At 43.6% G+C, this 71,905-nt stretch overlaps 1 protein-coding gene across 3 annotated transcripts; it reads left to right on the top strand.

The window, feature by feature from the left end:
• Nucleotides 1-24,307: 24,307 nt before the first annotated feature.
• Nucleotides 24,308-57,772, top strand: LONRF3 (LON peptidase N-terminal domain and ring finger 3). Of its 3 annotated transcripts, XM_012653532.1 has the most exons (12): nucleotides 26,022-26,630; nucleotides 28,028-28,146; nucleotides 31,450-31,572; nucleotides 35,533-35,688; nucleotides 37,977-38,241; nucleotides 39,026-39,116; nucleotides 46,924-47,038; nucleotides 49,595-49,716; nucleotides 51,627-51,785; nucleotides 53,149-53,311; nucleotides 54,257-54,406; nucleotides 57,326-57,772. In XM_012653532.1, exons 1-12 carry the CDS (start codon nucleotides 26,495-26,497, stop codon nucleotides 57,479-57,481), a joined length of 1,755 nt encoding a protein of 584 aa, XP_012508986.1. In that variant the 5' UTR covers nucleotides 26,022-26,494; the 3' UTR covers nucleotides 57,482-57,772. The 3 variants fall into 3 exon arrangements, with proteins under 3 accessions (XP_012508984.1, XP_012508985.1, XP_012508986.1); XM_012653530.1 differs by lacking the exons at nucleotides 26,022-26,630; nucleotides 35,533-35,688 and adding an exon at nucleotides 24,308-25,294; XM_012653531.1 differs by lacking the exons at nucleotides 26,022-26,630; nucleotides 31,450-31,572; nucleotides 35,533-35,688 and adding an exon at nucleotides 24,308-25,294.
• The last annotated feature ends 14,133 nt before the right edge of the window (nucleotides 57,773-71,905 follow it).

The raw sequence follows: 71,905 nt of genomic DNA, 5'->3' as shown, positions 1-71,905 counted from the left end.
GTGCTGAGCTGGAGAAGCACTGGCCTAATCTGAGCTCAAAGGGAAATGTAAATTTCCGCCGTGCTGCTCCAGAACATAATACCATGCTTTCCAGGGCTCAATACTATTGATTTTTGGATTTCATGTGCTATTCCTTCCACTTTTTTGGATGGAAAATTGAAGGTTGACTATGTGGTGTAAATATTCTTAAATGTTAGAGCAGCAGGGTTTTTTTTCAGGTTCCTACCTTGTTTTCTGCTTACCTAAGTCAATGATTTTACACAAAATATTTCATATTGGTGGTTTTTAAACTGCATTCTGCAGAATGAGGTTGCAATGGACTAAATATTTATGCCCCCCCGCCCCCGCAAATTCATGTTGAAATCCTAACCAGAAAGGTGATGGTATCGGGAGGTGGGATTTTGAGAGATGATTAGGTCATGAGGGCAGAGCCCTCATGAATGGGATTAGTGCCCTTATAAAAGAGGCCCCAGAGAGCTAGCTCACCCCTTCCACCATGTGAGCACACAGTGAGAGGGCGCCCTCTATGAACCAGGAAATGGACCCTCACCAGACAGAATCTGCCAGTGCCTTGATCGTGGACTTCCCAGCCTCCAGAACTGTGAGAAATAAATTTCTGTTGTTTAGTCCATGGTATTTTGTCACAGCAGCCCAAACGGACTAAGACAAAGCTGTTTCATGGGTCTCATTAGAGAATGGATGAAAAGAGAGCTGAGAAGTCAAAGCTTTGACCTCTACTCTATCTTAGTCATAGTTGCTTCGTTTTTATGTTTTATGTGTGGGGGTGTTCTCTGTGAAATTTGTTAGAAAAAAGAGTTCAACTGCTAAGAAGAAAAAACATATTTGAATAATGCTGCATTATATAATAAGTAAGTTATTGAAAATCTGAGTACAAATTTGCCTTTTAATTTCCTATGTACTGGGAACACATAGGGAAATCTTTTGAAAGAATATTCCTGCATTCTTTGTAAAATCCATATCTGTGAATTTTCATGAAAATTAATGTGTGGGATGAATAGGCTTTTAGGGCAGTGTCGGAGAGGGGTGTGGTGGGTCTGGGGAAGGGCAGTCTACTATTTCTCTGACTGATGTCTCAGCCACAAGACATAATTTCTGCACAGCATCAGAGTCCCTCAGGATTGCAAATTGCTTGAGGGAAGAAACTGTGTTACCTTTTCTGTAGCTCCTTCAGCTTCTTATCACGGTTCTCTAAACATTTCGTGTGTTCAATGAGTAAATACATGGTAAGGATATTGCAGACAGAGCAAGAAGCTTATCTTTTCCTTCCTACTATCTCTGCCCCTTACTCTTTGGGCCCAGCTCTGGACAGATTCGTGAAGTAGGTCAAGTTTATCTTTGGTGCCCTTTGCTTCCCAGGCAATTCCTTTCTCCCAAGTGCCCAGTGTATCCTCCTACCCAAGGTCATTTCACTCGCAAATCCCAGAAAGGCCTGTTCTTCCCAGGTAGCAACTTATGCCTGGGATCTCTCCTAATCTTCATCTAAGCTTACATGTTATGTGTCCTACTTCTTGCTCTCTATAGCATTTCTACAAAGTTAGAGTCAAACCACCTGGGGGATGAGGATTACAGAGAAGAGAGCCTTCAAACTCTTGCCTCTGCATGCAACTAGGCTAGAACACTTCCCACCATACCTCATTATATCTAAGCACATAGACCCACCCATGTTGGACAACACTTACCTACCTCTCAGGACCTTTTCCCCTTGAAGGACAGTTTTGTTTGATTGTAGAGTTTTGGATTTTTAAGGGCAAGTAAGCCACAACAACATAAACATACAGCAACCCTTACTTCGATTGCCATATCTTGCCCCTCATGGTTTAAAGTTACTGTCCACCAAATTGATATATTGAGAAAAGCATGAGCCTCTGCCAGAGCAGCCATTTCTCTCCATGTGTGGTTATTCTGTCCTGCTTTGGCACACAGGAAGTGAAGGAAACGAGTTACTTTGTTTAAATCACAGAGAATCAGTATTAAGGATTTACTCCTTCCTTCATTTATCATGGTCATCATGTGCCTACTATATACAAGGCATATTCATTGTGGTAGATTCTGATAACAATCAACTCCTTAGTATATCAGTTTGTTTCCTGTTTACTTTGTCAGCTACACTCTTTATGGAAACTGTTGTCATAAATGGTTCAGTAACAAAAGCAAACAATACTCAAGCATACTTAAAATTCAGGCAGCTTTTGAACTATCAGCTTTTATTTAAAGGCAAAACCAACTTGAGTACCCTGTGTGACTATAAAATAATGTGATTATTATCTTTTAGAAATAAACATGATAGAGTATACTCATCCAAAGATATAATCTCCCCTTTAATGTAGCCAACTTGAGATGCCTTTGTTTTATTGGTATGGCAACAATTTCTTCTCTTTTGGGACTAAAATTAGACATCACATCCTTCTTTCAGGGAGCTGGCCCTGACCCCCAAGACTAGATGCCCTTCTTCTGGGCTCCCAGGGCATCCTGTGCTTACATATGTCAAAGCACTTGTTATACTGCATCGTCTCTCTCCCTTAACTGGCTGACTGCTCCCTGAAGGTAGGGAAGATGTTTTCTTTTATTTTTATATCCCTGGGGCCAAGGACATACAGGACTCATTGCTCAGTAAATGGTTGTTAGTTAATTGAAAAATATCTCTGCATCATATTTTTGGACCATCTTCAACAACAGCAAATTTTCATTCTTTTAATGGAGAATGATTTTTGGAAAACAAACGTTATTCAGAAACAAATTGGGCAAATAAGGTGTTCATCAAGCTGAATAACTGTCGTTATTTTGAAATAAGCTATGATCATAATATATGGACTAGTGGGTTTTCTTCTGTGATTCATAAACTGGCTCTGAAAACAACTCCAAAGAAAGAATTACGAAAGGTTTTGAGCAATAGCAGCTTCCCTGGGCAACATCTTTGAAAGACTACATTTACATGTTTAAGGTCCAACTTGTGTTTAGAGGAAAGTCAAATAAACAAACAAAGATTTGCCTCAAAAATTACTGAACACATACTCTAGGCAGCAGAGTGTGTCATTTAGAGGTTAAGAGCATTACTCTGGGGCTGGACTGCTTGGGTTCAAATCCTGGCTCTGCAACTTACTTAGTTGTATAGCCTTGGACAAGTTACTCAACCTGTGGGTACCTTCATTTCCTCATTTGTAAAATGTAGATAAATAGTATCTCCCTCATAGGGCCATTGTGGGGATTGAGTTAATCACGTAATGTGCTTAGAATATAGGACCTGATACATATAAATGTTCAATAAAGGTTATTCTTATTATTATCATCATCATCTTTACCATTATTACTATGTCCAAGTGTTAGATAATACTAAAGATAAAAAGGGCATTTTTCTGCCCTCAGAAAGTTCACAGTCTTATGGAAAACATAGACATGATTTATGTTATAATACAACTTGATGGGTGCCCTTAGAAATGTCAACTGTCATTCTGAAAGAAACACCTAATATGGGGAGGGGGTCTAGTAGTGGTAGCATCTCAGTACAGTTCTAAAAGCACTGGATGCTCTCTACTCAATTCAAAACATTGTAGACTAAGAATATGAACGGCAGTACAACCAGATGCTTGATAGTCATGGTAGTGTTGAGAAGAGAAAGATCTGACTAAAATAGTTCCATTTTTTTTAGTTCCATTTTTTAAAAACAAAGGAATGGTATGGATGTTAATACCTGGGAAAGTATTTGATGTTCCTTGCTCCATTTTGAATAGAAACCATTCTGGACAGAGAATTCATAGACTCTGACATCAATATGCCTCTCTCTTAAAAAAATCAATTCCATTTTCAAGAACTAAGATATAATGCTTCTCTGATCCTGAAAGAATTGAATAATCTAGAAGAGCTTGGCATTTTACCAACATAATTTAGAGCTATACTATGGATTATAATTGAATCAAAATTTAAGAACAGCATTATTTAATAATGACAACAATCTACATTTGGGGAATATATTGTTTCTTTCATTACTGTATCGTTTCTTTTACTGTACAGAAAACATTTTTCAATTAAAATATTGGTTTTCTTTTTTTAACTATAGTTTTCCTTTCTCAGAAGTAGTTATGAAGATAACAATTTATGTTGCAATCGGTTATTTTGTATGATTCATGAAGAAACACTTTAAAAATAACTTTGTAATAAAGACAGAAAACTGTTTCTTCACAATTGTGATTCATCATAAATTATTTTTGAACATTTGGTAAATCCTAGTTCTATGAACTTTTAAGAACTTTAAAACACTTTCAGGGCCTATTTGAGGCCTTTCTTTATGAATTCTGCAAAGGCTTCATTTTGTGAAGAAAATGGACTCGACGTATAAGCATGGTATGAAACCATTGGGTTTTTTTTTTTTTCTTGCCTTTTCTTCTCTTTTCCGTTTTTTTTTTCTGAGAAGTTCAAAGAAGTCAAGGGATTATTTGGGGGAATTCAAGTAATTGCAAGGAGAAATAGCATGGACCAGCAACCCTTCCAAAATGGCAAGTTCTGTGTTCCTGGGCCCAGGGGGCAAGCAGGAGGTGGGGTATGTATTGAAAATTTCTCTTTCACAGGAGAAGAAGGTAAGGTTACCATGCCAATTCCTTTTTGAAAAAATTAATTAATTATTTATTTTTTAGAGACAGGATCTTGCTCTGTCGCCCAGGCTTGGAGTGCAGTGGCACGATCATAGCTCACTGTGGCTTCCTGGGCTCAAGCGATCCTCCTGCCTCGCCCTCCCATGTTGCTGGGACTATAGGCACATACCACCATGCCTGGCTAATTGTTTTATTTTTTGTAGAGATGGGATCTTGCTGTGTTGCCCAGGCTGGTCTGAAATTCCCAGCTTCAAGCAATCCTCCTGCCTTGGCCTCCCAAAGTGCTGGGATTATAGGCGTGAGCCACTGCACCTGGCCTACCGTGCCAGTTCTTAAGAAGAGACCTGCAATGGAGCCACAGACGTGTTTTCTTAAAAAAAGAGAAAGAATATGGCAATGGTAATTGGGGCCTGTGCTATATTTGGCATTTGTTCCAGGTCTACTTAATTGAACTGAATTTTCTGCTTAAAGTTTGTAATTACTATTTTGGGAATGGGGAAGATACCACTCTGAGTTGTACAGAACGAGCACACAGCTGTCATCTTCATTCCCCCCCAAAGGCCACTAACAGTTTGTCCTAAAATGATGGATTTTACTCTGCCGCATGGTCATGAGTAGCACAATCATAAAGCATATCAATATTGTGGGGAAAATCTGCATTCTGAGTATGTATATGATTAATACCCTTTGTGGACATGAATAACGATGCCTAGGGTTTCCAACCTCACCTGGAACTTTCTAAAGGTTCTGAAAATGAACTTTTTACCAACTACAACTACTGTAATTCCTTTTATACTTCTAGTATCAAGATTTTTTTAAAAATCCAGGCATAGACTTTACTGGCAATTTTAATTATGTGGTTCTTTCACAAGATCCCAAAGCATCCTGACCCTCTATCCTGTGAGCTTCTTGTCTCCTTCCCTACTTCCTAGTGGGCCCTCTTAACCCAAGCACTTTGAGTCATGATGCTACCATGGGGCTGCCTGGGTCCTTTCTGCATTGAAATGCCCCACCTAAGTCTCTCCTCTCTAGGCAATGCTCCTACCTCCCAATCACTATCCCTCCTCTCTGGTCCCTCAACTTAAAATGTTCAAGGGCATTCATTCCCTCAAGGCTCTAATTCGATCTTTTGAAGGAAAAGGAGTAGAAGTTTCTCCAGCAAGTTCATGAATCCTCACTTGAAATTATAAAATGCTATGCATTTGGAGTGAGGGGCATTCACAGATTTCTTTCAATTCTCAAAGAGGCCAGTATCCCCCAAAAGATCAAGAAGTATGGTACTAAGTTCTATTGCACTAAGGTTGATATAGTTTCATTTGAAGATTATTTATATTTTCCCAGAGAGTTCCTGGAAATAATGCCTTAACCTAAATAAATAGTTCCATAATAAAGGAAAAGCATGCTCCAATGGTAGGGAACATATTATTTGGGAGAAGATTTGGGGATACCTCACCACATTATGGAGGCAACTATTTTTCCTGCTCTATCTCTTTAATAATGGTGACAAAGAGATACCTGCCTTCTCTTTCACCCTGTGGTTATGGTCATAATGAATACTAAGATACAGTACATTTTAAAATGTTAACATCAATGCCAAAATGGGGTGGGGAAGCATTAAGTCCACTTAAGTTTAGCAAACATTTATTGAGCAATTACTGTGTATAAAGCACAGTGCTAAATGATATAGGATAGAAAGATAAATAAAATCCTATAAGGTCTGAAATTTCCAGAACCTAATAATCCCTATGGGGGCAGGGGATAGATACACACAGACACACATGCACACATATATGTAAATAATATTAATGTAAAACAGACTATGAGATATGCTTCTGCATACTATGGGAGAAGAAAGCATTAATGCTAACTAGAGAGTACCTAGGAAGCCTTAACTAAAAGTGGAAACAGGGCCACCAACCCTCAAACCCCTGGGCCCTTCCCCTTTTCTGATCTCCTTTTCCGAACAACTACCTTTTCATCCTATTTTTCTTCAACAGATTCAGAGATTAGGCCCATTTAACTTAATTTTTTCTCTTTTTTTCTTTATTAGGAAATATTTCAAACCTGCAAAAGGTATATTAAATGCTATCATTAATACTCATGTGCCCACCACCCACCATTATAGATATCGCTGAAATACTCACATACTAGAATTCTCCTCTTTTATAATGTCCTCTGCTTTTACTAGCAGCTTTGAAAGATGACCGTCAGTGAACCCCATCTTCTGTTATTCATGCTCTTGTGTAATCCCCAGCCCCCAGGTGTGGGCTGGACTTAGTGACTTGATTCTAATGAACAGAATATGACTAAAGTGATAAAATGTCAAATCTGTAATTAGATTACAAAAGATTGTGACTTCCATCCTGCTGGCACTCTCACTCTGATGAAGCCTGCTGCTATGTTGTGAGATGCTGTATGGGGAGGCCCACATGGCAAGGAATCAAGGGAAGCCTCTAGCCAACAGCTTGTGAGGAACCGAGTCCTTACTCCAACAACCCATAAAGAACTTAATCTTTATGACAACCATGTGAGTGAACTTGGAAGCAGATGCTCCTTGGTAGAGCCCTCAGATGACACTGCATCCCCAGCTGACACCTTGATTGCAACCCTGTGAGAAACCCTGAAGCAGAAGACTCAGCTAGGCCATGTCTGGATTCCTGAAAATGTGTGTTTTAAGCTGATGAGTTTTGGGGTAATTTGTTAATTTGTTATGCAACATGATAACTGGTGTAATAATACACCTTCCAAGAGGTAACCACTATCCTAAATGTGCTGTTTATCATTCCTACATGTGTCTTTATATATATATATTAACATTTGTATGATCATTCTCATGTATGCATGTGTATATATATGTGTATAAATTATATCAAATGTTTTTAAAATCCATTTAAATGTCATTATAATATTTGTATCTTTCCGGAACTAGCTTTTCCCTTATTCGTTTTTCCACTTCCACCACTCAATCTTTGATCTTCCAAGAGATCTTTCTCTGTCTCAGCCCCTGTAAGTTCTAGTCCCCTCCCCAGCCTAGTGCTTGCTGTCCCCTTCAGTTTACCTGCAACAGTCCCAAGCCAGTGAATTTAACCTGGTCCTACCTTAGATGAAGCTCAGCTTTTTCCCATATTGCTTTCTAAACCAAATCTGGGCCTATGCTCTTTGGTGTTACACAAGATTTTAGGCATACTTGGGTCATCACTTTGATTTCCTTTAATAATTCTGCTTTCAAGAGGAGTGTGCATCTTAAAATTTAATGTGTATAGGAGTTACCTGTGGATTGTGTGAAAATGTTATTTTGGTCTACTAGGCCCACAAAGGGCCTGAGGTTCTGCATTTCTAAAACACTTTCAAGTATTGCTGATACTGTTGATACATGGACCACATATTAGTACAATGTTCCGGAGGCTAGACATCCATCTCTCTTTTTACCAAAATTGTTTTAACTTGACATTTTAATTTATATTGGACAGCAATAAAGGAACTTAAAATAGGCTTACCCAATGACGGAATGTGATAGCTTTCGAAGACAGTAAGATAGGCCAAAACAAAAACAAATCATGTAAGGAAACATTTTACTCAGTGTTATTTACCTGAAGCAAGCCACAGGAAGGAAATAATAAAGATGAGAGTGGAAATTAATCGAATTGATAATAGATAGAAAAGTAATAGAGAAAATCAATGAAACCAAAAGCTGGTTTTTTGAAAAGGTCAAAATAATTTTCAACCTATACCTAGACTGAGCAAGAAAAAAAGAGAGAAGACTCAAATTACTGGAATCAGAAATGAAAGAGGGAACATTACTACCAACCTACAGAAATAAAACGGATTGTAAAGGAATATTATGTACAATTGTATGCCAATAATTAGATGGAATAGACAATTCCTAGAAAGATGCATACTACTGAAACTGACTCAAGAAGAAAAAGACAATATGAATAGACCTATCAAAAACATACACAGGGGAAAAGAATCCTTATTCAATAAATGGTGCTGGGAAAACTGAACAGCCACATGTAGAAGACTGAAACAGGATCCTGACCTTTCACCTTTCACAAAAATCAACTCACGCTGGGTAACAGACTTAACCTAAGGCATGAAACTATTAGAATTCTAGAAGAAAATGTTGGAAAAACTCTTATAGATATTGGCCTAGGCAAAGAATTTATGAAGAAGACCCCAAAGGCAATCACAGCAACAACAAAAATAAATAAATGGGACCTGATCGAATTAAAATGCTTCTGCACAGCCAAAGCAACTGTCATGAGAGCAAATAGACAACCTACAGTTTGGGGGAAAATTTTTGCATGTTACACATCCGATAAAGGGCTGATAACTAGAATCTATATAGAACTCAGGAAAATCAGCAAGAAAAAAATCAAATGGCCCTATCAAAAAGTGGGCAAAGGACATGAACAGAAACTTTTCAAAAGAAGACAGAATAATGACCAACAAACATATGAAAAAATGCTCAACATCTTTAATCATTAGGGAAATGCAAATCAAAACCACAATGTGATATCATTTATCTCCAGTGAGACTGGCCTTTATCAAAAAGTCCCAAAACAATAAATGTTGGCGTGGATGCAGAGTGATAGGAACACTCATACACTGCTAGCGGGACTGCAAACTAGCGCAACCTCTGTGGAAAGCAACATGGAGATACCTCAAAGAGATACAAGTAGATCTACCATTTAATCCAGCAATCCCATTACTGGGCATCTACCCAAAAGAACAAAAGACATTCTGTAAAAAAGACACCTGGACTCGAATGTTTATAGCAGCACAATTCACAATTGCAAAGATGTGGAAACAACCCAAGTGTCCATCAATACCTGAGTGGATTAATAAAATGTGGTATATGTATACCATGGAGTACTATTCAGCTATAAGAAACAATGGTGATATAGCACCTCTTGTATGCTCCTGGATACGGCTGGAACCCATTCTACTAAGTGAAATATCCCAAGAATGGAAAAACAAGCACCACATGTACTCACCATCAAATTGGTTTCACTGATCAGCACCTAAGTGCACATATAGGAATAACATTCATCCGGCGTCGGGCAGATGGGAGAGGGGAGGATGGGACGGGTATATACATACATAATGAGTGCGATGAGCACCATCTGGGGGATGGACACGCTTGAAGCTCTGACTGGGGTGGGGGGCAAGGGCAATATATGTAACCTGTCATTTGTACCCCCATAATATGCTGAAATAAAAAAAAAGTGAAGAGATTTAATTAGTAATTAAAAAAAACCTGCCTGCAAAGAAAACTCTAGGTTCACCACTGAGTTCCAACAAACATTTAAAAAACTAACACCAATTCTTCACAAACTCTTCCAAAAGTAGAAAAATACTTCCCAACTCATTCTATAAGGCCAGTATTCCTTTTCTTTAATATAAAATTTACGTGTTTATTTATTTTTAATTTTTTTCAGCATATTACGGGGTTACAAATGCTTAGGTTATGTATATTGCCCTTGTCCAACCCAAGTCAGAGCTTCCTGATACCAAAACCAGACAAAGACACCACAGGAAAAGAAAACTACAGACCAATATCTTTTATGAATATGGATGTAAGAATCTAAAACAACATACAAAAAAACCCTGAATCCAACCACATAAAAAAAGAATTATGCACTATGAAAAGTGGGATTTATCCCAGGAACATAAGGTTGGTTTAACATCTGAAAATCAATTCATATCATATAGCAATTGAATAAAAAACAAAAAACACATGATCATTGCAAAAGATGCAAAAAAAGCATTTGACAAAACCCAACACTCTTTCATTATAAAAACAATCAACAAATTAGGAACAGGAAGGAACTTCCTCAACTCAATAAAGGATAGCTATGAAAAATCCACAGCTAACATCATACTTAATAGTGAAAAAAATGGATGCTTTACACTTAAGATTAGGAACAAAAAAAAACAAGGACTTTAGTATCTCAACATTGTATTGGTGTTCCATCCAGGACAGTTAGGCAAGAAAAAGAAATACAAGCCATCTGGATTAGAAAGGAAAAAAGTAAAATTTTCTCTATTCACAGATGACACAATCTAGTATGTAGAAAATCCTTAGGAATCCACAAAAAAAAAACCCAAGTTAATCAGGCTTGCAAGGTTTAAGATCATATACAAAAATGAGTTGTATATCTATATACTTGCAATGAACAATACAAAAATGAGATTAAGAAAAACAATTCCATTTACAACAGCATCAAAAAGAATAAAATACTTAGGAAAAAATTTAAAGAGAGCAAAACTCATACTCTGAAAACTACAAGACACTTCTGAAGGAAATTAAAGGAGATCTAAATAAATGGTAACACATCCCATACTTATGGGTCAGAAGACTTAATATTTTTAAGATGGTAATACTCCCCAAAGTCATGTACAGATTCAACGTATTCCCTATAAGAATCCCAGCTAGGTTTTCATTAGAAATTGGTAAGCTGATTCTAAAATTTAAACGGAATTGCAAGTGACCCAGAATAGCTAAAACAATCTTGAGAAAGAAGAACAAAGAATACTCTTCCTGATTTCAGATTTTACTATAAAGCAGTGGTAATCAAGACAGTGTGGTAGTAGTATAGGGATAGACATACATCAATAGAATGGATAGTCCAAAAATAAAACCATGTCTTTATGGTCAACTGAGTTTTGACAAGGGTGCCAAGATGATTCAATGTGGAAAGAAGTCTTTTCATCAAATAGTGCTGGGACAACTGTATGACCACACGTAAAAGAATGAAGTTGGACCACGCCCCACACCATATATAAAAATTAACTCAAATGGATAAAAAACCTCAATATAAGAGTTAAAACTATAAAACTCTTACAAGAAAACATAAGGATAAATGTTCATGACCTCAGATTTGGCAAATAGATAAATTGGATCTCATCAAAATTAAAAACTTTTGTGCTTCTAAGGACATCATCATGAAAGTGAAAAGACAACCCATAGAATGGGGGGGAAATATGATAAGGGAGTAGTATCTAGAATGTACAATAATCTCAAAAAAAAGATAAACAAAATGGGCAAAGGATTTGAATAGACATTTCTTCACGGAAGATATACAAATGGACAGCAAGCACATGAAAAGTTGCTCAACATCATGAGGGAGATGCAAATCAAAACCACAGTGAGACACCACTTCATACCCACAAGTATGACTATAATTCAAAAGTCAGATAACAAGTATGGCAAGGATATGGAGAAATTGGAACACTTATACATTGCTGGTGGGCAGCTTAAATGATGCAGCCACTTTGGAAAACAGTCTGGCAGTTCCTGAAGAGTATAAACATAAAGGTCTTACATGACCCAGCAACTCCCCTCCTAGGTACATACCCAAGAGTAAGGAAAACATATGTCCACATATAAACTTATACAAAAACTGTACATGAATTTTTTTTTTGAGAAGAGTCTCACTCTGTTGCCCGGGCTAGAGTGCCGTGGCATCAGCCTAGCTCACAGCAACCTCAAACTCCTGGGCTCAAGCGATCCTCCTGCCTCAGCCTCCCAAGTAGCTGGGACTACAGGCATGCGCCATCACGCCCAGCTATTTTTTTTCTATTTTTAGTCATCTGGCTAATTTTTTCTATTTTTAATAGAGATGGGGTCTCACTCTTGCTCAGGCTGGTCTCGAACTACTGACCTCAAGTGATCCTCCTGCCTCAATTCTCTCAGAGTGCTAGGATTACAGGCGTGAGCCACCATGTCCGGCCTGTACATGAATGTTTATAGCAGCATTATTCATAATAACCAAAAGGTGAAAACAACCCAAATGTCCATCAACTGATGAATGTTGGTATATCCATACAGTGGGATATTATTTAGCCATATAAAAGAATGAAGTACTTACTGATACATGCTACGACATGGATGAACCTTGAAAACATTATACTGAGTGAAAGAAACCAGTAACAAAGACCACATGTTATATGATTCCATTTATTTGAAAGTCCAGAATGGGGAAATCTATACAGATGGAAAGTAGATGAGTAGTTGCTTAGGGCTGGGGGACTAGGAAATAGAAAGGTGATAGCTAAAGGGCATGCGATTTCCTTTTGAGGTGATGAAAATGCTCTAAAATTGGTGATAGTTGCAGTATCTGTGAATACATTATACCAAAACCACTGACTTGTATATATTAAATGGGTGCATTGCATGGCATGTGAATTATAGTTCAATACAGCCGTTAAAAAAAAATAAACTGGGGCATTCACAGGGCTCACCTTGTTTGTTTCCCATCTCCCTGGGATCATTGTCCTTTGTTGCCTACTATCTAGTATCTTGAAAACTTTTGCTTCATGTTGTCTGTCTTTATTTTATTTGGTTGTTTCGTGCAGGAGGGTAAATAAAAACACTGTTACTCCACCTTAGACAGAAGTGGAAGTCTCCCGATTTTTTAATTGGAAAAACTGAGACTAAGAGCAGCTAATTGGCTTGCTGAGTGGCAGAGTCAGGACTATAACCAAGATTTCCTGATTTCTAATCTGAAGTTGAGACAGGATTGCTTCTTGGTCTATCTAGCATCTGGGGCAACATGATAGCAGAAGGTTAACTAATCAGGCATAGACAAAGCAAATATCTGTGACTTGAGAATCTCTGAAGGGTTCAGATCAGTTCTCTGCCTTCCCCTCAATCAGCAAGCATTTGCTGCATACCTATATGTAATACCTTTGGGGAGACATTACTGGGGATAGAGACACAGGCACTACTATCTCTGGAGGTCACCATCTATTTGGGAGAAAAAACTACACATGAAACATCTCTGTGACTCAAATCACTCAAGAATGTTTACCTGTTACATAATGACTCACTCAACTGTGCAGCCAAGAGAGTCAGGAAGGGTCACAGTGTAGGGACTTTTCTCAGGAAAGGCTTCCCAGAGGAAGAGGGACTTGGGCTTCAGAAGATGGGCAGTATCCCGTAACTGGGCAGGGAGTAAAGGCAGGACATTGTCTCCACAAGGCCCATGTTGAAATGCACATGAGGCCTCTGAGGGTCCTTGGCTATAAGGAAAGCCTGAGCCTTGGGAGAGGGGAAGGAAGGAGATATTGTCCCGGCCAGAAGGCAGACCTAGAGGATTTGATGAAAGTCCTCTGGTGAGGAGGATGACTGATAGGGCAGCTTCTCTGCCTATTGCAAAATTAAATCCTCCCAGGTAGATAGTTTTTGTAAGGAAGCAACAAGTGTCTTCATAGGTCATGAAGAACTGAGATATCCACTTGAAGTTACAGGACAAACACTCCAGACCCTAGCCATTCAATCACTCAGTGAGCACGTATTGAGCATCTACTATATGCCTGGATTTGTGCTGGGGCTTGGGACTCACAGGTGACAGTTACTTGTGGCTCATCCTAATTCAATCTAGATGAGAAGACAGACACTTGGATGATGATGACAGATTTCCTCAGGGAAAGGTGCTGTCTTTGCCCACCCCACTTCCTCTGTTAGTCAGTAGAAGTGGCCAAGTTCTTTCCATTTGCAGACCTGTCATCAGAGTCAGAGTGGGCCAGGGTAAGGACCCGACGCCACAACAACCTGAAGAGGTTTCCGCTTAATGTCGGGAATGGCAGAGAACAACACCTGGGAGACCAGTCCAAAGCTCTCCTTTACAGCCTGGCTCAAAACTCACCGCCTCCAGGCAGCCTTCTTTCCTGGATCTGCTCCCCGTCCTCAGGCCATCCTGAATGACAGTGATATGTATGGACACGGTTTAGCTCCTTTACAAAAGCACAGGCCCTTTAGGTGGAACTTCCAGGCCTTCCTCAAGTTTGTAACACCCATGGTGCCTGTCACAGGGCTCTGCACAAAGTAGGTGTTTGATAAATGTTTGTTGAATGAATGAAGGTTTTGGAATCACTATCGCCATTAATGGTGTTTCTCTTCTACCTGCCCAGGGCTTGGCTGTCCACCCGGGCCTTCCCATGTCATCGTCCTTTCTTACTTTGGATCTTCTCCATGGCCCCCATGAGGCTTCTGCTCCTGTGGCCGAGTTTGATTCTGCAATGATGCTGGGGACGAGGAGGGGTTGCACCCTCAGATGAGACCCTGCCCCCCCCCCACAACAGCAAGTGGCTTGGCCCCTTGCTGGCCTCCTAGTTCACTGCGCCACAGCCAGAGTGGGCTGTGGGTGCTCACAGAAGAGAAACACCTAGGCAGGAATGCTGTCTCCCTACAGGCAGGGTAAAGAGCCCATGGTCCTCAAGCTCAGCACTTCCTGCTGCTTATGAAAGCCACGGGAGGGGCGGGGGATCTTCAGAGCTTCTGGTCTCTTTAGGGACTTTATCTTGACTCCCACATCCCAGGGGGTCACTGCACAAGCTCTGTGACCTTGAGCTCAGCCCCTGGGAGTGGAGTTGCATGTCAGGGCTCCATCCTCCCTGCTAAGCAGGAACTGCAGCCCTGCCAGGCCCTGGTCCTGGGAGAGTTTGTACCACCAAAGTCCCCTTTATACATACGGGCTCACCTAGCTTGTGGGGTTTGAAGCAAGAATAATATTGCCATTATCACCCTCTGCATGTGCAGCGCCTTGCCATTCACTAAGACACTTCTTCATCATCACATTGATGTCTCAGGATAGGTTTAAGGTGCATTTTTCATAAACTGTAATTTTACCGCCTTCCTCTGTCATTTTTCCTCTTCCTGCTGGTTTTATGACTCAGTGAGTTCTCCTCCCCTTCCAAAAAATCTTAGTAGTATAAGTGTCTCAGATAAAAAACAAACATACCCATGCATCATGGTTGATACTAGAGTCTGATAACACCCTGCTCAGCAATTACAGGGCAGGGTCATACTCCTTGGTGAGCAAACAGTAGAGTTTCAGGGAAAAGCCTTATCAACTATGCATGTCTTATGAGGTCAGAAACCCAATTTACCAAACAGATTGACGAAAGAGTGGTTATCACAGTTTGAAGGTGCACTTATTTTAAAAGACATTTATGAAGTTATTGAACTTGAGTATGCATTTCTTTGTTCTATTCTCCTGTGTTTTCTTTTCTTTTCTTTTTTTCTTTTTTCTTTTTGAGACAGAGTCTCACTCTGTTGCCTAGGCTAGGGTGCCGTGGCATCAACCTAGCTCACAGCAACCTCAAACTCCTGGGCTCAAGAGATCCTCCTGCCTCAGCCCCCCGAGTAGCTGGGACTACAGGCATGTGCCACCATGCCCAGATAATTTTTTCTATTTTAATTGCCTGGCTAATTTCTTTCTATTTTTTAGTAGAGAGAGGGTCTCGCTCTTACTAAGGCTGGTCTTGAACTCCTGGCCTCAAGCAATCCTCCCACCTCGACCTCCCTGAGAGCTAGGATTACAAGCGTGAGCCTCTCCTATGTTTTCTGACAGAAGTTTATAAAAAGAAAGTGACTAGTTCTATTCCACAGCTAATTAGTGGCCAAGGCTAGGACTTCGGCCCACTTTTTCTGAGCCTCGGCCTCTTTTTTTGAGCCTCCCTGGGATGAAAGGGTTTGCTACTCATTAACACTAAATAGAATGGAAAGCAAAAGAATGACTTGCAGCTCAAGGATTGAAAACCATACTACATTGATGAGCAATTAAAACTGAGATGAAGTAGTGTACCTTTGAAATGATTATATACTGCATAGTAGTCAATGGGGAAAACAGGACTTGAATTCCTTAAAGGAGATTTACACAAAGAGATCTAGAAACTCATCTAACAGTGTCTTCTGATGAAGTGAACAAAAGATGTCAAGGTGGAAAGCCAGGGTCCTGATCGGACTCTTTCTGGCTGTGAGACCTTGTACAAATCATTTAGTCTTCCTCAACCTTCACTGCTGCTGATATCTAAGTTACTCCCAAAGAGAGTCAACTGAGGTCATTCGGTCAGCCCTTACATCTGCTCTGTCTTATCCTAAATGCCTGTTGAACCCTCCGCTTCTCTCCGTTCTCACTCTTCTGAGTCCTCTTCATTCCCCTCTCCACATTGCAGCCAAAGAGATCTTTCTAATAGGCAAACCTGGCTATACCGGTCATCTGCTCAAAACACTTCAATAGCTCTCTACTATTCTCAGAATAAAAATCCCAATTCCTTATCCTGGTCTATAAGATCCTTCGTGGTGTGGTACCTGCTGGTCTCTCCAGGTTCATCCCACATTACTCCTCCCTCTGAAATCCTAGGCTCCAGCCATAATAACTAATAGCTGTTCCCCAGCGAGCCAGCCTCTCTCACGTCCAGCCTTTGCACTAGCCTCTTCCTGTACCCAGGACACTCAGCACCTTCCATCTCCCCCTTTCTTTCCCCTGACCCTGTAACATTGCAGAATTCTGTGTCCATTCTGCCCATCTGGGAAGCCCTCCCCAGTCTGAACTGCTCTTCCTCTGCATGTCTCCCCCGCCACAGCACCCTATGCTTCTGTCTTCTTAGCACTCACCAGCCTGGTCGAAACAGCCTTTTTCCTTGTTCATTTCTCCCACTCACTTCTGCTGGACTGTGTCTTACTCATCATTATGTCCCCAGTGGATCTTGTTGAATGAATGATAAATGTTTAAATGCTTTGTAAACTTCAACTTGCTATACAAGTCTTAAGTATTATATAATATTGTGTCTTAAGGATTATATAATATTATATAACATTGTGATGAGTGATGTAGCTGGGTTTGCTGGGGTTACTTAGTATTGTTGGCCTACTCACTCATTTGATAATAACTAATATCACACTTCAAGTACATCATTGTAGTTCCTTCTTAGGCCCAGTACTAATAAAGGCTATCACTTAGTGAGCACTTAACCTGGGCTAGGCTCTGTGGTAAGATTTTACATGTTTGATCTCATTTACTCAGCATCATAGCAATCTTATAAGCTATTAAAAGCATCTATTAAAAGCATCATTCCTATTTTCAGATGGAAAAACAGCTTGCCCAATGTCACATAGCCAGATTTTGAATCCATATTTTTCAAGTTCAAGATCTATGCCCTGCCAAAGTCTTCAGATAAGGGAACAGAGTGAAAAGGCAACCCACAGAATGGGAGAAAATATTTGCAAACCACTTATCTGATATGGGATTGATATCTAGAGTATATAGAGAACTTCTAAAACTCAGCAGCAATTAAAAAAAAAAACCAAATTGATTAAAAAATGAGTGAAGGCTTGAATAGACATTTCCCCAAAGAATATATAGAAATGGCCAAAAAGCACATGAAAAGATGCTCAACATCATTAATCCTTAGGGAAATGAATATCAAGACCACAATGAGATACTACTCACAGCCATTAGGATGGCTACTGTTAAAATAAATGTAAAATAACAAGTGTTGGCCAGGATATGGAGACATTGGAACCCTTGTGCATTGCTGATGGGGATGTAAAATGGTGCAGTTGATGTGGAAAACAGTATGGAGTTTCCTCAAAAAAAATTTTTTTTTAAAAAAGTACTGTATGATCCAGCAATTCCATTTCTGGGTATATACCCAAAAGAATTAAAAGGCAGGGGTTAAAAGAGATATTTGTAAACCCATGTTTACAGCAGCACTATTCTCAACAGCCAAAAGGTGAAAGCAACCCAAGTGTCCATCAACGGATGAATGGATAAACAAAATGTGATATATACATATAATGGAATATTATTCAGCCTTAAAAAGGAAGGAAATTGGCCAGGCACAGTGGCTTACACCTATAATCTCAGCACTCTGGGAGGCCAAGGTGGAGGATCGCTTGAGGTCAAGAGTTCAAGACCAGTCTGAGCAACATAGCGAGACCCCCGTCTCTACAAAAAATTTGCCAGTTGTGGTGGCATGTACCTGTAGTCCCAGCTACTCAGGAGGCTGAGGTGGGAGGATTACTTGAGCCCAGGAGTTTGAGGTTGCAGTGAGCTGTGATTGCATCACTGCACTCCAGCCTGGGTGAGAAAGTGGCATCCTGTCTCAAAGGAAAAAAAAAAAGGAAATTATTCTCACACATGCTACAATAACATGGACAACATGGATGAACCTTGAGGACATTATGCTAAGAGAAATAAGCCAGTCATTAAAAGACAAATACTGTATGAATCTAATTATTTGAGCTACTTAGACTAGTCCAGTTGACAGAGACAGAAAGCAGAATGGTGGTTGTCAGGGGCTTGGGGGAAGAGGTAATGGAGAGTTAGTGCTGAATGGGTATAGAGTTTTAGTTTTGCAAGATGAAAAAAGTTCTGGAGATGGATGGTGATGAAGGTTGCACAACAACGTGAAGGTACTTAATGCCACTAAATCATGCACTTAAAAGTAGTTAAAATGGTAAATTTTATGTTCCATATATTTTACCGCAATTAAAAAAAAAAAGATCCAGGCCCTGATTCTAACCATTTCTTCATCCTGCCAGAGTCTTCAGATAATTTCGTCTTGATGAATGTTTGCTGGTTTCCCTTCAGATAACCTGCCTTTTCTTTCTTTTTCCTCCCAAGACCAGACTGCTCTTGGCTAGGGTCTCTAGAGCCTCCACATTGGTCAGTGTCCCTGATGAGGGCAGGGCCCAGCCTTAGACCTCTAGCCCACTCAACTCCTGGGAAGAAAATGCTTACTCCCAGGGCAGCCAGCACATATTTTACCCATAACGATTGGCAGATGGCTGTGGATCCCTTCTGTTCCTGGGAATCACATCAGAACTAACTGCACTGTGCATTTTCCATCACTGGTAGCTAATCCCAACAATGACGTTGGGCATTTTTATTAATAGGTGAAGAACAGACATGAAGAGAGAGGGGAAGTGGCTTGGGCTGAGTCACACAGCAAAGTTAGAACTCCAAACTCCCAGCAACTAACCTCTCCCTGGGCTCTGTCCCACACACCTGACAGCTTGAAACTTGCTCCTTTTTGTACTCTGGGCAACAGACTCCCAGGCTAACCAAGCGGGTCTGACTTGTCTTACAGAGAAATGAAGCAAAATCTTCCTTGGGATGGTATCTTGTGATCTTTCTGTTTGTACTGGTTGGCAGGAGGCCAGGGTCCCCACTATTAACTGAGTGACCTTGAACACATCATTGAAAGTCTCTGGACTCTCAGTTTTCCCTTCAGTAAAATACAGAGGAGAATTATTGCTGTCTCCACCCCAGGGAAACTGAGGATGAGGTAGGGAGAGAAGGATTGGGGCGCACTCCTCCAATCTATTCTACATCACCCTTTACATGGGTGAACACCAAACCTAACCAAGCGTCACAATCACATGGGTAGCCTTTAAAAATACAATTCCTGGGCATTGACCAGCTCAACTGACTTGGAATTCTCCTTTCCCCATGCCACCTAGCCCCCAGTGTGAAGGGAGTCCCCTCGTGTTAGCAGTGGGGTGATATTTCACTTCTCTCCAACCTAGCTTAGAGCACCTTCTCTATGGGACTGCACTGCAGTCTGTTCCCTGTCAGCACTCCCTCGTACATACTGTTCCCCCAATTTGGGCACTTTTTACATATCGCCTGTTGTTTTTCAAATCTTTGCCTCTTGTTTCCTCAGTTAGCCACTGGAGGATAACGACTGTGTCATATCCTTCTGTAGTATTGCCCCACAAATACCAGCTCCAGCACACAGTATATGTTCAATAAATATTTGCTGAACTGATGGAAATCTTGTAGGTGGGAAATATGAAACAATTTCTTGCTTATTTGGGGAGATGTTCTGTGCCCTTTGGAAGCTTTCTGATCACATGGAAAAAACTCTATTAACAAAGAGACATGAGCCCTAGCTTCTAATTTGGGCTGTGTTACAAACTCCCATTGTGACCTGTGGCAAGCAATTTGCCTTTTCTTGTGCTCAAGTGCCTCACATGCAAAATCAGGGCTGATGTGCAAACTTTCTTCTAGCGCTGGGTTTTTGGCTACTCTTATAGCAAGGGGCAGTCTTTTTTCCCATATCAATGCCGTTAATGCCCATGGTGCCTTGTTTTTTCCCTGTAAGGACTGCAGGTTGATGGGTCATTCCAATTTATAACATGAGAAACTCAAGTAGATAGCAAGTAAGTGCTTTGGCCAAGCTTCCATGCATAGAGTGTGAGTGTGTGTGTGTGTGTGTGTGTGTGTGTGCGTGTGGTTGGTCACTCCTCACCCAGGTCTCTGGCTTTCACTGGACTCTTCCCTCCAAGAGCTGTTTATCCATCCTTTCAAAGTACAGGACTATTGACTCTTGGTTAGCTGCATGCCCACTCTCCCCTCTATGAATGACCCAAGGCAAAGGTATGACATACCAGCTAAGTTTCCTTTTGTCCTTCTGCACACTCCCAGCCAGGGCCAGAATGTCCACTGCTATGTTCAGTAAGATCTATTCAAGCACTGTCCTCTGAGGAGGAGATGAAAGACACAAGACACAAGTCCTTGCCCTCATGGAGCTTCTAGCCTACGTGAAAACCCAGTATAAGAACATGTCAGGGAAAAGATGTGCTACTATATGTGAGGAAGGGCCTGGGAGCTAAGTGCTGCTTTGAGATATCTCCAGCACCTAGAACAGTTTCTGGTACATAGAAGATACTCCACAAATATATAAAAGTGGGTGAAAATTGCCGTGGTTTTCAGACTTCTTATTTTAAAGAAGGGAAAGCTTTTCTTCAGTGAAATCATACCTGGAAGCTCACTATGTTAAATAGATCAATGCAATGCTGCTCTGGCTGAGGAGAGTTAGGTAGGGTTGGGACCTGCCTGCTGTCTTCTCTGGGCCCCAGAAAGATTCCTCAGAGCCTCATTGGAAAACTACTGCTGTAATTAGTTGGAAATGAGAGGCAGCTCAACTCTTGCTCTCTCTTCCCAGTTAACCTTAGCCACAAGGTGATCCTAGCGAAATAAATGAAGGTTTGAGGAACCAGGCACACCAAAGGGAATATTTGCACCTGAAAAGAAGATATTGTCAATCTTCCCCCTCCCCTCCTTCCAGGGGCCTCCAATTACTAAGAGCAAAGTGGAGGAAGTTTTGAGCAGAAGACTTCTGAGTTGGTTCATAAAGGTGTATCAACGTAATGTTGTTTAACTTAAATAAAGAAGGAAAGAAAACCTGTAGAATGTTTTCCAGCATTCTGTAGAAACCCATTTGGGTGGTATCCAACAGACAGTCCTGATTAGGATGTAAAACTCTTGTGGAGTCTGGCCAGTGAATGGGTGGTACTGCCTTTTACACCTGAGTGTCCTGCACCACCCTGACAGCTATTAACATTCCTGACCAAGTTCATGGTCAGCCTTATGCACATGAAGCTGCCAAGAGGGGCTGCCTGGAGAGAGCACCTCTTCTCCATGCCTACAGGACTTTGACCCTCCACCAGACCTGGCCTTCTCCTTGCCTCCCCACTGCCAGCAGAGCAAGGGAGGGAAATCAACCCAGGAGATATTCACTTGTCAAGGTGGTCCAGGGAGCAAGGCACATCCCAGATCTGCATCTGGAAAACAACTTTGGGGAACAGACATCTATATTTTTAGATATGGCAAAGGGATACAGCTCTTGAACTAAGAGGTTTTCATCATTATCCATCTCGTGGCCTTTTCGTATAAATCTCTACCTGCCCCACAGACTCTCCCTCCTCACAGGTGCCAGAAGAGGCAGGCAGATAATTAGTGCTGGGGACCCCCATTTGATAGCAAGGGAACTTGAGGGGTGAAAGGAGCTTTCCTCAGTCTGTCAACAAGTCACCAAGAGCCCCAACTTCTCCCCTACTGCCTGGCATGGCCACTTCCTCTGCCTCTTGGCCAGTCCCCAACTTCTGTATTTTCAAAACCTAGCTCAGAGCTGACCCCTACTAAGAGGACAGCCTTCCAGCCACCCCTGCCCTTCCACTACTGCTGCTGATTTCACCCCTCTCCCCACAAGCCACCACCCACTGCATCTGGACTAGACATTTGTACTTAAGTAATCGAGTTGGTGTCGTGAAATCTGGTCTTAGGATCAAAGCCACTCACGGTTAGGGCTGGAGGGGAATCTTGGAGATGGGAGGGGGGACTAAGGCCTGGAGGACTTGCCCGAGCTCTCATAACAAATCATGACAAAGCCAGGGCTTCAAGCCAATTTTCCCTATGTGTTCCTCATGCCTTCCTGGCTACATTCTGAGTTTCTTTATTTCTTTCCTTTGTCTCTTTTCCCCCCTATGTGATGTTTTCCTTCTTCCCTCTGACTGTCTCCCCATGTCCTATCTTACTCGAGAGAGGCTCTAGGGCTCCCTGCACAGTACCTGCTCTCTGGGACCTTGGTGTTGACTCAAGGTGGGTTTAATGACCTAAAGAGACTCAGAGCCCGGAAGGAGCCTGCTATCCCCAGTTCTGAAACATGACTTCTTACCAACTGAGATCAGCTCTGACATTTGTTCAGAAGCGAAGACAGAAAGACGACGGCTTCTAGCTAGAGTTTAGGGGACTTCCCAAGGTAACCCAGCTAAGAAGTGGCCACAGCTGAGCCAGCTGTAGGTCTTCAGGTCCCTCTGCTTCAGGCAGTGCCCACCCGCTCTGGAGGCCAACTGAGCTAGGGGCAAGCCCAAACTCTGCTTTCCTGCTTGCAGCAGTGCGACCCTAGGGAAGTGCGTTATTCCTTTAGGTCTCTAAGTCTCTCATTTGTGCTCTGGTCCTAAATGTGAGGGTGGGAGGGAGACAAAACAGCACGTGTGGTTGGCCACCACTCTGGCTTTCTGGATGTGTGCAGGGCACCGTCGAAGCCCCCTAGCCATTGTGAGCAAGGTACCTAGGCTCCTGCCCGGCCATACTCCCGCACAGCTCCCCCACTGTGACACGCCAATGTCAGAACTCAGCACTCAGGAGCAGCGAACCTCGAGACAGCTCAGTCGGCGGCTATGCTGTGCTAGGATCTGCGGACTTTCTCCCGAGAGTAGCGCTCTTGGCTCGCGCCTTCCGCCCGCCATTCTCCCACGCCCCCAGAGTACCCACCGACCCTAGCAGGCCGAGTTCTGGCGGCCGCGCCCATCCGGCCAGTGGCTGCCCGGCCGGGTGCGTCTCCAGCTGGGCGCACGCCGGCCGCCCCAGAGCTACTTCTGGCGTTGGGAAAAGAGAGGTAAAGAGCTGGCCAGGCGGGGCGCCTTCCTCCGGGGCCGAGCCGGCAAGCGCATCCTCTCCCCTAGTCCTTCATTGTCCCCCGAGCGCTGCCCAACTCCTGTGCCCGCCGTACCCAATACTCTGAGTCGCTCCCGGCACAGAAGACCAAGCGCCCTCAGAAAACCCGCACTCACCACCTTTGGGGGGCTCCCGAGGGAAGGCAAGGAGCCGGGGCGGGGCTCCCTGGGCTCTTGGCCCGGGGCAAAGAGCGGAACTCACTGGTACCCCGCTAAACCCTCCTCTTGCCTTCGCAGACAGCAGCGTCCCCTCAGGAGGGAGCGCCTTCGTTGTCCCAGAAGACCCCTCGGACCACATGCCTAGAGGTACCGGCCTCTCCCGGGAGGAGTGAGGGGGCGCTAGCGAGCGGCTGGCAGAGGAAACCTGTTTGCTGGCCCGTTTGGAGGTGGGATGGGGTGGGGTTTGGCGACGGAGAAGCCAGAGCGAAGACGTTGGTTTCCCCGCTTCTTCTGGAAAGGAACTAGGTTGTGAGGGGGAAATAAGGCGGAGTGTAAACACAAACAACCTCAAAAAGAAGCCAAGAAAAGCGAAGCCAAAAGAAGCAAGCGCAACACTGTTACAAAACTGTCTGGTTTTGTAACAATTTCCCCGCCGCCGGCCAATGAGCAGCGTGGCGGCGCGTCACGTGGTGCCGTTTTATATAACACTTTGCTGAGACAAGACAGTTATTAGGCGGCGCGGGGCGGCCGGCATGGAGCTCTTAGAGGCGCGGCAGGGCCCGGCGCTCGGCCGCACGGCAGCCGTGGCAGCCCCGATTTCCTCCAGCCACCGCTCCTTGCTTCTTGTCCCTGGTCCCTAGACGCCTCTTCCCCGCGCGTGTCCCTGTCCCTATGGATTCAGTTGAGACCGAACAGATGCTGAGCTTGCCCGCCGGGCTCAGGAGCAACTTAGAGCTGGCGGAGCCGGCGGAGCGGGTAGCATCGGCGGCCCGTGTAGACACGGGCCCCCACCCGGAGATGGCTACAGAGGGCCCCGCACCTCTACCGACGCGGGAGCCGGAGCAGGATCAGTCTCCGAGGACCTCAACGCCGGAGTGCAAAGTCCTGCTTACGCAGGCCGACGCCTTGGCGTCCGGGGGGCGCCTCCGGGAAGCCCTCGAGGTGTACAGACAGCTCTCGGAGCGGCAGCAGTTGGTGGCCGAGCAGCTGGAGCAGCTGGTGCGCTGCCTGGCGGAGAACGTCTCGCAAGGCGAGGCGTCGGCGCCAGCGCCCCCGGACGGGGGCAGCGGTGCAAGCTCCGTAGTGGCGGTGGAGGAGACAGGGGCAGCAGCGGTCGCGGCCACCGAGGTGTGGGACGGCTTTAAGTGTCGGAAGTGTCATGGATTTCTTTCAGACCCCGTGTCCTTGTCGTGCGGCCACACCTTTTGTAAACTGTGCCTAGAACGTGGGCGGGCAGCCGACCGGCGCTGTGCGCTGTGCGGAGTCAAGCTTTCCGCGTTGATGGTGGCCACTGGGCGGGCGCGCGGGTCCCGGCGGGCTGGGCAGCAGGCGCCGCCGCCGCTGCGGGTCAACGTGGTGCTCAGCGGCCTCCTCGGCAAGTTGTTCCCCGGTCCGGCGCGGGCGTCGCAACTCCGGCACGAGGGCAACCGGCTGTACCGCGAGCGCCAGGTGGAGGCGGCGCTGCTCAAGTACAACGAGGCAGTCAGGCTGGGTGAGCCCACCGCGCCACAGGGGCCGGGGCTGGGGCTCCGGGCGACGCGAGGGGGCGGGAGAATGAACCTGGCCGGAGATGGGGCTTGGACCAGGGCAGAGGAGGGGGCGGGAGACGGATGGACAGTGGCCCGGTGGGGGAGGAGGATCTCTGTGGCTCCCTGTCTGACTTTGTCTTCCCCTCTTTAGCTATCTTTGGCTGTGTCCGTCTATCTCTGTTGCTTTTTGTCTTTTCCCGCGACTCCTGTTAGCTTTTGTGTTTCTGTGCCTCTCAGCTTCTGTTTCTGTGTCACCTTGTTTCTGTCTCTTTTTCTCCGTCTCTTCGCTTCTTTGTCACTCTGTTTCTATCTTGCTCAGTGTCACCGTCGCTGTCGTTCTCTGTCTCTCCCTCTCCCTCTGCACGCCCGGCCCCCTCTTACACCTGCCCGCACCTTCCTTGCCAGGAGAGGAACTTTGCACTCTTCCCACACTCGCGCGGGGTCCTCCGGGCTCTTGCCGGCAGGAGATGTCCGGTCGGCGCCTGCGTCTGCCGCTCCCGCCGCCGGGAGTTGTCCCTTCCGGGGCCGCGGCTCCCTGTGGGGTGGGTCCGGTGTGGAATTAGGTCAGGAGAGCACTGGTTGCATAAGGGCCGCGAGCGGCCCGGGCCGGGCGGCCCCTCCTCCGCGCGGGCGGGCGGGATTGTGTAACGGCTGAGGTAACCGAAGTGGGCCACGCTCGCCTCGGAAACCATCCCGCGAGCGTGTGCGGGGGGAGGGGGAGCGCTCTCGCCCCGCTGCCCTGTGACTCATTGTCACCGCTTCCTATCACACGATCCTCGGCTGAAATAGATGCTCCCCCCGCCGCCAGCCCGCAGCCTGTGCCCTCGCCTGGAACCCCTGAACCCCGCCAGCCCGGCGACAGACTGAGCCAGGCAACTGCTTGGGGATCCCCGGGGACTGTGCACTGGCTACGAATGGGGCGCGCCTCTGTCCCGCTTTCCGGTGCTGCCTGGGAGGGCTGGGTGGGCTTTGCAGTGTCAAGGGCAATGTGGGCGGCCCCCCACCTCCAGCTGGACTAGGGTACCCTAGTTCCCTCAGGGAGCCACTCTCCCCAACGCCCCACGCCTGGACCCAGGAAGTGGCCGCCGAGCCGCCAGCCAGTATCGCCCAGCCCCGGCAGACTGCCAGGAGTTCGGCCGGTGGGGCGCGGTGTCTGGCGAAGCATGCCAGGGAGAAGGCAGCAGGGCCGGGCAGACAGGGCCCTGGGATCCGAGGGTGCCCTGGGCTCGGCTCTGATGGGTGGAGGAGGGGGTAGGCTGGAGTCTCCACGTGTTGAATCTCCACCCAAACTTGCAACAGGTAATGGGGGAGGGGGAGGAACGAGGGCTGACTAGGCAAGGCTGGCAGCAGAGGGATAGGGGGCTCCCCCACCCACTCCCTGTCTCAAGGCACACTGTGCGCTGCCACTCGGCTGGAGTGTGCTACAGAAGAGAAAAGACAGAAAAGATTGTAAACTCTTTGCTAATGTCTTAAGAGCAAGTAATGGGCACCCAAGCAAGCCCTCAGCACACCCCTGGGGAAAAAACCTCCAAAGCCTGTTGCCAGCAGAAGCTGGAGCCCAGACCTTGGGGAAGAGCAGGGCAATATGAATGAGACAGGTGGAGGCCACTTATGCCCAGATCTCCAAGGGAGGTTCCCTTCCTTTCGGCCATCCCCCAAGGGCCAGGAAAACCTTATCCCCTCCTCTATTGCTGCCACCTCATTTCCACAGAGGTTCTGCCTTGCACCTTTGTCAATCCCCTCAGAGTAGTCAGGGCGAAAATGTCAAGACCAGCTTCACCCTTCTAAGGGGAAAGGAGCCTCCCCAACAAAGACTATCTTTGTTCTGGAAGATGGCCAGTGTCTCTGTATTATTCCAAGTACTGTACCCACCATGAGAAAAAGGAACCTGCCCCCATTCCAGCTTCAAAGCTTTAAAGTCTGACTAGTTATCAGTGACTCTGAGCAGCTACCTGTGTGACCTTGAGCAGACGCCTTGCCCTCTCTGGACTTGATTTCCCCATCTGAAGAATGGGTTGGTTGAGTCAGATGATCTCTAAACACCTGTCCAGCTCTGGCATCTAGTGATTCAGAGCGCTGGTGAGAGAGAGCTTCACCTTATTCCCAGAAACCTTGTCCAGACTCATTCACATTTGGCCATCTGTAATGAGAGGATGGGACCTTGTGAATGTATTTCCGTTTTCTTCAGGGAAGCTTCATATGTGCTGGGTTTTGTAGAGAGAGATGTTGCTAATGTCACCAGTCATTCCCTTGTAGAAGACTAACTTGGATTTGTCTTCCTGGTGGTCCAGATAGGGGTCACATCTGGCCATATTCTTCTTCTTCCTCCCTGGCCTATTTCCTTGTTGGTGATACCTCACTCCAAAACCAGTCTGCCAGGCATGAGCCATGTGGCAGGGTGCTGGGGATTCCTCTATGTCAAAGTCTCAAATGCACCGCTGACACCACAGGGCCTCTAATGAACTGCTTGTGAGAGTAATATTACTTCTTTGTTGGGGAAGCTCAGACTCAGAGTGGCTGGAGGTATGGAAGGCAGGGCAGCACGTGGACTGGAAATGGAACCTAACCCTTTATATCCCCAGTAGAAAAGTCCTGGATAACTTGTCATTTGCCCAAGATCCATCCTCATACAGGACTTATCACGTGCTTGTACCGGGGGCCATTAATAAGGTTTTTTACCCCTCTCATTTTGGCAGCTCCGAATGACCACTTGCTTTATAGTAACCGGTCTCAAATTTATTTCACCTTGGAATCTCATGAGGACGCACTACATGATGCAGAAATAGCATGTAAGCTCCGCCCAATGGGTTTTAAGGTGAGTGCGGGATGGGAGAGATGGGAAGGAGTTGGACTATAGACAGGAATTGTCAGGAAGGGCTGCCTCCCTGGGAGTAGGGACTCTAGAGCTCAAGAAGAGCAGAAAGAAGGCTTTGCAAAGGAGCTGGGGGGCCCTTGGGAAGGGGTGACTCAGGTCTGCAAGAGAACTGGATTCTTCCCCAATTCAATCTTCAACTGACAATCTGCAGAGCAGCCTGGGCTTTGAGACTCTCCAGAATATGGACTTGGGAGCTAGACTGCCTGAGTTTATTTCTCAGCTCTGCTGCTTTTACTAGCTGTGTGGCCTTGGACAAATCACTTAACCACACAGAGCCTCATCTCCTCATCTGTAAAATGGAGATATTCAAAGCACCCACTAAATAGAGTTGTTGTCAGGATTACATGTGCTAATATATGTAAGGTGCTTACAGCAGTGCCTGGCACATAGCATTTTATATATGTTTTCTATCACAATCATCATCATTGACATTTTCCAGGAACATTGGAAAGAGGAGGGTGGGAGAAGTATTGCTGGCCTGGCCCTCCTGAACTTCTACTGAGCCAGGATCCTTGGGAGCTTAGCCAGCTTTCTTTGAAGAGATCCTCACACTCACACAATGGTTGTGCCATTTCAAGACTTTAATATAGTCAGTTGGCCTGCCGGTATCCCCAAGCATTTAGGTCACATGGGGGGTGGAAAGAAAGACAGCCTAGGCATCTCTCGGGATGCCAGGATGCAAAGTGTCACTTTCTGCATTGCTGTCTGGCCTCAGGACTGGCCCTCGGCCACATGTCAAAATTTTGTTTGGAAGATTAAATTTAAGCCTGTGCTCTACTACTTGAAACCTAAGTGACCATGGGGAAGTGTCTTCACTCTCTGAACCCCACGTATCCTTGTTTGCAAAATGAAGCTGTTGCTAACTGCCCTGATTGCCTCAAAGGGATGCAGTGAGGACCAAAGGTGAACATGGCCGAGAAGACGTTCTGCAAGTTACAAAGTTTGTGGGTCTTGGTGTAGTGCTCTCTCTACACAACCCAAGGATGCCTTCCTCAGAAAACCAATTTATCCAAGTTCAGGTCCATGATCCCTTATTTGAATCTCATGGGACTTGATGTGTTCAGAATCCAGAATGTTTTAGATTTTAGAAAGACTATATATTAGATAATATCCTCAGTGAACTCTGGACAGCCCCCCATAATCAAACACACTATTTCGGCAGCAAATGACATGAAAATTCACACTGAGTGGGACAAATATTTTAAAACACTTTACATTGTTAGGTCAGATTTTGTCACCTAATGACTTTTGATGTCAAGCTTATAAAAATATTGGATTATCAGAATTTTTTAGAAACTGGGAACTTCAGGTAAAGCGCAGTATACTCTGCCATTGATGTCAGGTGAACTCATACATGTTCTTTCATGAGGTTTTCAAGAGAGACGGTGGATTAGTATGTTCTCTTTCCTAAGGAACACATTTAGAATTTAATGCTCATGTCTTAACCCAAGGGAGCTTCAGTGGGGGCATTTTAGGTCTTGTGGCAGTACGAGTCAGAGAGCTGCCTGGCGGTAAGAGGACTTCCCTTGCAACCCTTTTCCACTGCCACCCTAAGCCTAGGGCCTAGGGCCTTGACAGCATGGGGGAAGCAGGGCTGAGAAGCAATGGAGCATTTTGGATGAAATGGGAAAAGTCACTTCTCCGTGAAGGAAGAGTTGGTGGAATTATTAAACAGGAGTGTCGCTTCCCCACAGTGGTGGGGTAAGTGGTGGGGGCAGTGATAAGAGAACTTGTCTTGGAGGTTGAGAGAAGACTTGAACTGATGCATATAATTCAAAACCACCTCATACCCTGATTTGCATATTTCCCATCATTTCTATGTGAAATGCCCCAAAGGAGGGGGTTCACCTGGCAGCCCTATTCCAGCCATGCTGCCAGGGCTCAGTGGTACTCAACATACCCCATAGGTGGCACAGCTCTCAGTGGGGTGAGTTGGCTGCCCTGAGCAGGGGGAACAGATGGGATGCTGCTGCTTGGCATGATTAGTGGGATCCCAGAGGTCTCTCCAGTCTCCCTACACTTACGCCCGTGGCTGCCCTGCAGTGTTATGCAAGCCTTTCTCCAGGAGCCCCCTGGTAAACGCTGCTGGGAGGAGCAACAAGGGAGGACATCAGCGTCCATGTCAGCCAAGATTAGGCTCCAGAAAGAGGTGGGGGCATATGGAGAGGTCCCCAAGAGGTTTGGAGCAGGGGCCACTGCCCAAGAAGGCAGCTCCACCAGCCCCTATAGCCAGGCCACAGCCTGAGGGCTCCCGGGCCTGCAGAGGCCTGTTAGCAGGGGAGGCAGGGGAGTGCCCAGCAGCTGCGACCTGGATTGTTTCATTCACCAAGTTAGACTTAGGGTCAGCCATGGAGGCAAGGGAGTGGGGAGCAGGCTACTAACGGGTGGCCTGGGTGACTCAAGTGAAATGCCCTCCAAGCCAAGTTGCAAATGGCCACCTGTCCCAAGGCACACAAAAGGCGGCCCTCTCCCCTTCTATTTTTATCTTCTTTCCTCTTCCCCAGGATGCTCCTCTGATCTCCCTACTGTGTCTCTCCCTGGGCAGTCAGGCTTGGAGCCTGAGGAGCCATGAGCTTCTTTATACTTTTTAAAGACATGATGAGGGAGCAGAAGTGAGCTGAGCCCCTAGGAGTGAAAATATTTGCTCAATCCCTGCTTAGTCCTCGGAAAGGCAGCCTGCTTTGTGGGGAAAAGCATTTTGGGAGTCCTAGGACCACAGCTCTAACTCTAGCTTTGCCTCTAGCTACCTTTGAGGTCTTGGAGAGATCATTTCCCTTCTCTTGGCCCCTTCTGAAAAATGATCAGTAAGTTTAGGTGCTCACTCAAGCCACACTGGATCTCTGCTCGACACACTAATTCAAAGGAAGGCATATCTGGGCAGGCCTTGAAAGCTAGTTAGTATGTGGTCAAATGGGGGCTCTTGCTACATTTGGTGATACCTCCATACAATGGTGGGGCAGAGACAAGGTAGCAAGGCACAGTGGTTAAGAATACGGGTTTTGATATCAGTCAGTCCCAGGTTCACACCCTGATTCCACAATTTACCAGCTGTGTTACTTTGGGCACGTTACTTTTTTTGGGATTCAGAACAGCTGCCCACATTTTACGGCTGTAGATAAGAGAGTCCTTTAAAAACACTTCACACAATAGTGAGTGCTCAGTCAGTATTTAATGATTGTTATTAATAGTAGCAGCATTAATAAGGTGAATCAAATGGTGCTGAATGCTACTGTTTTCTTCCAGGCACACTTTAGAAAAGCCCAAGCGTTAGCCACCCTAGGCAAGGTGGAGGAAGCACTAAGAGAGTTTCTCTATTGTGTGTCCCTCGATGGAAAGAACAAGAGAGCAAGATCTGAAGCCCAGAGGGTGAGTTGAAATGACATCAGGTCCATCTGCCTAATGGACCCTCACCTCTCTGTCTTCTCTAGGGAGGGGAGTTAGGGTGCTGCCCTCCCTGGCATTTGGGGTCCTGAGTGGGTGGTTCCCTGGGTTAAGGGGATGAGAGGGAGAAACAAGTGCTAAGTGATTGCTCACCAACACCATCCTCCTGGTGTGTCAATCAGATTGGCCAGTTCCCGCTTTTTTGTAGGAGCCTATGAGGAATGTTCTTGCTTCCCACCGTCTGGATTGTCGGTGGGATAAAAACCAAAACTAAGCAATTTAACATGGGGATTGAGGGTCCCAGAGGAGATTCTAGCTGTTGATCTGGGGTGTAAGGCTGCCTGCAGTTGTATAACTTTTCTTTGCCTGAATCACAGTTTCTCTAGCCGCACAGGACAGCCAGCTCCTGGGAAAGGACTTTGGTGGTCCCAACTCCCCTGCCATACACAGAACTCCTTTGCTAGAAATAAAACACACTGTCTCACAGATGCAAGGCAGAGACCATTATAATATAATCCAAACAATCATTCCAACTCTTGGGTCCCAGGAGTATGTGATTGTTACCAAAAAATTTGCATGAAATACTGAGAATGTGAGTGAAGGCTCACAGATCTTCAATTCGTGGGCTTTGTTGTTTATTGTTTTGTAATTTACTCTCCTGGTGTCTGGCTCATTGGCCCGGAAATTGGATGCTCACAGTCGGTGGTCATCTCCGCTCTTCTTGTGCCCCAGTCTCTATTTACCACCAGGCCCCAAGGCTTCTGCCCCAGTGTGGTTTACTGGAGTAGCGGATGCTGGAGCAAGAGACAGGACTGGTTTCTGAAGGCTCTAGAGAGGAAGCTTTAGCAAAATCAATGAACTAGGGGAAACTGGGCTCTGGATTTTCTGTCTTTCACAGAGGATTTCCTTTCTGAGAAGTTGCTTTGAACTGGTTTGGGTATGTGGACAAGGTGTGTTTAAGAGGAACATGGGTCAGGGAGAATTGCTCCAAGCTGTGGATCCTTCCTCAAATCTTAAGTGTAGTCCATGGTGTGAGTAATAATAATAATAAGAGGAAGAATAGCTAACATTTGTTGAGTATTTCCTCTGCACCAGGCACTGTGCTAGGCACTTTGTATGGAAGATATAATTTAAACCCTCCAGCATCCCTATGAGGGTAGGTACAGTTATTTATCCCCATGTACAGATGAGATAGATGACTTTCCTGAGGTCACACAGCTAGCGATTCGTGGGAAAGCATTCAAACTCAACTCTGTCTTCTTCCAAAGCCTGGTCTTAGCTGCTCCGCCATCCTGCTGTCCCGCAAGGCCATCTCCAGGGTCTCATCACTCACTGGTGGGGCTGGGTTAAAAGAAGCAATGGAATTATCTAGTTCTGGGATGGACTAAGGCAGTGGGAAAAACTTCGACTTCAAGGAAAGAGTGTGCAAATGCCTCGGCCAGCAGAGGCAGGTCTCTGGCCCAAAGATGAATGGTTTCTTTACTCCTGTTTGTCGATTTCCCAGTTGGCATCAGAAGTTCTGGTATCATTAGTTGGGTTGACCTCTCTTTCCAGGCTGTTTTTATAGATCAGCTGTTATCATTTCCACAACTGCCTAACAGGAGGCAAGACATTTTGTGAAGCTCAGGAGACCCAAAGAGGCGTAAGCCACAGTCTCCATCTTCAAGGAGGTTACAATCTTGCATTTGTTAATATGAATGCCAGGCAATACAAGTGAGCATATGCTCATGGTGAGTGCCATGGAGTTCTGAAACTAGTGTGAAAATTTAGAGGCTAATTTCCATTGAGTTTGATGAGGTCTTGGCAGCCATTTAAGAACACTGAGAGACCTTAATTGTGCTTGTTTACTGATCATTCCAGTTTCAGGGCTAAAGATTTGACAGAGATGGTCCAGGTTCACTTGGCCTTAATAAGCTGCCTTAGAACTCACAGGCCAATGGTTTTGAAAAAGTGTTAGTTTTTACCTCAGATTCTTTTTTCTTTTCCTTCTGGACCTATTTGGGCCTTTCTAAGGCTGACACTGAAGTGAAATTGACTTTCAATCATGTGGAATGATTATTCTCACTGAGAGTTGACCCCAACTTTTGTTTTCCAAAGCCATTGAGAAGGCCTAGAGAGAGATCTTAGGTAGCAGAGTGAAGAAGGGAAATGCTGCTGTTATTTCTGCTTTATTTCCTTTGATTTCTCCTCTCAGCCTACTTCTCCCTCCCGTTGCCCTTTGCCCTTTCATCCTTGTACCTTGGGATGCTGCGTGGCTGCCGCTGAAGAGCATCATGCTTTTTTTGGGAGAATTCCAGGAAGACTGCCTTAGAAGTAGGTTGGTCCTGTTGGGCCACTCAGCAGGGTTTCTGAGGGCCAGCTGTGGCTCCTGTGGAGGAGGGACCTCTAACAGCTGGCATTGATGGCCTGGGGCACTGTGAGCACCTCCCCCTCTCACTCCTTTCTTTGTCAACTCATACATGGGAAGTGGATTTCCTAGAGCTGGAAGGATCTGTATGAGGACTTTGGGCCTGAATTCTAGGCCTGTCCCTGGGCCCTGGGATGGATAAGCGTCTTAATTCAATTCCATCCAGTGTGATGAGTGTTTATAGGGCATCTGTTACGTGCCCTGCAGAAGCCAGCCATCTGGTTGGAGAGAAAGACTTACATCTGTGGTGCAATTCCAGGATAACACAAGATGGTGTCATTTAAGATGCTATATTGTGGTGCAGTAGAGAACATGAAAGGACAGGAGAGAGCAGGGAGACTGGAGTAGTAAGGGAAGGCAGCACTGAGCGGGGCTTTGAAGGCTGAACAGGGTTTGGCTACATGGTGAGTGCTGGCATCTGAAGGAACATCATGAAAGAAACTGCTGGGGGCCAGCCAGAGAATAAATCAAACTGGAGTTTCATATTCTGTCAAATTCCACTGATCACTGAATACCCTGACTACGTACCCTGAACCAGGGCGTAGAGCATCCTGTAGTAGGTCTCCAGACACTGCAGGTACTGCTAGGTGGTAAACACTTGAGCATGTTTTAGAAGCCAAGTGACCTGCCCTCCTTGTATTACATGTTACACTATATATATATACACTATATATATATATATTTTTTTTTCCATAATCCCTGCTGTCACAAGGGGAAATTGAATCAAGAATGTGAACAGCTAATGGTGAAGCCTGCACTAGAACACACATCTTTGACCCCCAGTCCTTTCTGGTTCTTCTCACTCTACCCTCCCAGCTTATCCAATTGCAAGGGAAACCAGTAATAGATAGGAACCTGCCTGCCCCCAGTACTTGAACTTAACCTAACGTTCTCTGGAAAGTGAAAGCCAGAATGGGGGAGGTGAGGCTGGGAGAAGAGGGAAGAAGTTTGGGTTCTGCCGTTCCTAACACTTTAGTGCTCAGGTTCCCAGCTCTGAAGGGATTAAAGATCCAGGGGTGATGTTGGGGGGAGGAAGAAGCAAAATGGGTAGGCAGAGAAAAGAAACAGTGAGGAATCTAGGAGACATTTGTAGATTTCTACCCACTTGGGTGTTATGGACACTCCAGGTTCCCCAAGTGAGGTCTCTCTCCTGACTTCCCCTCCCTTGTCTCTTTCCTCATAGATGGGTTTTAAAATCCCACTGCAGATATTTCTGTGGAATGGTAGCACCAGAGTGGTCGCTCTTAACCTTGGCTAGGTAACAAAGGCATCTGTAGTGCCTTCTAAAAATCCAGATTCCTTGGCCACACTTCAGACCTGGGGGAGATGGAAGTGGGAGTTAGGAACCTGGATTTTCCATAAGGTCTCCAGGTGATTCTGATGCACACTGAAATGAGGACCCCTGCCCTGGTGTGTCGGGGGCCACTGGTCCAAGTTTTGCCCTGCAAGCTGTGCCCCCTGCCCCCTCCTTCCCCTGCCCCCTTCACCTGAGCACCTGTAGAAACTTAAGTAGTGAAGTCTTCTGTTTTATGTCACAGCTTCTCCTTAGTTTCTTTTCACCATCATTCCCGGGGGATTCTCAGGAACATTCTCCCGATATCCTGAAGCTGTTGGCACCTCACCCTAGATTAAAGGAACACGTAGAGTCAATGGCTACTGAAGGCACCAGCCATAATCTACCAAAGTTGTCACAGGTAAAACTCAACTCACCCAGCTCGCTCGTGACGCTTCATTTGGCTGTTTTGTGGGCAAACATGGGGAGTGAGCCCTACCTCTCCTACTTTGGTTCCTGAGAAAGAAGAAATGGAGTCACTAGTGGTTGTGTTCTTTGCTAAGAACATTACTTCTTAAAGATACAGTTGCAAATTTCAGGCATGGTCCCAGAGTTTATTTATTTATTTATTACATTTATTTTTTTAGTTCTTGGTCACATCTAGTTGAGAGAGAGATTTGATAGAACCGGAAAGGAATTGGCCCACTGCCCCTAGACCATACAATTGGGGTGGGTTTCTAGGCTTCGGGGTGGAGCCTGGGAAGAGGGCCTGACAACCCCTCCTTTCCGGCATTTTGTTTGTTCAAGCTGCTGGCCTTTGAGCACCAAAACAGATCCCTGTGCAAAGACAACTCCATTTGATCCCCAAATGGAGATAATTTCATATTCCTGCACTATGTCTTACACATAAGTAGGCTTCCACTGCATATTTGTTGCAGCTAAGAGAAAAGAGATGGTGGGAAGAATGTTGAGTTGAAATTCTTGGGAGGAAGAGACATATTTGTGCCTTTCTTTGAACACAAGGGAACAGAACACAGAGAGATGGGCTCTGGGCCCTGGCTTTCCTGGCAGGGTAAGTGGGCAGAAGCTGGGGCTCAGAGGTTCAGACTCGAGTGCAGAGTTTAGCATTGAATGCCCGGGCACCTTTGGGGAGCAATTTCCCCTCCATTTGTGCCAAATGTTCTTACCCTGTATGTAAGCCCTGGGCTCTCATGTTTTCCCAGCTTCTCTGCCTACTCTGGAGAAAGAATAAAGTGCATGTGTGCCTGAATTTTTTTTAAAAGTCAGAACTTAGAGCAGTGGTCCCCAACCTTTTTGGCACCAGGGACTGGTTTCGTGGAAAACAATTTTCCACAGACTGCAGGTGGCGGGGGCGGGGATGCGGGGGGGAGGTGGAGCTCAGGCAGTGATGCGATCGATGGGGTGCGGCTCACCTCCTGCTGTGCTAACTGGCCACTGACCGGTACTGTCCCTGTCCCATCCCGGGGGTTGGGGATGGTAGTCTTAGAGTATCTCCTGAAATCAGAGAACTCCTAGTGATTTCAATAATTGTTTGAGATCACCATTACATGATTGAGAATGCTAATACTGAACCAAAGTGCCTGGAGTGACTTCTAATTGCAGCTCAATCCAAAATGAAGAAAAAGAGCAGCTCTGGCTTTCCAGTGTGAGCCAGCTGGGGAACAGGGATTGGATTTCTGCTTAAACTTTGCTTTGCAAAGCAGTGTCCTCCTGTGTGGACAATGCTTGGGCTCATGAACAGTGAAGACTGTAGTATTGCCATGGTGCTGGAGAAAACCTGAACTCCCCAGGTTAGAGACAGAAAACTCACATCCTTTTTCTCCTCACCTCATTGTTTTCTCCCAATTGTGTGCTCCTCTTTTTCATCCAGCTACCAAATTTTTTTGGTAGGCATTGGAGGGAAATGACAAGATAAACATTTTGACCTGTAGACTATGGATGTAGATTATAAAGGGGTTCTGCAGGTAAATTTGCATAAACATGTCATTGGATTTATTTGTAGATCCATTTTCAAATATCCCTCTCCTGAGCAAAAATTCTTGAAAAGGCTAGAGACATTATTGCGCTTTTTTTTGCCATGATTTTGTCTCTTTTTCAGACTTTTCATCCAAAATCTCATAAAAGGAATAGTTTGTCCCTTGTTCATTTGACAAGTGTAACATATAGCTCTGGAGCATGTGGTGACTTGGCAGGCCCGTGAACAGACCTGTGCCAAAGCCCTACCCAAAGTCCTTCTGGAGTTGGAGTTTGGGGATTGTACGTGGCTGTGAATGGTGGTGAGGGTGAGAGGAGGTATTGGGTGGCAGGATCTACTCTCATTGCATGCCTTGGTTTCCCTAAAATGGTTACTGGGGAATGATCTGGATAGGAGGGGACTGGTGCTATCTCTCACAATTCCTCTTTCAACCACTGCCCAAGGAGCCTCTGCCCTTACACACCTTTCTGTCCTTGCCTAGGGAAGTTCCCTAACTTCACCCAAGCTCGGCATGCCTTTGTTGCAGATGCTGTGTGGACAGGAAGTGGGAAATTTGCCTTATGTCTGCCCCTCAGTTGAGCTGTGTGTCCACTAAGTGATCAGGGGTGGGGATCAGGGCTATATAGTTTTCTCTTTGTTCCCTCTGGGTAGGAATATCATAGGACAATATTGGTCCTAAGTAGATTCTGATATTTGGCCTTTTCTTCATCCAGGAAAATCAGGAGCTCCCACATTGTTCTAGTCAGGAGGAAGCAGCAGCCAGGGGAGATGGCGGCAGCCTGCTGGACCCAGCTAAAGTAAAGGTGGATGGGCCACAAGACAACATGAAAACCCAGGAAGGAGAGGAGGAGAAGCAGGATGCTACCTCTCCAGAAGCTGCTTCCATCAAGACTGGCAAATGCCAGGAAAAGAAAAGGAAACATTGCCAAACTGAACCACAAGAAGACATGGAGGTGCCTAATAAATCCTCCAAGCAAGGTACCACCTCCACCCAGGGAGAAAGTAGCTTGGACAAGATGCCTGGGCTCACTAATCTATGCAAGTTACTTACCCTCCACCTGGGGGCTCGTCAGGCTCTGGGTATGTGACCCAGCTCTGGCACTTACCCGCTGTGTGACCTCAGGGGTTGCTGTGAGGTTTCTGTGAGATCATGCATGGGCCACGCACACTGTAAGCACTCAATAATAATTACAATGGAAAGCCAAGGCATCAGGTGAAGCATAGTATCAAGTAATGACATCTCATGCTCTTGACAATGCCATTTCCTTCCAGACCAACCTGTCACTACCCCCAGCCCCATTCTAGGAATGTAGGATGAGGGAAATTAGGTCAGGCCTCATGCTGCTCATTCCCAGTTGTGTTCCCATAGGTAGGTATCTGAGAAGCAGTAGCTGCAGCTTAGTGTCTTTCCAAGACAGGTTAGCAGTGCCAGATTCAGTTTCAGCTTTCAAGGCCTGGCTCAGTCCATGGAGTTGCTGCTGGTTCTGCTGTTGAGCGAGATGCCTGTTGCATTTGAATGAAGTCCACAGGCTTCCTGGACATTCCCTGACTTGCACTTCTCTTTCTCTGGGAGCTGCTGGAAACCTCTGAGAGCCTGCTTCAAGGCATCTCATTCTTAATGGTTCAGGTGGCCCCTAAATCAACTCTCTGGGAGGTGTTGAGAGTGGCAAATTAAAAAATAAATTGGGTTTGTTTGCCCCAGAGGTACTGTCTGTGAAACCGAGGTTGGTCCAACTCTGACTTATTGCTTTCTAAATCACAGATCCTCCTGCTGATCCGGGGGCCAAACCAGTTCTTAGTATTCCACTTGCATCTTTTGACGCATCTGACCTTGAATGCTCCCTGTGTATGAGGTATGTGATGTGTACTGTCACTTAACTGCCTGATGTTTTCTCCTCTCTGGTGCCTGGACCTTTCCACCAGTGACCTACTGCTTGGTTGGTTAGCACATGAAAGCATGGCTCTAACAAAATGGAAATCACTACATTGGTTGTCACATGGGCCAGCTTGTGTCCAATGTAGCCCACAGACTACATTCCCTGCATTCCTGACTCCTGACTTGGAAATACCTGGAGAGTGGGAAGGGAAAGGTCTACTCAGAGGTCACAAACTGATGGCCCATGGGCTGAATATGTCTTTTGTTTGGCTCTCATGAGGTTTGTTTTTGTTAAATGTGAATGTCTGGAGATAGGACATGCTGTCCCTGGTTGGCCACATCCCCGCCCCCACTGCCTTATACCAGCCTGTGTCTCACATTTGCATTACTTTCTTGGCCCGTATTCAAATATTTAAGTGTGTGACCCTGGAACTAATCTCAATTACTGGATCAAGAACTCAAAGCTTAAGGGCTAATGTCAATATCACAGGCCTATTCTTTGAAAGCCAAGTAGAGGGCCTGACTAACTTTTGTTTTGTGTTGTGCTATTAATAAAAGTTAGTAGTGGGCATGAGATAGTTGGTCAAGCATCTCCCCTCCAACTAAAAGTGCCACATCATCTCTACTTTCTCAGATCTCTGGACAGGCAAATTATCTACATTCCCCTACCCCCAGCCCCTACCCAGAAAACGAAAGATGCTATGATCATAGTGTGTGTGACCACATAAAATTTTTTGTAATTACTTTCAGTTGTTTCATTTCACAGCTGTGACTTAGTGGCTAAGAGGAGAGGCTCCAAAGCCAAGGTTTGAACTCTGGCTCTGTCATTTACTGGCTGTTTGACCTGGAACAAGTGACATTCTCTAACAGTGTTTACTCATCAGTAAAATAGAGAACAGTAATATCTCCCCCAAGGGGTTGTTATGATTAATTGAGAAAATCTATTTAACACTTAGAATAGTGCCTGGCATGTAGTGGGCACTCAATAAATGTTAACTATTTTTTTCCTTCTAGACTAGAGGTTTGGGGTCCATGGAACCCTGAGGAGGTTCTATGTATGGATTCTAATAGATCTATGAATGTCCTGAAGTGTGTGTGTGTGTGTGTGTGTGTGTGTGTGTTTCCAGGGCAAGGTCTATAGCTTTCAGCAGATTTTCAAACATGTCTGTTTTCCAAAAGAGCATTAAGAGGAGGCTGAGGTATTTGTATAAAATTGAGATGGTTGACCCAAGAGACAAGATGTCAAGAAAAGTCTTTTGGTACAGCACACAGTGGGACCCAGCCAGCAGCGACTCCTCAGATGTTTTCTTGTCCTTTATGAGCACATATGCTTTTCATATCAATCGCATGCATTTGTATTTTGAATGACATTTCTTGTCGTATGAATCAAAATGAGTAAGGCAGCTGTTATCTGACATGTAGACTTTTAATTTCTCTTAAAAAAACTGTAGTTATCAGATTTGCTCATAAGCTTGGGCAGACCTGATAATGAATGGTTCGGTAGATGGAATGTAGAAGCGCCATGCTACATGTACCATTAGGGCTTTGTTTGGGTGGCGTGGGCTAGGTTGGGGAGGGGCTATATAAGCAATTCCCCTTCACTGCTTCCCTCACCCCCTCACAACAGAGTGGCAGGTGCATGATGTCAAAGGTCTGACATAGAGAAACCCTGCTGCCAAACAGAGAAATGGGCCTCCACAGGTAACACCATCGTGGCTCTAAGCCCATGGCGCGAGCTGCGGGGTAGACTTGATTTTGCTTGCTCAGAGGGACCAGGTCTCTGTTGTACTTATCCTCCTTAAGACTCCCGCCAACATCCAGGGGCAGGAAGTCAAACATACAGACTCATCCTGTTTGTGTTTTCTCTGAGGGCTAAGAATCCTGAGGTTTAAGTTCTTTTGTTCCTCTTCCTCTGCTTTCTCCCTTTCATCTTGTTTGTCCCTGATCTCAACAGGGGGCTTTGAAGAAGGGTTCAAAATTTGGTCCAAGAAATAAACACGAAGAGGATAAGACCCCCTTCCAGTTGGCTCACTCTGACTTTAAAAGCCATTATTTCCCTTATCCTGTCCCCCCTGTTTTAAGTAAGACTTCAAAACAAAAATTCATCTTTGCCTGGAGTAGCTGTTCTATAGGCTGCTAAGTTATGGCCGGACTCTCACTGCTTTATGGTGATAAGACCCTGCCAAATCTAGAAAGCATTTTTGATCTTAAGACTCTTAAAACTGAAGCCCTTGGTCAAAAACATGTAGTTCCCCTTCCAACAGGGTTTGTCTATCAGATATTGACAGTAGCTATTTCATATGTGTGCTTTAGCTTGAATTATTACAGTCTTGAAAAGTTCCTGTTTCCACCTCTCTTTAGTGTTTTTCTCCTTTTTATTGTTGTTAGCATTATTATGAGGTTCTCTAGCCTCGTGTGTCTTTGGGGGAGAGAGTCTCAGAGTAAAGATAGTCTCTAACAATCTGCTGGGTCATGAAACTAGACATATGTACCACTCGTACAAGTTTCTAGAATGAAACCCAGTCCCATGGTGCTGCACTGGTAGAAAGACAAGTTAGAGTGTGAATTTATACATTCTGATTCTAGGGAGAAAATTAGGAGCAGATTATAAGTTCCACAGGGGAAAAGGTGGAAAGAACAAATGGAACAATAATCGGAGGGTGCGTTAATGAGGATCATTCCAATCTTCAAGTCTCCCTTGCTGCATTGGGAGAGCTCTGCTGAGGGAAGTTACCCCCTAACTCTAACACCTCAGACCTCTGCCCCTCAATCTTTAGTAGCTGAAAATCCTCCCTTGATATTTACCTGGTATAGATACCCTAGCCATTGGGGGCCACCTCTGGGACTGCTGTAGAGCAGCACCTTGGGGGGTGACAAGGATATTTTGAGATGTGAAGCGAGAATGTTTGATATTTGAACCAGTTACCTAATGGCCCAGTGACCTCTTTGTCAATTGAAACAAGAAGCTTTATATTTAACCTAGTTTTAGCTACTCAAGTAGCTGGGTGTTAAGGAGTCAGTTCATTCTCATTCTCCCTCCCTCCTTCCCTCCTTCTCTCTCCCTCCCTCCCCTTCTTATTCCCCCTCCTTATTCTTCCCTCTTTGCTCTCATTTGATAGCAAAAGAACACAATACAAGGATGTAACTGGTGGGAAAAGATAGCTATTTCCAGACAAGCCAAACATTTTATCCGAGCTGACATCTAACTGAAAGCATTTATTATTACTATTGTTTACTCCATCACCGTAACAATGTAAAATGTTTTGTTGTGAGAAAATCTGGCCCTGCTCTGATTTATAAATGCCTTCCTGAAGCATTTTCTGAAGTTGTTACCTACAGTGGCAAATAAAAGGGAGAGGAATTCTAGTCTCCCCCTCTCCAAGGAAAGAGAAAGCGAGGAAGGGAGAAAAGTATGTGTATGAATGTGTGCATCTACATGTCAATGGATGATGTCTATTTGAGATATAGAAACACACATAGCCATTGCTGTGTCATAGAGTAGAGAAGGAAGGTGGGCTTGGAAGTCAGATCTGACTTCATGTCCCAAAGCCCCTCTACTTACCAGCGAGCTGTGTGACTTTGGGCAAGTTATTTAACCTGTCCGGGTTTTAATTTCCTTAACAATACAATGGAGCGAATCATAATTACCGCTTTTTAATATATAAAGTTAATTATTGCACATACCGGAAGTATAGCAAGAGAAATATATTCCATCTCTTCCCAGTCACTTTACTCAGTCAGCCTGTGTGGAGTAGCGGAGTAGCCCTAAATATAGAAGTGAATTGAGTATTGAAAAGTGATATATTCTGAGCATCTGAACCTTGAACTATTTCAAAGCGATAATTATGCAGCATCTGTGACTGCCTTTTTGTTTGTTACCACTCAGTCAGGGGCATTTTAATCACAGCTCTCCATAAGAGATTGCTGTGTCCTTTTGTGTGTGTTTCATTCATCTGCTCACTAAATGTCAGTATTTATGGCAATTAATTAGCCAGTTATATCTTTGTTATTTTAGATGGGTTACGTTCTTAAATGAACAATAGGCCCAATTGTGAAATTCTCAGGAAAAATGGTTTTGCACATTAGTTGCAGATACAGATTTATCTATCATCTTCATCATTAGCACCATCAAATAATGTATAAAAAGCATTCATAGGACTCAAGTTACCGAGGAAATGAGATATTCTGGTTTGGCTGCTCTGGTAATTAGATCACAGCAGTGGTTCCCAAATCACACTTTTGAAAAACATTTTAAATTGTGAAATATACACAGTGGAAAAGTGCATAAAATATAAATGTGTTCTCTTGACAAAATATTGTAAAGAGGATACTTATGTATCCCCTCTCAGTTCAGGAAATAAAACATTGCCAGGACCCCAGAAGCTGCCCGTATGCCCCTTCCCAGTCAGGACTGCCCTTCACACCCCTGAAACCACTATCTTGACGTCTTGTATTTTGTTCCTCTTTATAGTTTTACCACCCACGTATGCATCTCTAAGCAGTATAATCTAGTTTTGCCTAGTTTTTAAGACTTTGTATAAACTGAACTACCCAGAATTTATTCTTTCAGTCTGGTTTCTTTTACTCAGTATTAAGATTTATCCATGTTATTGCATGTATGAAGTTTGTTCATTTTCATTATCGTATAGTATTGCATTATATGAATCCACCAAAGTTTATCAATTTTATTATAGATGGATGTTTGGGTTGTTTCTATAGGGGATATTATGGAAAATATTGCTATGAACATTATCTCCATATGCTGGTGCATATAAGTGTTTGCCCGTTTTCTAGTGGATTCTTCTTTCTGACTTGTAGGAGCTTTATGTATGTTCTAGATACAAGTTATTTGTTAGTCACATGTGTTACAAATACTTTCTCCTACTCTGTGGCTTTCCTTTTTGCTCTTTTAATGACATCTTTTGATGAACTTAAAAGTTCTTCATTTTAACACAGTCAAAATTATCAATCTTTCCAATTGTAGTTGGTGTTTCTTTGTGTCTTGTTTAAGAATTTTTTTTTTACCTTGAGGTCATATTCTCTCTGAAAGCTTTATTGTTTTGCTTTTCACATTTTTACAGCCCACATGGAATTGATTTATGTGTATGGGGTAAGAGATGGTCCAATTTCGTTACCCCTTATAGATAGCCAACTATCCTAACAACATTTATTGAGAATGCTATTTATGTATTGAAAAATCTTTCCCCCCTCTGCTTTGAAGTGCCACATTTGTCATAAGTCAAGAACCCATGTCTGGATGTATTTCTGGGCTTTCTATTCTATTCCATGGGTCTATTTGTCCTTGTGCTAGTCATAAACTATTTAATCACCACAGCTTCGTAATAAATTCTGATGTCTGGTAGGACAAGTCCTTCCACATCGTTGCTCTTCAAATGTGTCTTGGCTCTTGGCCTTTTGCCTTTCCTTATAAAGTTTAGAAATCAATTTGTCTAGTTCCACAAAAATAAACAAATGAAATAATCTATAGGGATTTTTTATTGGGACGTATCTAAATCTTCTTTAATTTCTCTCAGGGAGATGTTTATTCCAATAAAGGTCTCTCACCACTTTTGTTAGATTTATTCCTGGGTACTTGATTTTTAAAAGCAGTTATAAGTATCATCTTTTTAAAAATGTATTTTCTAACATATGTTACTGGCATATATATTACAACTGTTTGTGCATATATATTTATCTAGCAACCTTGCTAATTCTATGAATTCTTATTAATTCTAATAATCACTCTGTAGATTATTTTCAATTTTCTAACTTTATGGTCATACCATTTCTGAATAATGACAGATTTGGTTTTGTCCTCTCCAATCCTCATTTTTTTTTCTTGCCTTAGTGCACTGGTTAGGACCTCCATCATAAAGAGTAGTTTATTTTAAATTTATGTTTTTGTCAATTTGATAACTAAAATTTATTAATTCTGTTAAGTAAATTAACTACTTTTTAAACAGAATCGTAAAATTCAAAAAGTACAAAAAAGCGAATATATGAAAAGCCTCTCTTCTACTCCAGACCTTCATTGGCTTATTAAAAATATCAGATCTCTGCCCCTCCTCTTGACCTGTTGAATCGTGAACTTTAGCCAGTGGAGCTTCTCCATGTGTATGTTTTTAAAGCTCCGAGGCGACTCTGGTAATTATGTTCAAAGACCCCTACAGAAGGTTCGCCAATGCAGAGATTAGTAGGATTGTGTAATACAGTGATTCTCAACTTGGCTGCCCATTAAAACCACCGGGGGGTGGGGCTTTAAAAAATCCTGATGCCTGACCTGGTACCCTGAGCCTACAGACCTGATTCTCTGTAGGTGCCATGCTACGTTTCTGAAGTTTTTTCAAAAGCTCCCCAAGCGATGGGGAAGGGCAGGAGGGAGGGTTTACAAAGGGGCATGAGGAAATGTTTGGGAGTGATGGGTATATGGTGATGGTTTCATAGGTGTGTACATATGTCAAAGCTTATCACGTTGTTCACTTTAAGTCTGTTCAGTTTATTGCACGTCAATTATACATCAAGAGAGCTGTTTAAAGATAAAGGTCCCCAGGCGATTCTCATGCACAACAGTGGCCGGGAATCATTGTCGTAACAGAAAAGGCACAGGACTGTAAGTGGAAGTTGGCTAGACTTTCATTTGTCAACAGTTGGCTGTGTACACTTAGACAAGCGACTTGACCCCCTCTCTGGACCTCAGTTTAATTCTAGTTTGCGTGTTCGATTTCCTCCCGAGTACTTTTCAGCTCTGACGTTTTGATTGTTCTGCTCAGCGGGGCAGTGCCTGCCGGGCTGTGGGTGTACCTCCAGGCCACACGAGGGAGCCGTGCAGCTGGCGGCCTCTTCCTCTCAACTGAACACTCTTGTGAGGTCAAAATAGGCTGGTCAGGCGTCTTTCCCTTCTTTCTATGCTCCACACTTGGTGAGTGCAAGCCCCACTTCTCAACCGTCATCTTCAGCTGCCGCTACCCACTGACCCTGCTGCAGGTGAGCCCTTCCTTAAGCCAAATAAATCCACGAGTCTCTGAAGGAACAGAACAGCTTTAAAAAATGATCCCCAGATTGCTCTGACAATGTCCTGCTCTCCCAAAGCAATTAAAATAGGATATAATTGAAGTTTATGTATGTATACTTATGTATGTACACATATCCATATATATCCATATCTGTCTAATCTACATCAGTAAGCACATTAATGACATTACTCTACTACCCCTAGGAAAATTATCCATCTATATATTAACAAAATATTATCTGTTAGAGGTGCAATTTCGAGATCCTTCGCACAGTAAATGTTGCTTAGGTAAGAAGAGGAATCAAGGTTAGCAAGCAAACCAAGTTTTTTTCCATGGAAATATGATGTAAAGTGCTTAAATGGGTAAATGTCTAAGTGTGTTTGTGTGTATCTATCTGTCTTTGTGTTTACATATACTCAGGTGAACAGGTTGGCTAAATATTTTTAGAATGGAATTTATTCAGACACTGTGGACATTAATCTCTATTTTTCTTGGACCAGACAAGGAAAAAATCTGGATGCCCAGAAGAGATTAACTGGAACTAATGTTACAAAATGATCTAGCTATGTCCTAAACTTTAATAAATGCATTATTTTAAATCCAGCTCAGAAATAAAAAGAAAATGCTTTTCTGAAGTACAAGAACAGTTATTAAAAGAACTCTCCTCCCTACTAGAATGTTTCAAATATTGCTATAAAACCTTAACCTTGAGTAGCTCTTTTATCTTTGGTTTTATTTTAGCTTTCTTCCATTTTAATTCCTAAATTGCAGATTATTCTATGAGCCAGTTACAACACCTTGTGGACATACCTTTTGCTTAAAATGCCTTGAAAGATGCCTAGATCACAACGCAAAGTGTCCACTGTGCAAAGATGGTCTTTCACAGGTAAACCAATATTTCTTTCTTGGTTGGGATAACTTATTTGGAATTGGGTACTAAGACAGTGTTCAATTGTATCCCAAGAGACTGCTAGGACAAATTAGCCCCTGAGACCATCTATTTTTCCTGTCTTAAAGCCACCCTTCCCCTCTCCACAAAGTCCTTCAGGAAAACGAGGCAACATCTAGCTTTTTGTGAACTGTCAGTAATGAGATTAATTTGTGCTGGAAAAAAAGTATTAAATAGATGATAAACATGGGTCCTGGTTCTAATCCCACCTGATGCATTTTAATCTTGGGTGACTCTTTTGTCCTCTCTTGGACTAGATGAGCTCTGATGTCCCCTTCCCCTTATTATCAATGTTTGTTCCGTGGTTTGAACAGATCAGCTCCCAGGGCCCTAGAAGAACCTCACAGACCTACAATGTGGTTCTTGTCCAGCCCCTCAAGAGCCACTGTACTTACTATCAGATACTTGGCTACTGGAAAAGCTCTGGGGCTTCTAGGTTCTCTAAAATTAATCACACAAACTCCCACCTTCTTTTTTCAAGTGGACTTGATGGAATTTCCTGTGGCAAAAGAAAACCCAGGAATCTGTCTTGTTTTTCCTCCCTCAGCAATTTATATGTGACATTTTACAATCAATATTAATGTTTCTTTACCTCTGTCATTCCTGAGGAGAGGTTGGAGATGCAAGACTATCTCTAGGTGAATGTAGTCCAGAGAAGTCACCTGTGGAGCTTTCCCATGACCCCAACATCTAAATTAAGGGAATGGAGTGAAATAATCCTCAAGGGTAGCCCTGAGGGTGTGTATCAGGATTGGGGAGAGGGTCAATGTCATACCTTTCCCTAGATGAAGGGGTGGGATTTGATGGCCTGATTGTAGGTGAGAAGCCCATGGTCCTTATATTTAAACAATACATCTGTGTTGTGCCAACACTACCAAACTCAAATAAGCAGAAAGAAGAAAAATCTACCCATATGCTCAGCACCTAGAGAAAACCACTGTTAACATTTTAGTGTGTGCCCTTCCTGGGTTTTTGTTTTAGCGTCAGCAGAAGGGTCACCTCCTTCTTGGATTGACTACCTCCTGAGTCACTGCTTGTCCCCGAAAACTGGGACTGGGCAACACAGTTGATTCTTCTGTAGCCAGGCAATGACAGTGGCTGAAAAGGCATCCGGGAGGCAGATGCTGTGGGGTCCCAGACTCGGGGACTAGAGGATATTCTTATCTGTCTCTGTGTATTCATACAGGATCATACTTATATCATTTTTAACAGAGACAAATATTCCAGTCATGTTCACTACAGAGTAGAGACACAGCCCGTACTGGGAAAGGACCAATATTGGGTGAAGCCAGCAGTTTTATACTCAGGAGCTCCCCCTGCTGGCTATGTAGGGATAGTTTCCATAGCAAGCAATTCTCTGCAGATGTTCTAACATCCATTGTTTGGTTCACATCAACCCCCAGATTAAATACACACTACTTACAGATTCCTAGATATGCGTGGGGTAGGGGTGTTTGGGAGGAGAGTAATAGTGACAACTGAGCCTGAGTCTGGTTCTGAAATCATGATTTATAACATAATCTCAATGATATCTAGATGGTATATTAAAAAGACAAATAGATAAGCAAACAAAATCGCCAATATTTAGCTGTTTGTGTTTTTTAAAAACTAAGGTTAGGCCAGGCGCGGTGGCTCACGCCTGTAATCCTAGCTCTCTGGGAGGCCGAGGCGGGCGGATTGTTTGAGCTCAGGAGTTCGAAACCAGCCTGAGCAAGAGCGAGACCCCGTCTCTACTAAAAATAGAAAGAAATTAATTGGACAACTAAAAATATATAGAAAAAATTAGCCGGGCATGGTGGCACATGCCTGTAGTCCCAGCTACCCGGGAGGCTGAGGCAGAAGGATTGCTTGAGCCTAGGAGTTTGAGGTTGCTGTGAGCTAGGATGATGCCACGGCATTCTAGCCCGGGCAACACAGTGAGACTGTCTCAAAAAAAAAAAAAAAAAAAAAAAAAACTAAGGTTAGAAGAGAAAAATATCTGTAGACTTTGAAACATCCAGAAGTCAAGCACTAGGGTGGTGGAAGTGGGGAGGGGCAGGAAAGGATTGATGATTGAAAATTACTTTTTAGTTCCCTGAACCTTTTGACCACTGACTTTCAGTATACCCCAGATGGAAACTATTTCTATGAGCTGATAAACAGAATAATCAGAAAATGGAAAGAAAAGGATTTCCTCCCTTTTTTGACAAGAACATTATCTCAATTTCAGTTTTTAGGAAAGCTATGAGATTTTAAAAACTCCAATGCAGGTTTTCCCCCATTGTTAAAATATTTTTTTCTAATTATAAAAGTAATCAATTGCATGTATTTAAAAAAAAAAAACTAAATTCCAGCATCCAGAGAATACGTATATCATGATAGTATCAGCTGCCAATTTGTGGGTCCAAATTACTCCAATATGTGGGTCATTTGTCTATTCTACTGATTATATCACAAGTGTTTTGTGTTTTTCTGATGACTGCATATTCTGTAACTGCCGTGTTCCCCACATAGTGCTTGGCATCAAGAAAATACAGCAAAAATGTAATAATGGAAGAGCTAATAGCTAAGTTCCTTCCAGAAGAACTCAAGGAACGAAGGAGGCTTTATGAAGAGGAAATGGAAGAACTTTCTAAGTATGTACAAGCATGTTCTGTTTTCAGTTTCACTCATTCCAGCTCATGAAAGCTGAATGCACACATTTGTTCCTGGCTCCCCACTCAGTAATGTCGTGTTGGTAGCTTGAAATCGGCCACAGTGAGAGATGAGAGTATTTATGCTGTGGAAATTGGCAAATACTGCAAACCAGGGGTTCCTCCCCAACCCAGACAGCCAATTGTTGAACATTTACCAGCACACACTACTGAAGAAGCATAAGCCAAACCACTGACCAGGACACGTCTTGGCTCTACTAACAAGGTGTCACTGGCAGAATTAAATTAGAGTAGCTTAATCAGGGGAACTTACGAAGTGTCTGGAAGACTGTCTTCAAATACATAAGGAGGTGCTGTGAAGTTAAGAACTTCGGTGTCAGCCAGACCTGGGCTTAAGAACCAGTGCTGCCTCAGTGAGTATACTTCGTGACCCTAGGCAGGTCACTTAACCTTTCTGGGCCTCAGTTTCCTTATCTGTAGCTTGAGGATAATAATATTTCTTACCTCATAGACTTGTTATGAAGATCATATGAACTCATGCATAGTAAAAAGCACTTAAGAAATGGTAATAGCACTAATACTTGTTGTTAAATGCTTCCTCTGCCATGCACAGGTAGTGTGAGAGGTGAAGGGAAGGGGTGGAAACATAAGTGAGGCTCCCAGCTCTCTGCCTGGTTGGGAGAACAGCTAACTGAGCAGAAAAAGCAGCAGGCAATCACTAACTTCTTTCTGTCTTGCTGCTGCCCTCCCCTCTTCCCATCCCCAGTAGAATCCTCACAGCATCCCAGAGGCAAGGTTCCTAAGAGCAAAAACTGTTATGGTTTTATGCCCACCGTATACAGAACATTTCTAAACTCTACGACCAGCTTGTTTGAATGTGCTTCTCACTTTAAATGATATGTTTTCCCCAGAAACTAGAAATCTTTTTTTTTCTTATTGATTTATATTGGAAATACTCAGGGCATCTTTATTTCTGATCTGTAAGTTAGCATGGAGCCTCTCCAAGCACCCTTCTCAAATCTCATTTAAGGTTTCATTAACAAACACTGGAATATACTAAAGGGCTTTCTATTTAAAGGAATCCTAAACTTAACTCTTGTTAGATTTGGGCAGATGGTCTTATATCTCTTGGTAGGTTCAGATGTTCCTGTATTGGATTTACTAGACAAATAAGAGGATTGGGCTCCAGAAGGAACTGGCTTGGCTGGTAGTTCCCCAATAGGCCATGTGTCTGAATCTTCAGGGTGCTTGTTGAAAGGCAGCCTCCTGGGTTCTGGGGGTATTGTGTCCCAGTCATCTAGATTTCAGACCCTCCTCCCCCCGCCCGCCCCCGTGATTCTGATGCACAGGAGTGTTTGAACATCACTGGGCTGAGTTATTCTTGTCTGTCTCTTGCTCCCCGCTCTTCCCAGCTGGGCCTGCTATGCAGATTCTCTGGGGCGGGGCTTTGCAAATTTGAGATGCCCACGGGGACCTTGCAGAGAATTTCCTACCACGCCTCTGGGGAGCTGAGTCCACTTATACCATCAGTATCCTTCCCCACACTGCCAGCAAAACACTTGAAGAGATCATTTTGAATGGAGAGCATGAAAGAAAGAAAGAATATGAGGTATAGCTATCACCCACAATGTTAAGACACTAGAGAACTTCCTCAGTTAAATTAGAATGTGTGGAATGCCAATTTTAATCTCTTAGACCTTAGGCCAACCTCTGTACCTGATAATGGGACTCGGCCCACAGTTATCAGCTGGATTTCAGTATTTTTTTTATCAGCCATCAAAACTTGATGCCTGTTTGTCTTCCCTGGGGGGTACCACATGGGGATGTTTGACCGACCTTTCTGTGTTCTGCCCCATTGTTTTGAGATTCATGTCATTTATTCTTCCTGACAGCTTAAATAAGAATGTGCCTATTTTCGTGTGTACTATGGCCTATCCCACTGTTCCTTGTCCCCTGCACATCTTTGAGCCTTGTTACCGCCTGATGATTCGTAGATGCATTGAGACAGGAACGAGACAGTTTGGCATGTGCCTTGGAGATCCTGTTAAAGGGTAAGTGGGGAGCCATGTGAATAAAGGGAGATCGGGTGGAGAGGGATTTTTGTTTAATTTTGGGGTGCTCCCAGGAGATAGGGAGGCCTAGCTCACGATGTTTAGAGCATTTGTAAGGATCAGGGTCCTTCTGGTGCATAGGTAAACCCTGTGAGAGGCTGCTTATTTACTAGAATCCCAGAATTAATCTTTTGTTAAATAGATAGTATATATTATAAAACTTGTTTTGTATGAGTGGGTCCTGGAGTCCAACTGCCTGGGTTCATACTCTAGCTCTAGCCTTGGAACAAGTTTGACTTTGGGCAAATTACTTAACTTTTCTATATCCCAGTTCCTTATGTGTAAAGTGGGTACAATGATAGTACCTACCTCGTTGGGTTTGTTGGGAGGATTGGTAAGTTAATAATGCACATAAAACACAGTTCCTGGTTGCCTTAGTTCATTTTGTGCTGCTATAACAGAATACCATGGACTGTTTATAAACAATGGAAATTTATGTCTCATGGTTCTAGAGGCTGGGAAGTCCAAGATTAAGGTGCTGGCATCTGGTGAGGGCTGTCTTGTGTCATAACATGGCAGAAAGCATCACATGGCTGAAGAGGAAATAGAGAGCAAGAGGGAAAGAGAAAAAGGGGCCAAATTTTCCCTTTTATAACAAACTTACTCTACTACCACAATAACAGCATTAATGCCCTCATGAGGGTGGAGGCCTAATCACCTCTTAAAGGCCTCTCCTCTTAATACTGCTATAATGACAATTAAATTTTTTTTTTGAGACAGAGTCTGTGTTGCCCATGCTAGAGTGCCGTGGCATCATCCTTGCTCACAGCAACCTCAAACTCCTGGGCTCAAGCGATCCTCCTGCCTCAGCCTCCCGAGTAGCTGGGATTACAGGCATGCACCACCATGCCCGGCTAATTTTTTCTATATATTTTTAGTTGTCCAATTAATTTCTTTCTATTTTTAGTAGAGACGGGGTCTCGCTCTTGCTCAGGCTGGTTTCGAACTCCTGAGCTCAAACAATCTGCCCGCCTCGGCCTCTTAGAGTGCTAGGATTACAGGCGTGAGCCACCGCGCCTGGCCCAGTTAAATTTTAACGTGAGTTTTGGAGGGGACAAACATTCAAGGCATAGCACTGGCACATAGTATATGCTCAATAAATGGTAGCAGTTATACTAATACATTATGGTTTTTTCCCACACTGGCACTGCCAGTTTACAGTTGTAGCTATAAACATGGGGATAGGCAAATAGGCAGAAGTCCCTTGGGGCACAGCATGGAGTTACAGAAATGGCTGGGGGTCAGGCCAGGGAAGCAGAACTAATCAAGGATCTTCTTTCTTGATTCCATTCTCAAAAAACAGGTTTGCGGAATATGGCTGCATCCTGGAGATCAGAAATGTTCAATTCTTTGCCGACGGCCGCTCAGTGGTTGATAGCATAGGCAAGAGGCGCTTCAAGGTGCTCCATCAGGGCCAGCGAGATGGCTACAATACAGCTGACATTGAATACATCGAAGACCAAAAGGTGAGGGTGGCTAGTGCCAAGAAGCCCAAAGCCAGCTATCCCTGTAACTTGGAATACACAGATGGTTGCAAAAGGATTTCTTAAAACTGTCAGGTGCCTTGGGATTTCTCACCAAATTGCTGCAGCAATATTGAATGCTGCTGATTGCTGTCCAATTGCAGAATGGCAGCGAGAGCGCCCATTGTCCTGGCTCTGTTTAGCTGCTGAGTTGCATTCATGCATAAGAAATGCTACCCCAGACCAACCCTGAGGCCCATTCAGCCTAGGTGTTAGGTCTGTGCCAGGGATACCAAGGAATGGATCCGGAGTGGGGCCTACACATGTGTATTTTATCTACTGGTTTATTTATATTTTTTAACTTTTGTCTTTTGAGATAATTGTAGATTCACACATGCATTTGTATCTTTAAATGCACAACCTAGCTAAGAGCTCTGCCCAATAATCCATCATCCCATAAGGCAGAAAGATGACACGTCCAGTTAATCCTTGGTTTTCTAAGCTAATGGGTGAAAGAAGAGGTAAATAATTCTGTGTTCATTTGTATTTACATTTGCTACATGTAGATTAATAAATATTTGATCAACGAATAAATGTATTTGACCAAGATAGTTACACAATGAGACATAGACACATTCCTGTCTCCCTTCCCAGTGAGCAACTGGAAAATAGACGTAGAAATGAGAAGGGCAGAGGCATAGACCAGCATGACCTAGTTTAACCACATGCCTCCACTCAGGCCAGTTCAAATCTCTGGTTTTCTATGTGTCTTGCTGTTTCAGCTAATCTACCAAACTGAGCCTTTCTCCTTCCTCCATGCTCAGCAGTATCTACACACTGGCGGGCACTGTGAAGCCAAGCAGTGCTTCACATCTCACACAGGAGAAAGCGACTCTGGGAGTGATGCGGAGGGTACAGAATGTTTCACTTTCACTTTGATATTTTCAGGTTCAGGGAGAGGATTGTGCTGAGCTCATGGGATTACATAACTGTGTCTATGAGCAAGCATCCTCATGGTTTCATTCGCTCAAATCATCCCTGAAGAATCGGATACTCAATCACTTTGGTCCAATGCCAGAGAAAGATGCTGATCCCCAGGTATATAAAAATGTCTGTTTATAATGGGTTGCTTCACCAGATGAGAGTGCCTAGGGTTTGTGATTAGATGGATATGTCGTTGCCATCCAGCAAATCAAGCACAGAGAGGAAGATGGATCCAATTTGATATTGTTTGGGTGGGCAGTGAGTATCATGGGTAAGACCAAAACGATCCCAAGTCAGAAGCGGGGTAACTAAAGCAGTAGGAACTTGGATGTAAGACAGGTTTTGAGAGATAAGTGAGATGAGAGAATGGGAATGTAGGTACCACTAACAGAAGAATGTTCCATGGGAGTCCAGATTCACACCATGGGAATGTTAGGGTGACAAGATAAATGGAAAGGCCAGGACTTAAGAGAAGGGTATACTGGGACCTAAAACCAAAGGCCGCTACTTCCAGGGAACTTCATAATCCTCTCCCCCATTACTACAGGAGCTAGGAGATAGGGCCAGCTGCCCTACAAGATTCCAACTGCAAGACCCCAGAAAATTTTCACACCCCAGTCCATCCTTGCTCAGCTCTACAAGTCTAGACCCTTGTTACTGTCCTCATCAGGGGTGAACAGATCCTGAGTAAACTGACCCCATCTTTAAATTTATCCTTGGCTGAGTTATACTAGAAATCAGTTCATTAGGTTCTACTGGATCAGTCTTCTTCCTGGGGGGAAAGGCCCATTTGTGAGATCAAGCTGTAGAACAAAAGCTCTCCAGGAAAATGGAGATGGTTCAGTTTCATCAAGCTTCGCTTACCTGGTGTAAATCACAGAATCCATTCAGGGGATTCCATTTCTGGGAATGCTTTCTCTCTAGGAAGACTGAAGATATCCTAACCACAGATTTCCTCACCACCATCTTTTCCCATACTCTGAGCTGGCAATCCTATATCATCTCTCCCTTGATTCTTGTGTTCATTCCCAACTCTGTCACAAAAGAAAAGTCTGAATATATATGTTCTAACTTCTTTGTCAAAAGACTGGTCCTGCTTACCTCTCTGGCAATAGGACCTTGGGTAAATCCCTTAGTCTTTCTCAGCTTTTCCCCTGTCTCTGACATGAGAGAGGTGAATGAAGAAGTCTCTAAAGCCCCCTCTTCCTCTTTCATTCTGAGGCTCTAAAACATCAGTCTATTCCTTAATGGGCTGAAATGTATTGCTTTCTCCAGACCACAAAGGTGGCTCCGTTTCCCCCATGCAAAGGCATCATGAATTTTGAAGGGAGAAAGGCCAGTTAGTGCATGGCAGTGACCCAGCTCCTGGCTCTGGGCCACTGTGATTCAGGACTTCAGCATAGCTCCGAGCAAGCTCATAATCAGGCTTAATGCCCCCTTCGCCTTCAGGGCAGCATTCTCCCCCAGTCAGGCAAAAGACAGAGATAGCAGTGGTTAACAGCTTCTTCCACAGGAGAAAACACACATGCCACGGTGTGATTCATAAGAGCTTAATGATATAGAAAGCTGAAGTCTTGGGCTTCATTTCCTATTAGTTCTGTTATCATGTCGCTTTAGCAGTAGCAGCACCAGAAAAGAAACAAGCAAAAACCTAAACCCATGCAGTTTACTCCAGTCAATGCTGCAGCCCCAGTGGTGCCATGAAGCAGAATGTTCTAAGCCTCAAGAGGAGGTTTCTTAGAAACTGCCACAAATATTAACATCAGCTTAAATATCTTTGTTGATGATCCTAGGAAAGAAGTTTCAGAATATCAATCTAATATTTAGAACTGATCATAGGAGGGACAATATGTTGCCAACTACAGTGAGGGACAAAAAGAATCCAAACGAAGCTAGAAGCTCAGAAAAGCAAAGGGGACAGTGAGATTTGGGGAGAATCAGATGAACCAGTTTGGAGCCAAATAATGTCAGGTGTAGGTGGTTTGACCAGAATGTGATTTTCTCCATCCTACAACCAACTTTCTGAAAATTGTGGGCATAAAACTCATTACAGGCTTAGTAGGAAATAAGTCACCAATGTCTAGAATGTGTGCTGGGGAAGCTGCTTACAAACAGAATTTGGGGGAGGGATTTATGTGAGATGTGGCAGGTACATTTCTAATGTGAATGTGTTTTCTATTGGAATTTTTGCAAAGGGGTGTCGCTGTTCTTTGGGACTGTAAATCATAGCCTTTGGTTTCGGGGGAGAAGATAGATGTGGCCCTGTATAGTGACATGGTATATCTGGACTATTGTCTTCAGCCACATCAAGGAAATTGAAGGGAGTTAAGAGGCATGCAAAGCCTAAGACATCATGGGACTTGAAGGCCTGCATGTTAACTGTATCAGTCCAAAGAAGCTCAACAGAATCTTAGAAGTAGAAAGGACTGAGTGGTCGATATTCCAGCTTGTAAAATCACACTGGCTAGGAGTCATGGTGTCTCTGTTAAGATTTTGTTAGCTTTAACAAGTACCAAAAAATGCCTGCAGCTTAAACAAAACAGAAGGCCTAAGTCCTGAGGGCTAGGGCATTTCTATTCCATGGGAACATTCAGGGACCCAGGCTCCTTCATCACAAAGTTCTACCATCCTTAGAATGTTCCCCTCATGTTCTTGATTGAAGAAGGCTGATCCTCACCAAGCCCACATTCTAGCTAGTGGAAAGGGAGAGGAAGAGGAAGGTGGAGGGCATATGCTGCTTTCCCAGAGCATGACCCATAAGTTATACATATCACTTCCCTTTAGTATCATTACCCAAATCTTTGTCTCATAGCCTCACCTAGCTGCAAGGGAGGCTGAGAAATGTTGTCTTTTTTTTTCTGGCTGGCTATGTGCCTAGCTAAAATTAGGAGGAAATAGATATAGGGGCAATTAGCACTCTACCACACACAGAAGCAGTTCTAACTGGGATATTTACCTTGTGCATTTGGAAGTCTGCAGAATGGTATTGCTTGCATGGGAATAGGATGACCCCATTGTGTTTCTCTGTTGCAGATTAATCCAAACGGCCCAGCCTGGTGCTGGTGGACATTAGCAGTTCTTCCCTTGGAAAGCCGAGCTCAGCTCCCGTTCCTAGCAATGAGGTCCTTAAAGGATAGACTGAATGGTATTCGGCGAGTCCTGGCCTTTATATCCCGAAATCAAAACTAGTGAGAGTGGATTGGTGAAAGGAGCTCCCACCCTCCCCACTACCCTGTGGGGGAGTCTTCTTGTAAATACATCTAATTGCAATAACATCTTAACAGAAGAGGGTATCAAACAGAGGCATTAGCCTGCTGTTGATCACAGAGAGAAATTGAGTAGAAAGACCAAAAGAATGTGACCTGTTTGAAACTTTCTGTCTTAAGATGCTTGACATGCTGCACAACTACATAAACAGCAGAGGTGTTTAAGAGCCCAGAAAAAAATTTTTGATTTTATCATAAAATGTTCTGAAGGTTTGGTTTTGCTTTAATTTTCTTTCATCCACCAATGACCATGTGGTTCAAATGTGAAGCAAAGATACTAATCATGTTGCTGCATTATTTCACTGACTTGAGGTCTCATTCCAAATGGTTCAGGTTTTATGGAGCATTGTGTAAAATAATATTCATACTTCTTTCTGTTCTAATAATTTATTTTTTGCACTACTGTATCCTTTTTTTCTACATGTATGTTTGTAACTATTTAAGTGCACATTGCTGAAAAGTCCATTGCTTTATTTATTGATGTGGTTTACCGTGTACCTAGGGGGAAATAATAATACTAGAAACATGCAATTTTTGCTTTCATCATTTCTAACTACATTGGTCCCAGTTCTTGGACCATTTGTGTACCTAGCCAAGTAGATGTTTGAAAGAAGTTCAGAATGATGCTAAGATCATCTGTCTTCACAGATTCCACTTTTTTCAGTTTGAATTAAACTGTAAAATACTTAAGGGATTTGTCGTAGATTATGGTATGTGCCAGGGTAAAGTAAAATAATCCATTTTCTGTGTAATACAGAACTAGGCTGAAAGAATTACTTTTCTGGAATGAAGAGATGAGTCAGAGGAGTGTCTCTTACTACAATCTACTATAAGCATTTATTTCAGCCATCTAATTATAAGTGTATCTAATTTATCCCCAGTGCAGTTGAGGATGGAATTTTAGTGAGGATCATAATTAACCCTACAGAGGGAATGGCTTTCCTTTGGGCATATCCTAGCCATACCCAACTAGCCTCTGTACCGCACCTCTTCTCAGGGTTCTGAGGATCAAGACATGGGCTAGCATGTGAGGAAACACTTAATGAGGGACTGTTTGTTATTAAAAGTATGAAGAAGCCAGATAGGGTAGAACCCTTTACAAATCTTTTTAAAAGGAACCAGATAATTAATCCACTATTTAATCTAAGCACTGCCTTTCCTCCTAGTTGCAATGGTCCAAGATTTCAATGTAGCGGGGAGATGAGAGGGTGAGGAGGTAAGAGTAAGTAAGCCCTTTTAGGGCTTGTTTAGTGCTGGTTTGAATCCTTCAGTGGCAGGAGAACCTAAAAAGTGTCATGAGTATGGGAGTGTTACAATGGCAGAGCGAAAAGATTAGAGCAGGGAATAAGTGAATTGTGCCATTCATATCTTTATGCAAATTAATCCCCATGTGATTTTTGGACAGCTGCAGTGCGTTATCCACTCACAGCCCATCCACTCTGGCAAGGTAATAGGGTAATGCTTCATGCAATCAGTTTTACTTCCACCACCACCTGTGGCCAGAAATAGGCAGGGGAGAATGAGATGATCCAGACAATGAAAAAGAGATTCATGTAAGCAGAAACCAAATGGTCTTTTCTGCATTTGCCTAATGGACGCTGTGTTGTCAGAGCATTGTGTTACCAGGTTTGATGTTTGGAGCCAGACTGGGGAGGTGAGGAATGGAAGTAGATGGAAGGGTAGGCATAGTTTCTGCCCAAGCAAACTCTACAAGGCTCAGGCAGCAGGAAATTAAAGGCTCCTGCCTCCCACCTGGTGCCCAACTCAATGGTCATAGCACAGTCCTAGTGGAATAGTTTCCTATTATCTAGTGTAAGTACGGCAAAGAAAAGGGTCATATGCTTCTCTGCTTACTAGATCTGTCACTTTTGGCAAGCAATTTAACTTTTGCTGAGCCCCAGTTTCCTCTTCTATGAAATGGGTAATGATAATTCTGCATGTAGGGTTGTTATGAACATTAAATGAGGTAACATGTAAATCACTTAGCACAATGTCTTGCACCTAGGAGACAGTCAACAAATAATAGCTATTATTAGATTAGTCATAGTTACAGAATATCATCAGGGACCTATATTTGCATAAAATACTGCCTTTACACAAAATACTCACTTGAAACCCCTTTAAATTTAGTTGGGGGAATCCATACCACTGAATTTTGGACCATAATTTGATGATTCCTCTTGGGGTTAAGTCTATTTGGGAAAGTGAAAAGACTGGAGAACAAATGAAGGTTAGAGGTAGGGACCAATCCTATGCCAGAAAAAATTTTCCCATTTAAATAAGGGGTAAAAAATATTGTTGCTCAGAGGTCTAGAATTTCTTTTTTTTTTTATTTCAGCATATTATGGGGGTACAGATGTTTATGTTACGTATGTTGCCCTTGCCTCCCCCCAACCAAGTCCAAGCTTCAAGCGCGTCCATCCCCCGGGTGGTGCGCATCACACTCTTTGTGTATGTGAATGGAAGCCTTAAGTTCTAGCTCCATTAGAATAACCAGTTCATCACTCCCTGTTCTCCAAAATATATTGAGAATCTTTCCCATGCCAGGATGATTAGATTTTACAATCTATGATATTTATGCTTGGTTCGTGGTATTCCTTTATGCTGCCCAAAGTAACAGATTCAACAAAAATGTATTGAGAACCTACCATGTAGCAGGTATTGAGCCAGATGATCTCACATACCTGAGCTCACCAAATCATTTATCTTCCACATGACCCATATTATAGTTGAGAAAACTGAGGCTTCACAATGTTAAATACTTTACCCATGTAACATAGGTAGCCAGTAAGTGGCCAAGCTTGGTTTTGAACCCATTACTTTGCAGATTTATAGCATTTGAAATAGTTTGTATTACACATAATTTTATTAAACAAGCATGGCAACCAGATCACTGAATCACCTTAGAAGCTTACAATGGGAAGTCATAGATTAAGTTGCCTAACACATCTCTACTTAATTTAAGTAGAAAAGGAAGTTTGATTTATTTTTTTAAAGTATTCTTTTTTTTTAACCTCAATCCTGTTCCTTCTATAGGAAGTTTGATTTCTTAATAAAATTCCATATCATACAGTGCTTCACTTTGATAAGTGAGTACCTAACTCCAGCAAATGTAGATCTTGGCTGGGCAGAATTGCACTTTAGTAGCCTAGATACACATTTAGGTCATTTTATGATAAGCTTTTGTTTCAGTAGTGGTGGGAGGCGGGATGCAAGGCTAAACCAGCTTTCCTTGGGACGTACTTGGACTTGACCATTTCTGTCACTTGGAAATTGGCTTTGCTGTAGCTTGGGAATGAAGAGTTTACATAGGAAAGACATAATGTTAAATCTAGGCCAGAAGGACAAGACTTCCCCCTTGGTAGATGGTGCCACTTATTTGGTCAGTTTTCCTGTCTATTGTGACACCCAGTCTTTTCCTAGTAGGTTATTTTTTGTCTGTCCGTGTGCGTATGCGTGTACATATATATATATATATATATATATATACACACACACATACGTACATATACTAGGTAGCAAGCAGACATTATGCCTTTCTGCTTTGTACTGTACTACTGCTGCTAGCAAATAACCAGCAAAATGTAGAAAATGAAAAACAAACTAATTTTCTGTAGACAACTTGGAGAAGAGAATGCTTGCCCCTGACTTAGGGGGGCAGAGAATTGACTATTTCAACAGTTTGCCTTTTCCTAAGGCTGACTGCTTCTAGCCCAGTGCTGCATTGGCAGCAATGGGCAAGCCAAGTCATTGCGCATGTGGCGCTTCCAGCTCTGCCTTTGGAGCTGGCCTGGGCTCAGATAATCCCCTGTGACTGGCCCTTGGAACAGTAGAGCTCCTGAGGCCAGTTCACAGCACCCAGAGGTCTCTTTCTGTCAACAGATTGCACACTGTTGATGGACTGCAATCCATCGGGGATTGTGTTCCCCACACCAACTCCATTTCCAAGATGAGAGTTTTATTCAGGGACTCATTTCTTGAGTTCCCAACATGTTGACTTTGCATCCATTTCCACTCACCAAGGCAGAATCATAGCAGAGGTGTGTGACAAAGATGCAAATGAAAGGCAGCCCAACCAATGGAAAAGTGTGGGTCTTTAGCAGTCTTGGGCTTAAGGAATGAGATTTTGATATATGATTGAAGACAGTTCTGAAAAGCAGCCAGGTGCATGGGCTGCAATCTGTGCCCCTTCCCGAGTGCAGAGAGAAGGAAGGGAAAGGAGCCATGTAAAATGTATGCATTCAATTCCTCTTAGAATGATAGCTCCCGCTTATTACACTGTTCAACTATCTAATAATCTGGATTATGCACATCCAGAGGTGAGATGAAGAAATTTTCACTTACAAATGGGTATTTACAAACATGCTAAGTTAACCTCCAGAGAGAAGTGCCTGTAATCTCTGTTCCTGGTATCACTTTATAGCTTTTGCTTCATGATTCTGTAGCCATTTAAAATGTTTTCGCAGCAAACATGATTAACGGAAGTTTACAAAGCAACACTGTAGCTTATATATAACTTTAAAAGTTGATTAACATTTATCTATTGTTAAAGCAACAACAATAAGCAACAACGAAATAAAAGGAGAGCAAATAGGTCAATGTGACACTGTAGGCTTATCTTAGATAAACTAGTTCCATCATTTTCTGCAGTTCTCAATAATGCCAGGATTAAAATATCAAGCAAGCCACTCAACAGTGGCAAACGTGTATGTGTGTTTGTTTTCCATTCGTTTGTTAAGCGGCCATTTTACTCTTGCACTGTAATGATCTGAAGGGAAATTAAGATAATGCTCCCCACCCCATACTGCTATTCAACTACCTCTATATGCTTGATTTCTTTTTAGGGTTGCCCTTCCTCCAAATCTGTACAAAAAAAGTTTCAGCTCATCTATGTTGTAATAACAATGTGATATAGACAGTCTCTGTGAAAGTTGTTTGTTCATTAAAAAAAAAATGTTTCCTATTGTCTCATTTTGTATCTGACAGAACCGAACTCCTACCTTAGGAAAAAGATTATCTAACTAGCTTCAGTATCACTTTGGTAGAAGCTGAATAGAGAGGAAAGCTACCGGAACATCTATTTTGTTCTTGTTCCTGTTGGTTGTGACCAGAAGACGTTTAAGGAAGTATACCTGCACTGAGGCAGCAAACTCCTCTGTATGTGACAGTGAGACAGGTGTGAACTGATTCATGGGACTTATGTGTTCTGAAAAACTGGCCATAAATTAAGTATTTAAGAAATGTACCAGAAAAGCTTGTCAAAGAATTATGTTGAAGGATTTTGTCAATAATCTGCCCCTAGTTTATTTATAAATCCAAACATTTACATATTGGATTTGCTTAAAGCAGAACACACTACCTACTGTTTTCTTTGGCATTATAAAATGTTCATGAAAGCAAATTACATGTTTTTATTTTAATTGAATAGTTTATCAACAAGAGGCCAAAGTTAAGGCCAATTCTACCAATGTTCCTGTTAATTGAGACAATGAGCGATGTTGACCAAGCTGACCCCAGCAAGAGAGCTTCAGCAACATCCCATCTCTTTACTGATTTTAGTCTTGTACCATGGAGTACTGAGGATAAAAGGACATAGGAATGAGACAAAAGTGAAATGATAGAAAATTCCACTTGGGCTTGTCCTTGTTCTGTGTGATAGGCTCTTTGGGGTAATTGAAAAAGAACCAGAACTCCTGCCCAGCTAGGCCCCAGAGGGAATGCGTGACTGACTCCATTGGGCTTTGGCCTTCTGTGCCTAGTCTGCCACTCTGTGGTTCTCATGAGATGGAGTATACTTAAGCCAGAGGCCCAAGCTGGTCTTTCCAAGACAGTCCTTCTGCCCAGAATGCCTGCACAACTTTCTGGAGAACTGGATTGGACCATCTATAAAAAGAAGGTCCTGTTTGCAGTTCCCCAGGCCTTGAGTAGAACCAATGCCAAGACTTTCTGCTGCTTCTTTTCTGGGCTCCATTCTGGCTCCTTTGAGTTCTCCAGGGCCAATGATGCCTCCCTAGAAGGTACTCCCAGGGGCAAAATGAGATATGAGCAAAAGAAGGGAAGGAAAAATGCCCTAGAAGTCTAAACTTTCCCTTCTTCCCTTATGTTTTATGATTTCTTCACTCCTAGGAGGGCCTCGTATCAATATTCTCATATTGATTTCTTCCAGGTAATGCAGAAACTTCCTAGCCAGACTTGTCCGTAGTCAGCCTAATGTATTAATAGAGGTATGTCCTGGTTAAGGCAGAGAAATGCAGGCTCAGAGGAGCCCTGCCTCTATATTTCTGAGCCCCCTTCTCCCACTCTCTTATTCCGGTTTGTGTTGCTATAAAGGAATACCCAAGGCTGGGTAATTTAAAAAAGAAAAGAGGTTTATTTGGCTCACGGTTCTGCAGGCTGTTCAAAAAGCATGGCGCCAGCGTCTGCTTCTGGTGAGGGCTTCAGGGAGCTTCTAATCAAGGCGGAAGGTGAAGGGGGAGCAGATGTGTTACATGGTGAGAGAAGGAGCAAGAGAGAGAGAGGCAGGGGTACCCAGGCCCTTTTAAACAACCAGCTCTCTCGTGAACTAATGAATTGAGAACTCTCCCTAATTTATTGTGGGGAGGGCATGAAGCCATTCATGAGGGATCCACTCCCCCATGACCCAAACACCTCCCACCAGGCCCCCATTCAACTCCACATTTTAACATGAGATTTGGAGGGGCCAAGTATCTAAACCATAACATCCACTCTTTCCAGTTTTTAGTTATTGACTTTTCCATTTCAACCTATACTCACATTGACTGGCCATCTATATTTCCCATCCACTTATACACATATATTAGCAAATGCCATTGTTACATTACAAAGCTCTGAAAAAACCCTCTTCTCCATTTATTGAAGTGCAGCCCCCAAATTGCACCCCCTTGCAGAATACTGCCTACCTTCCAGTAAGTCAATATCAACCACTTCGGGATACTACAAGTGCAGGAAAATTGTCCCGAAATAGCCTACTTGCCCTAAATCCAGTTTTGCTATAAAAATCTTGCTTCTCTTGGATTTTATATATAGGTGCATTATGGGGATATTCAACACAATCATGGGAGCAGGGGAGATCACTGCCCCTTTAGCTCATCAGGATGTTTGTTTCTACTCCCAGAAGATAATTCTACATTCTCAGGACCATGGGTTCCTTTTACAAGCCCAATGAACACTTTCCTAAGAGGACCAATGGTTAGGGTTGGGGGAGCATTATGTCCACAAATGGAATTAAGCCCTTCTGCATAGGCAGTCTACAATGATGAGTTCTCATTGGAGGGAGAGGAGGATGGGGGGAGAGAAGAAGGAAGTTAGGAAAAGAGGGAGGAATAGAGGGAGAGAAGGGTTTTTGAAATGGCTAATCATGAAAGCTACCTTTTCATCTCCTGGGCAGAACTTCATACATCTTCTTCCCATATAGACAATGGACTTGATCTTCCATCCCGATGGGGATTGGGGATGCCACTTACACCCAAACTAAGATTGCAGACACAGCTTCAAGAGACATGAGTCATGTTCTTGCACCCTTAGGCTGATCCCAGAAAGGACAGAGAGTGTACCAGGAGCCCCTTGTTGAATTGGTCACTGATCCAAAGGCCAAGGCAATGTCCACTGAGTGTTCACTACATGCCAGGTTTTTTCCTATGATTTTTAACATTGTTTCTCATCAGAACGTCACTATAATCTGTAAAGTAGATCGATAGTCCCATGTAATAGGTGAGTCAACAGGGTGGTTATGTTACTTGTCTATGACCATATTGATTAAAACCTGGGCCAGAGTCCATGCTGATTCCAGAGCCCACATCCTTAACTACTATTTTGAGCTGCCCACCATGCAGCGCCACAGACCCAGGAGAACAACTTAGCTTACAGATGCCTGGTAGAGAACTTCCAGTAATGATAATAGCAAAACAACAGTAACCATTTATTGAATGTTAACTATGTGCTGGGCACTGTGCTAAGCATTATCTTATTTATTTAGTCCTGAGATAGGTGTTGTTATTACCCAGCTTTTACAAAAAGGGACATCGCAGCTCAGAAAAATAAAGTGACTTATTCAAGGTCACGCAGCTAGGAAGCAGGGAGGCTGGGCTTGGGATCAAGGCTGTACATTCCCCAGCTATTGTCCTTACTCCGTGAATTAGACTGCCTTTCATGAAGCCTGCCACTCTCCTTACTTCTTGGGCCTTGATTCCTCTGTCCTAGCATATTCTTTCAAATTCTAGTCCCCCAAAGACCTGCCCCCTCTCCTGTCTTTGGAGCCCTCCTCCATGAAGGCCTCTTTCCCTAATGACTGCAAACTCAGGGGTCCCATGATTGTCAACACAGCTTGCCCAGCTTGCTCGTCTCCCTACCCACCTCTCTGGCTGCTTTGAATATTCTTGCACCAAAGAAAAAATGGGAGTATAGATTTGGAGATTCAGAAGGCAAAATAAAGGAGAAATGTTAAAAGCTGCAACTCCATAGTTCTAGAGTCATATATCCCAGAGCTGGAAGAGGCCTTAAGAAATCATTTGGCCCAGCTAAATTTCCTGCTTTCAGCCAGTATTTTGCAGATAAGAGAATTGTGGTGGCGTGACAGTGTTCAAGCTCATTCTATGAGTTAGTGGCCAAAATGCGACAAAAGCCTAAAATTTGGTACACACTCAACACGCTACGGGAAGCTCACGGCTACCCCTCCTCTCCTCATGAGTGTTCTCATGTGGCTTCTTGAAGATGGAGCTTTTATTGGAAAGAACAAAGAATTTTTTTTAAAGCATCTACAGCCTATTTGGAAAGGCCCCTTTGGGTACTGTTCTCTCTCTGACCGCCCCCCTCCACCTTCTCTTTAGATTGCTTTTCCGTTCTACGAGTTTTTCTCTCACACAACCTGCTGCTTGGGAGCAACCTCCACCCCACTCACAGAAGTTTGGGCTCCATGAGTCTGTGGCAGGCTGCTTTAGGCTGATCAAGAGGAGTCCTTGAGCATCATGCCTGCCAGCTCGGGCACCCCCACCCCTGGTCATTCAGGTGATCATGGAGGGAGTTGGAATCACTATCCCAGCTAAAAATAAAATCACATTTTGGGATCGTGGTCCAGTGCAGAAGGCCCTTCAACTCACAATGCTTTCCACTGCATTCATTCATTCATCCATCAAATATTAGTCAGCAAAGTAAAGTGGCTGAGAACACGGACTCTAGAGTTTAGGTTAGAATCTTGCTCCCACAACTTACTACCTATGTGGCCTTAAAGAAATCACTTACCATCTCTGTGTCTCAGTTGCCACATCTGTAAAATGATGGTAATAATAGTATCTACCTCACAGGGTTGTTGCAAGGATTAAACGAGATGATGCTTATTGAGCTCTGGCTCAGAGAGAGCATTCAAAGAGTGCTAGCCTAGCTACAATCATTAATTACCTTGTAAATCCCAGGCTTCCTCTCACAATTTTGATCTGACTAAATATGGCCCTCTGTGGCAGACCATCAAAACACATTCAGCCTTGCTTTTCAAAGAACAGATCATCAAAATATTTCCTATAATTTTTCCACCTGAAATAGACACATATTATCTTGTTTAATGGGAAGACAAGAAATATTAATAAGAGATTTGGGGGCTGGTTGGTAGGTGCAATGATCCCATCAAGAATATGGTGTGTTTCTATGTTTCCTGAACATTTTTAAAGTCCCATAATGAAGCAGCTTCACAAAGAAAAGAAGGTAATCAATCCGGTCCTTCCCCCTGGAGGCCAGATGCCTGAAAGAGAGGGTTTTTTGGTTGACCACCAGCTCTACAGGGCTATAAATCCATAGATGAAGGAATTTTTAAAGTGGTAAAAGGGAATTCTAGTGCTCATGCCTACCTCAAGGTTCAAATATGAGGATGTTCACCTATAGGAATTGCTGGGCAAATAGAGTCTCAGCTACAGTGGTAGTTCTTAGTCTAGGCCCTACAAGGGCATTAACAGTTCCAAGTCACTCATTTATTAACGGAACAAACGTTTGCAGGACACATATCAGATGCTAGGCATTGGGCTACAGAGAGGAATACAACACTGTCCTGGCCCTTGAGAGGCTCACAGCCTAGGGAAGAAAACACAGACCCATCCATTTGCACAGAGCATGGTGGTAGCTCAAAGAAAAGGCACCTAATCTTGCTTGGGGAGGTGTTTAGGGAAGGCTTTGGGGAGGAGTCAATGCAGGAGCTGAATCCAGAATGAGATGTTTTCTAGATGAGAGAATAGAGAGAGGCTGAAGAATATTCCAGGCAGAAGGAACAACTCATGAGAAAAATCTGGCGGTCCATGGAGAGAATTGACCAGTCATGTGGAACACTGTGAACCGTTCAACCTGGTAGAGCACAGGGCTTAAGGCATGGCAGTTCCTGATAGGGAAGCAGGGCCCAGTTTCTCACAGTTTTGTTTATTCTGATTAAAACCACACCAGCTGGCCTTCAAGGAGATCTATGCAGCAGGCTTTTGGGTGCGTGGGAAGAGGGTTGCCCTCAAGAGCCCAGATTGCTGGCGAAGTCAGGGGTCATTGGGTAACCGCCATGGGAGTCCTCTTGGCACAACCTAATGCCTGGTCCTGAGCTCAGGAATCCCTGAGGGTTTGGAGCAGAGGAAGAAAAGTGGCGATATGGACATTTTTTGAGGAGTGATCGGAGCATTCAGAAATGGAGAGACTCGGTGTAGAGAGAGGAAAGCAAAGAGTTGGCAAGACTGGAGTAGAGGGATGTGATTTATCAACCTGGAGGCAATGGGCCCAGATGAATCTCCTCACCTTCAGCAACGAAACACCAACCAGGGCTCTGGCCATGGTAAGTTGGAGCTGGCTCATATTGGCTCACTAGAACAATAGCTAAGATTTCAAAAATTTTGCAAGCCAGTTCTTAAATACAACCATAATTTAAAAATAGGTTATGTATATTCTGGTTTCTTTTCAGATAGTATAAATCTTTCACCTTTTAAAAATAAGTTATATAAACTTACAATCAAATTACATTAAAAACAAAATAAATACTGAAAACTTATCATTCCTAATTATTGTACCACTTTTAATGTTATCTATGCACTCAAAGTTTTAGGTATGTTACATCTATGTGGTGGGAGTACTACAGAATGGTGTGTTACTGAGCATGTCTTCCCAAGTCCATGTTCAAGGATGTCAGGTTGGTAAGCTGAAATCAGACATAATGGGAGTATTTCCATCACACTAGAAATGTGGGCACTCCTCACAGAGAACTGGTTATTACACTTTTACCAGCACACCTCTGGCTTTGGGTCTGTTTCCTTTCTCTGTTTTTAAGCTTACCTCCAATGTCAATAGCTGTTTTCAGGAAAAAGAAATCCTGGCAACTAATTCACATGGACATGTAAAGTGCTAGAAGTCCAGATTTCTGATTTTGATTTTTAGATAATTGCACTTTAACGGAGAACTTTTGGAGACACCATCCATGATGGTATGATTGAAGGAGATGCTATTGAAATGCAAATAATAGACAACAATCTCCTATGCTTTTGTTTAAGGTCATGCCTCCAACTTACCCCCTTCAAACCACAAGATTGAAACTATTACCCTGCCTAGGATTTTGGTGGAATTAAGCAGTTGAGTTCCTTATCATTCATGCCACTAAGGTTATGACAAAATGGAGTTACAGGCCCGCAGCCCAAGAACTGCCAGCTAGAGAGATTTCCTTTCACCACCAGTGCATAAGGGTAAATAGTGATGATAATAATAATAGCAACAGCGACTAATATTAAAATATAATGAGAGCTTACTATATACCAGGCAAAGTGCTCTTTAACACAACAGTCCTATAAGGCAAGTACTACTATTATTCCCATTTTATAGAAGGAAAAACCAAGGCTCAGAGAGGTTAAGGAACTTGCTCAAAGGCATAGAGCAATCAAGCAGTGGAGAGGGATCTGAACACAGGCAATCTGCTTCTAGAATGCTCATTCGTCGCCATGTTAGGGAGCTTTCTCCCATCAAAGCCATCCTCATGGCTCTTCCCATAGTTTGGCCCAGGTTCATTGCTGCTCTCTCTGATCAGCCTGTTACCTCTCACTGTCCACTGTGGACCAGCACACCTGGGGGCTCGTTAGATCGCTGAACTTGACTGTTAAGTGAGAAAATTGCGGAAGATGAGAAAGTCCCAGACCATTTTCATTTTATGATTTTTCCAATGTATTATTAATAAAACAAACAAACTAACAAATAACAAATGAGGAAATGTCAAAGATAAGGTTAGAAAGTTTGTGGAAACACATTCACAAAACACAGAGTGGTTTAATGCTATATAAATTTGCTATTTGCAAGATAAATGAGGAGTTGTTCGATGGGGATAATTTCAATTTTGCAAGATGAAAAAGTTCTAGAGATCTGTTGCATGACAATGTGAATATATTTATAGTTAATGCTACTGAACTGTACACTTAAAGATGGCTAAGATGGCAAATTTTATATGTGGTTTTTACCACAATTAAAAAAAAAATCTTTTTATGGGTGTATGAAAAAAGAAAAAAAAACGAGGAAATGTCAAAGATAAGGTTGCAAAATTTGTGGTAACACATTTGCACATTTAATTACAGAGCAGTTTAATATAGTATAATTTTGCTATTTGCAAGATAAATCCAGGATTTATATACGAATTAATTTGTACTGCATTATATGCATTGTGGTCTGGAAGTGAAACGCAAGTTTAAAGTTGTATAATGAATGTTGTCTTTGTCCAGTCCTGTGCACGAATCTCTGTGAATGTATGAAGAGTAACCTTTTTGTGAGATGACCTCAAACATGGAGGCCCTTCATGAATGTAAAGCCTTGATTGAATGGCTTTCCCAGCTGCTCCTGCCACAGGGCTTCTTGCAGTAGAGGGCCTCTCATGAGTACTGTCTGCTGCACTTGGCTTCACAGCTCTGATTCTCACTGTAGCCTGTAGAGGCGCACCACAAGCATGAAAGTCCTTCCAGGCAAAGACAACCATTATCGTTTTAGTTGCCTTCTAAGTCTTGACTTTTTGGTCACCTAGTTTCATCATCCTTCCATTGCTGTATCTCAGTGGTTATCACCACACACGTGAAACACTATATTTGCTCTTCAGAAAAAGACACCACATACACATGTGCGCGTGCACACACACACAATTTTGCATGCACTTTACTACATAAAGTTCACAGACCTCTACTGAATCAATGAGCCCACTTCTGTACTTTCTGTATAAGACTTTTTACACACTAAAGTCCATAATCCTTAACAGGAGGTTCTAAGCCATAATTATTTCACACTACCAAGGTTGCATTAACATGAGAGTCCATAATATTTCAGTGATTTGCTGGTGGTTCCGCCTATCAGGACAACATGCTAAATTTGGACTTGTCCCAAACTCCCAACTTTCCCAGTCTGATAAGGTTGGGGCCTGCCCCACACTCCCCTTCTGACTTGGTCTCCCAGGCATGCTGGCTATTTGACTTCAGCCTAGAATTGACCCAGCTATCAAGGAAATATAAATATTCATTTAATCTTTCTTGGGCCAGTGACAGTCTATGTAAAATCTCTCTCTCTCTCTCTCTCTGTCCATATATGTGTGTGTGTGTGTGTATGTCGTTCTGCCTTTAAGAAACTGCTAAAAGTCATGTATATGGGCAGCTATACTGGGGGGGCTTTTAGACCACGTAACCCTATTTGCTTTCTGGCTTCTAATCCGGGCCCTTCTTGGGAATAGTCTTTCCCTAACTCTAGAGTCTAGACTGAAACCAATTGGACATTCACTTTCTGTCTTTTCTTCCCCCTGTTTTATTCATCTGGTAGTTTCTGTCCTGGCCTCCTCACACTTGAGCTTCCCCATCATGGATCCATAATCATATTTCTATCATGCAACGATGGTTGCATCAAGATGGAGTTCCTGGTTCAGTGCTCACAGTGCTAACGGGGCCTTTAAATAAATTCATTTTCTCCTTTGCTCCCTCTGCTCTTATTTTCTTGAGCCTTGTGTTACACTATTGTGTTCTTTTGGTCCAAGCTCCCTCTCCCACGCTCCGCTGCTGCAATAAGCTTTGAACATTATGTGCCTGGTCATTCTCTGCCTGGCCCAGCTGATGGATCTCAGAATCTCCCATCAATGGCCTTTGTCTTAGTCTCCTAATGAGTTTCTTACGGCTTCCCACGATACAGTGCATTTTGATTACAGTTCTTATAGATTTCTGCTTTGCAAATAATAAAAACAAACAAAACTCCCACAACTCAGGAAGCCATGTTGATATAGTTTTTAAAAGCCTAGTGCTGGTTATCCTTCTATCCTCCATTGGCTTTTACCATTCAAAAGCCCTCCCTTGCCAGGAGTAGCATTATA

The sequence above is a fragment of the Propithecus coquereli genome, unplaced genomic scaffold, assembly GCF_000956105.1.
Source record: "Propithecus coquereli isolate 6110/MARCELLA unplaced genomic scaffold, Pcoq_1.0 Scaffold422, whole genome shotgun sequence".
Taxonomy (NCBI): domain Eukaryota; kingdom Metazoa; phylum Chordata; class Mammalia; order Primates; family Indriidae; genus Propithecus; species Propithecus coquereli.
This window is presented reverse-complemented; position numbering and strand designations above follow the sequence as displayed.

What these genes read in the sequence shown, in the direction of transcription:
- LONRF3 (XM_012653530.1), top strand. Translation starts at nt 24,475, where the DNA reads ATGGATTCAGTTGAGACCGAACAGATGCTGAGCTTGCCCGCCGGGCTC. An exon ending in CAAGATCTGAAGCCCAGAGG is followed by an intron (nt 31,573 to 37,976) that starts GTGAGTTGAAAT and finishes TTCTTCATCCAG; the next exon opens with GAAAATCAGGAGCTCCCACA. An exon ending in GAAATGGAAGAACTTTCTAA is followed by an intron (nt 49,717 to 51,626) that starts GTATGTACAAGC and finishes TCTTCCTGACAG; the next exon opens with CTTAAATAAGAATGTGCCTA.